This window comes from Vigna umbellata, chromosome 5 (genome assembly GCF_029865625.1).
Source record: "Vigna umbellata cultivar VRB3 chromosome 5, Vumbellata_1.0, whole genome shotgun sequence".
NCBI lineage: Eukaryota > Viridiplantae > Streptophyta > Magnoliopsida > Fabales > Fabaceae > Vigna > Vigna umbellata.
The window spans coordinates 65,392,479-65,464,567 of NC_142169.1; the positions used below are offsets into that span (position 1 = coordinate 65,392,479).

At 28.7% G+C, this 72,089-nt stretch overlaps 4 protein-coding genes and 4 pseudogenes across 5 annotated transcripts; 3 read left to right on the forward strand and 5 right to left on the reverse strand.

Annotated features, from left to right (window-relative positions):
* Window positions 1-406: 406 nt before the first annotated feature.
* On the reverse strand, window positions 407-4,419 carry LOC124832137 (nuclear transcription factor Y subunit C-3 pseudogene; annotated as a pseudogene). Its single transcript, XR_015779973.1, has 2 exons — window positions 4,388-4,419; window positions 407-1,267 (listed from the first exon to the last, which is right to left on the reverse strand). The product of XR_015779973.1 is annotated as a nuclear transcription factor Y subunit C-3 pseudogene (transcript).
* A 1,639-nt stretch (window positions 4,420-6,058) lies between these two features.
* Window positions 6,059-6,966, reverse strand: LOC124832126 (uncharacterized). The gene has a single exon (XM_047306261.2). It carries the CDS (start codon window positions 6,964-6,966, stop codon window positions 6,229-6,231), a length of 738 nt encoding a protein of 245 aa, XP_047162217.1. The 3' UTR covers window positions 6,059-6,228.
* A 6,420-nt stretch (window positions 6,967-13,386) lies between these two features.
* Window positions 13,387-18,624, reverse strand: LOC124832587 (stem-specific protein TSJT1-like). The gene is made up of 5 exons (XM_047306832.2): window positions 18,337-18,624; window positions 14,670-14,910; window positions 14,469-14,589; window positions 14,217-14,326; window positions 13,387-13,634 (listed from the first exon to the last, which is right to left on the reverse strand). The coding sequence occupies exons 1-5, from the start codon at window positions 18,537-18,539 to the stop codon at window positions 13,596-13,598; spliced, it is 714 nt and encodes a 237-aa protein (XP_047162788.1). The 5' UTR covers window positions 18,540-18,624; the 3' UTR covers window positions 13,387-13,595.
* Window positions 18,625-25,862: 7,238 nt separating this feature from the next.
* Window positions 25,863-33,541, reverse strand: LOC124832120 (peroxidase 31 pseudogene; annotated as a pseudogene).
* A 14,421-nt stretch (window positions 33,542-47,962) lies between these two features.
* Window positions 47,963-53,737, forward strand: LOC124832579 (dehydratase family). Its single transcript, XM_047306822.2, has 14 exons — window positions 47,963-48,568; window positions 48,647-48,718; window positions 49,177-49,224; window positions 49,639-49,793; window positions 49,865-50,059; window positions 50,140-50,251; window positions 50,388-50,457; window positions 50,554-50,612; window positions 50,703-50,826; window positions 50,930-51,000; window positions 51,483-51,584; window positions 51,871-51,951; window positions 52,774-52,932; window positions 53,375-53,737. The coding sequence occupies exons 1-14, from the start codon at window positions 48,062-48,064 to the stop codon at window positions 53,423-53,425; spliced, it is 1,806 nt and encodes a 601-aa protein (XP_047162778.1). The 5' UTR covers window positions 47,963-48,061; the 3' UTR covers window positions 53,426-53,737.
* Window positions 53,738-55,137: 1,400 nt separating this feature from the next.
* Window positions 55,138-56,697, forward strand: LOC124832569 (putative aspartic proteinase GIP2 pseudogene; annotated as a pseudogene).
* A 2,508-nt stretch (window positions 56,698-59,205) lies between these two features.
* On the forward strand, window positions 59,206-60,973 carry LOC124832563 (putative aspartic proteinase GIP2 pseudogene; annotated as a pseudogene).
* An 8,075-nt stretch (window positions 60,974-69,048) lies between these two features.
* Window positions 69,049-70,728, reverse strand: LOC124832558 (putative aspartic proteinase GIP2). The gene has a single exon (XM_088092027.1). It carries the CDS (start codon window positions 70,490-70,492, stop codon window positions 69,260-69,262), a length of 1,233 nt encoding a protein of 410 aa, XP_087948153.1. The 5' UTR covers window positions 70,493-70,728; the 3' UTR covers window positions 69,049-69,259.
* Window positions 70,729-72,089: the final 1,361 nt, after the last annotated feature.

Consider the following 72,089-nt stretch of genomic DNA (forward strand, 5'->3'; position numbering starts at 1 on the left):
TCATTTCTCTCAATCTATCTATCTATAATATTTAAGCACTAAAAAATCTACCTACACTATTTAAACACTAAAAAATCTATTTATCTATTTATCTATCTATAATATTTACTAAAAAGCTTTTACACTCACTTATTTCACTACCTTTCATTCTCTCTTTTTCTTTATATATATATATATATATATATATATTAATGACAAATTTCACTTTTGTTAGACATTTTACTCCTATGGATTGTAAAATAGTAGTTATTAATATCAAACATTTTTTTTTCAAAGAATCATAATTCTGTATATCTATCTATATCTATTTCTGTCTATATATATTTCTCTCTATATATAATTAATGAATGCAGAATCTAGAATCTGGAATAGAAATAACTAAGCAACAATAGTTATCCATGAAATTGCCACCGAAGACAGTTTGATACGTTTTATTGAATTCAAATCATAAGTACTGATAGACCATTGAACTGGAAAGGGAAGAGAAAGGTTCATTTAAAGTCGAAGATACAGACCATAAAATCATCCTTAAACAGCACTGTCTTCACTTGGTAGCTTTTATGTGTTCAATGATGATTGGAATTGGAAGGGCCTTGTTCATCTGGGGTGGGATTGAAGTTGAAATAGAATGGATTTGCAGCGGATGAAGAAGAAGCATTCCCAGGAGCAGTTGTCGGAGCAGCATACGGTGGTGGTGGTGGTGGTGGAAGTGACATATAAGGGTAAGGAGCATTCTGATTTGGCGCCGGAAGCACCTGCTGTCCCGCCATGACTGGGACAGTGTCATCCCTGGGAACAACATCAACAAGAAAATCAAACATATCATTCATTGAGATTGCAGATGCAACATCAGTCTTCTGAATTATCTTCCTTTTGTCATCCTCCACGTGAGCCCAAGATCTCATTGTGAGCTCCATTATGAACAGTTCACAAGCCTTGCCTAACAGCATAGTAGCCTCACTTGATACCATCTTCACATCTTCATCAAACTTCATGATCTTCTTAATCCTCGACAGAGGCAAGTTGTTCTTCAAATCACTGCTCTCTTTAATTTCCTTCATCTGTCTTTCCCAGAAGGTTTTTACCCGTTGCTGCAACTGTTCTTGCTGCCGCTGGTATATGCATTGCCGATCATAGCGATACCCTCCAGCATAGGGTGAAGCTACAGGAACACCAACTGCCTGTTTCTTGCCTCCATCTGCTTGTGCTGGAGCTCCACTAATTCTTTTTCCTGCTTCACGTCGCTGGTTTTGATCCATCTTAACTCCTGTTATTCAATTCAAATTAATATTTCACCATTCATACCATAAGCAATAGGATTCATGAAAAACGAACATCGTCTATGCCCTAAAGAAACCCTTCTGATTCAGAAATAGAGCACATCAAGAAGATTCCTCAAGTTTTAATTTTGAAAAAGAATCATTAAGATAAAAATTTGTAAGAAAAATAAAATCTCTATATAATAGAACTTCGTACATCATGTTTGCCTAGTATAGGCGATTTTAGACACCAAATACATTGATGACCGTTTTGAACTCAACTAAATGAAATCATTTGTGTCAAACTTTAACGATAACTCGTAAAAAGCCTGTTTCTGTTACACACAATTAGAATCACAGTAAGAAAAGGAATAACATACCAGGAGACACTTTTATATATTTATTTGACACAGATAAAATAGTAATAAAAATATAAATTTTGTATTTTTACAAGAAAAAAAAAGAAGAAAAGTAAATAAAAATAATGCCAAATGAATGTATTAAATTTAGATATGTAAAAAAATCATTTTTCTAAAAAAAAATGATACTTTAACATTAGAAATTAAAGATTTTTCCAACAACTAGCAAAAACTAAAAACCAGCAACATATATTATAGTAAAAACATAGAAGGACAAAGTCACGGAGAAGAAGATATATATACCTCGAATTTGCTTTGATCGAAGTGAAATTTCAGTTCCCAAACAATGAGAGAAAATTTTAAGACAAACGAAGGTGATAATGAAAGTCAAAGAAAGAACTGCAAGTAGTTATGTTACAATAGTTATTTTTTTAAAATAAAAAAAATTAATTTTTTTATAATCATTTTATACTTATAATATATTATAATATATGTTAAATAAATATAAATATGTGTTACTCTATTATTATTTTCCTTTTTTTATACTAGTATTTACTACCTGGAAAATAAATTGTTTAATTTAACTATAAAAATATTTTTTAAAACAAACTATCACTTCTGAAAAAAAGAGAGCTATATGCTCTTCAATAGACAATAGAACACAAAGTGTTATCTAAAAAAGCGCCAATAAACTGTTTCAATTGTACAAACTAAAGAAAGTTGAATAAAAATATGTATTAATTATTTTCATATATATATATATATATATATATATATATATATATATATATATATGTGTGTGTGTGTGTGTGGATGTACTGAAATAAAATAAATTTCTACCAATTAATAACACTAATATAATAAAGATAAGAAGTTGACAACCTCATTAAGCATATATATAACCAAATAAAAACTTTATTTAACTCATTAATTATCAATATATAGTACTATTTTTAAAACTACAACATTCTTTGAATGACAAAAGATTCCTAGCAAAAGTAAACAAATTGTGTTAAAGTATAGGTTTTTTCAAAAAAATAAACTAGTTTTTCAAAATTTTCATGTTCCTGTATAAGTAATTAGATTTTTCAAAACTACAACACTCTTTGTATGACAAAAGGTTCCTAGCAAATCTAAACAAATTGTGTTAAAGTATAGGTTTTTTTAAAAAAATAAATAAACTAGTTTTTCAAAATTTTCATGTTCCTGCTTATAATTAAAAATATTATTTTAATGTAGATCTTACCTACATGAATTAATTAAATTAAAAGTAGTCGTTTATAAATTTTAAGAACTTTCTGTATAAGTAATTTTCACTTTATAAACAACTTTCTTTATATTCAAAGCAACATGTGAATATATGTACGTGAAACTTATATTAAAATGAAATTTGTATTCATAAAACTATTTCAAAAGAGGGCTATTATTTAAACAATTTTTTGCTCCTATTTTGACATAATAATTTTACTTTTAAACAACTCATGCCAGTTAAGCATCCTATACTCACATTTATTGTTTTTATAGCTTTTATTAGTCATCAATTTCAAATTAATAAAGTCTCATTTAAAACTAAAATCATTAATATTTTGCGAACTTCAATAAAAACAAACTAAGTGATGATCCGTTTTAAAATAAGAAATATTTTTGTCAAATAAATGCTTTTAATATTTTTCATTAAAACTGTTATTTATTATTGTTATCTACATTTATTAATCATCAGTTACAAAATGCAAAAGTCTCATTAATTAAGCTAAAATATTGAAAAGCAACGTTTTTTTTTTTTTTTTGAGTTTGTCAACCAGACAACTCAACCTTTAAAACATGTTTTGAAACCAAAACTGACCAATACAATTATACATATAAACATAAACATGTTCTATGAAATTAGATTGAATCTTATTACAAAATAGCAATTAGAAAACACGGAGGGGAATAGTATAAACATGATTAGAACCTACAATCGCACAGCCCTGTTAATTCATATATATATACATATATATATATATATATATATATATATATATATATATATGTATGGTGGATATATGTTAGGTTTCATGAATAAAATTTTAGTTCATTCACATAAAAAATAGATCTCACTCTCTACTAAAAATTTTAAGAAAATCTCTTTATTTTATACGGTGTTTGAATTTTTCATTTTTATCCAATTCAATACTACAGTTAGACTCATATTTAGATTTTCACACAGACACACACACACACATATATATATATATATATATATATATATATATATATATATATATATATATATATATATATATTATCAGTTATGAGTTACAAAATACAAAGGCCTCTTTGAATGTTTTCGAAAAAAAAAACAATGCTTTTGGGCCTGGCCAACAAAACAACTCATAAGACATTTGAATCTTCTCATTGAAAAAAAAAAATCACAGGAAAAACAAACTTATATGTTATACATAAGCACAACTATAAAACACGTATAAAGGGTATCAAAGGCTCAAGTAAATAAAATGTGTCTAACCTTAAATTATATAAAATTAATTATTCTTATTATCAACATTCAAAATCGTAGGAAAACCTGATAATTGAAATTAAAAATTAAATCTTTCTATTAGCAATAATTAAATAGACATCATGTATATATAATGCTATAAGAGGGCATGCAACCTGGAAAATAACTGGAAAATAAGGAGTTCCAAATTGTAATACACAAACACGAAGGTATGAGAATTTGATCATCAGATGGCAAAGAAGAAAAAACAGAGAAGAGAAAAAAAGATATACCTTAACTTTGTCTTGATTAACAGTTGAGATTTGAGTTCCAATCCAAAACAAGAAAATGAATATATAAACAAGGTGGGGGTAATAAAAGTCAAAGAAAGGAGTCAGTTTCAATGTTTCAATAACTTTATTTAATGATGAACACGTACTTCAATACCTTTATTTATTAATATTAAATATTACTATTGTTAATATGACATGCATTATCGGTTACAAAATGAATTAAATTACAATAGAACAAGGATGACTAGCATCCATTCTGTAAGCACACTGTTTTTAGAACTGTTTCTAGATTACGTCATGAGGAACTAAAACATTTAGATGTTTTTAAAAGTCATATAATTTCATTCAAATTATTGAATTAATCAAATTAGGCTTTAAAATCATTTTTAGATATCAATCCATTATTTGTTCTTGGATCATCAATCTTATAGGTTTCTCTATATAATTTATTTTATTAATTTTTCTTCATCCAATTTGTTCAGAAAATCTATCTAAATTGATTATCATTTCTGTATATAATCTGCTCAACAATTTGAAACACTTTTTAATTTAATATTATGTAAATATGGAGATTAGCTGATCTAATAGAATCAATAAATTATTATACCCTATTTTAATCAGTGAACTTCTTTACAGGCTTTAACTTTTTTTTAAGACATTCCTTTAACTTCAGAGACTTTATAGGTCTAGAACTCACAGATAGTAGAACTCACAAATACTAAGAGACTGTTTTAAATTGAAACAAATATTAAGAATTGAAGTCTGAATACCAAATAGAAATAATAAAATTAAATAATAGATTAAATTTTTTTACAAATTCATTATTTTAAAATTTTAAGTTAGATGTGATCTTTTATATGGATTGTATATAACTTGTTATTGAATCTCCTTAATTTTTTATTAACAAAAAAATTAAAATATAGAAAGAATATGGAGTGTTTCAACCTACATATGAACTAAAACCAAATAAGGATCCTATTTTTCTGTATGTAAATGTCAAAAAAGAACCCCATGGAACATACTCTTACAATAAAATCAATCTTAATTAAGGAGATTACCACAATTTAAAGAAAATTCATGTGGAATTGGAAGGAGGAAAATAATTTGGGTAAAAGTGAAAATTAGTATGTGAGCCAAAAGAAAGTGGAAATTTTGGTGGAAAGGACATAAAATTATTCAATGATACCTTCTCAGTTAAATGGAAATAGACATCATGAACAACACAAAATATAATTGTGGAAAGACACATTGAAATCTAAATATGGGATTTGAGAAATCCAAACACGAGTTCTCTAAATTCATGATCTTTCTCTTCTTTCCACTGTCACTTGACAATTTAAAAAACATAACATACTTCTTTTACATATGCAGAAAAGTTGAATATAAATTAGGTGATAATTTTCTCAAAAACGTCAACTTTTTAAATATCTCAAAAACACAATTAATCATGACATGGATAAATGTTGAATATCTCAAGATGATTCACAGACAAATTCGAATCAAATACAAGCTTAAAGGTTTAGTTCTACCGCATCAAACTACTATTGATCAATCCCAAAATGGAAACGATTGGTTGAAACCTCCAATATCAGAAGGCAACTTTGGGAGTTATCCATCAAATCTGAAAATATGTAGTTCAACACATTTATATTTTTAATCCACACCAAAAAACTACAAATCCATTGTAAAATACGAATGGGGAGCTTAAGTACCATTGTTTTTACCATGTAAATACCGCTCATGAGTTTGTCTTTTAGGTTTTTTATTCTTCATGACATGCTTTCCATGTCAACTTTTATTAAGAAAAGACCATTTTTTTCACCAAATACCTTTTATTTTGTTTAATCATCTGAAGTAGGAGAAGGGTTTTGCTGATTGGGGGGGACAGTTGAACTTGGAACGAGAGGATAGATTTGCAGCGCATGAGGAATTTCAGCAGCAACATAAGGTGGTGGTGGGCTTGCAACATGTTGAGGAGGTGGCATATGAGGAACATTCTCAGTTGGTGTTGGAGCATTGCCTGGAAGCAATGGATGCATCATTGTGTTTTTGTGAACCCTAGGAATGGGGGCAATATCCTCAAGAAAATCAAACACATCAGTCCTGGCAATTGCAGATGCAACGTCAGACTTCTTGATTGTACTCCTATTGTTGTCCTCGGCGTTAGCCCAAGCTTTCATTGTGAGCTCCATTATGAACAGTTCACAGGCCTTGGCAAACACCACAGGAGCCTCAGCTGAAACCAACTTCACATCTGCATCACTCTTCATGATCTTCTTAACCCTCGACAGAGGTATCCTGTGTTGATTCCTTAAATCAGTGCTCTCCTCAATTTCCTTCAGTTGTTGTGCCCAAAAGCTCTTCACTTTTTCCTCCAACTGATCCTGTTGTTGCTGTTGTCGGTCCATGCTTCGGAGAGCATGGTGATTCTCTCCTGGGTAGGGTGAAGGAACAGAAGGACCAGCAGTCTGAATAGGAGGATTGGTAGGTTTGGACTGATATTGGTTCTTGTTATGTGCTTCTTGTGCAGGAGCAGAACCAATTCCTCTTCCTAGTTGACCATGCTGGTTTTGCTCCATGCTAGCTGCTCTAATTGAATTCAAATTAATCTCTGAACAGTCATAGAGCAACAAAATTCAAGAAAAGATGATCATCATATATGCCCTAAGAAAAAACGTTAAGTAATCTCAATAATTATTGACATTGGTCTGAGTCAATTGATTCATATAGAGCATGTGTATCATATAGATCTTTGAATCAAGAAGACTCATGTTTTAAGTGTGGAAAAAAATCAGTAAAAGTAAAGATCACACATGCTGTGAGAAAAATAAATTGACATATAGTACAATTCCATACATCATATTTGCCAATTCAGACATAACCTGACTCTACAAACCCATTACATTACCCTTTTTGGGTTATGTAAATGTCAAATGTGTCAAACCTTTAAATCATGTAAGAAGTTTATGTAAATTGTCATTTGTCGAAGTCAATAATGATAGAGCTAGAACATGTCTCATATACCTCAATAAATGAAGAAGACTCCTCAAAATACTTGTAAAAAAATAAATGGGAACAATATATAATATTATTTCACGCATCATGTTTGCTAGTATACATGATTATATCTCACAAACTCATTTCATATAACCCTTTTAAACCCAATTAACAAAACAAATGAGTTGAACTTTAATCCTCATAAAACTAAGATTAAAATTAATGTTTTTTCCAACTTCTAGCACTGATTTAAAAAGGAATCAAATTTATATAACAGCTGCAAAATAACAATCACCACATATTAAAAGTGATGAGCCTTCGCAATACCTTTTAAATTTGTTATTGGAAAAATTAACTAACAAGACTAATTATAACAAACATGTGGGTAATGAAGTAAAATCGAATTTGAGGTAGCAAGAAAAAAAAACCAAAGAGAGAAAGAGAGAAGTAGGGTTATACCTCAACTTTATTTTGAGCAGATTGATATTTCAGTTCCAACCAAAGAGAGAAATTGGAAAAGAAGATGGTAAAGAAAATGAATGGACATAATTCTTTTAGTTTAATTATATTAAAAATTTTATGTGTCAAACATGCTTCATGTTAGCATTTGAATTGTTTAAATCGACATGTTCTCTAGAAAGTGGGCTTGAAACCTAACTCAACCCCACAAAATCTTTGCACTCCACTTATATATTATAATTTTGCCTTATCTCTAGTCGATGTGGGACTTCCAACACACCCTTTTGCTATCTATCGCTAGGATAGACTTTAACCATAGCTTTGATACCATATCAGAAAGTGGGTTTAAGCCTAACTCATCGCCACAAACCGACTTGTAAGGTGAGGTTTGCACCCCGTTTATATATTATAATTTTGCCTTATCTCTAATCAATGTGGGACTTCCAACACTTTTTTTTTCCTTTTCCTCCACCTCCATCTCTAACTCTGATAACCATTGTTATCGTCATGTCACCGATGATCATTCGTGTCACTAGTGAACAATATCGTTGTGTCTCTGGATCACCACTAAGCCACCTCTCCTCATCCTTCTCTTCTTCTTCCTCCTTCCCTTATCTTCTTCTTATCTTTTTCTTCTCACTTATCTCCTCTAAATATACAAAAAAAACTTTACTAAACTGAACAAGAAATTTGGGGACGAATTTATCAACAAAATGTGTCTATCAATAATTGCAATAATAAGGAGCTGACAAACATATTCGTTGATAATAAAATTTGTAGTTTATTAACAGATGATACCGATGACTTTCGTCGTCGATAATTATGATTCTAAGTTACTAACAATAATATTTTTTCATAATACTAATTATAATTTATAAACATATCTTTCTCATAAATTTTACGGACAATTTCGTACTTAAAAAGTTATTTATAAGAAAAATCTATTGATAAGTTTGAATTTATTGATTGTTAATTATGTGAAATTGTTATAGTATTTCTAAAGAAAAATATCATGCAAATGGTTGAAGACAAAAAGAAATTGCGAATAAAAACTATATATATTATAAACACAAATGTTTTGAAACAAAATCCAATATAAATTGCACGAAGAAAACACACACATAAGAATATATATATATATATATATATATATATATATATATATATATATATATATATATATATATATATATATATATATATATATATATATATATATATTAACTTTGCTTTGAACAATTTATATTTTCGTCCAGAGAGAAGTTTAATAGGAAAACGAAAAAAGTAGCAAAAATAAAAGTTTAATCAAAGAACAGTGTCACATGCAAAATGTCTTGCGTGAGTGTGTGGGGGTAGGTGCTCATTTATTAGTTTTCGGTTACATAATACAAAAGTCTCATTTAACGTATAATTTATTTCTTTTTGTCTTGTAACAAAGCAACTCAATGTTTTTCAGTCTTCAGTTAAATTATTAAAAAAAATTACTAATACACCTAATTATTGATTAAAAGAATAATATTACAAATTAGATCAAAATTAATTAGCAAATAAAAAGAAGAAAACACAGAAAAGTATATATATATATATATATATATATATATATATATATATATATATATATATTATATAAAGAACTTTTTTGGTCTATTAAAGAATTGTTAAACCCCACACAAACCCATTTTTAAAAGTTTAAAATGTGAATTTGAATCTTATGTTTAGTAAAAATAGAAAATAAAACAATATAAAATGAAAAAATTCCTCAAAATTTATTGTTTTAATATTTTAAATTAAAAATAATATAACTATTTTCATAAATCTCCTTAAAAAACTCAACACCCATTCCATATCTACTTCAAACTCAAGCACATGAAATTATATTAGAAGAATTTTACTTTTCACAATTAAAATCACTTATAAAACTGAGAATTTGATATTAACGATTAAAGTGTCCTCTAGCACAAATTAGCAATAAAAGGACAATCATATTTATTTATCTATCTATTTCTCTATATATAATATGCTATTGTGGCATTTCCATGAAACATAAACAACAGCACGAAAAAGTTACAATCACAAAATTAAAATAAAAAGTCAACGAACAATATACTTTATACCTAAACACTATCGAATTCGACTATGAGACATGGGAAGCAGAAAAATACTAAGAGGTGAAAGGAGAAGATATACCTCAACTCTGAATACCACAGATTGAGATTTCAGTTCCAAACAAGAGAGAGAAAAGAAAATGATGACTATAAGAAAATTGCAATGAAAGTCATTTATGTAAAGAATTGAGTTCTTTTAATTGCTGCAATAAATTTTTTTAATTTTCAACTATTTTTTCTTAATGTTGCAATAAATTTTTAACGTTGAAATAATTTATTGAAGTTACTGATTTAATCAAATGCTCCTTTAACCATTTATGACATTATAAGTTCAATTCAAAGCAATTGCACTTGTACAATCAAATGCGGGTTAAAAATATTTTTAGTCCTGTTTTTGGTTTTCATCCCTTTTTCAAAATAAGGTACATTTTTTTGTCTTCATTTTTTTCGAAACTCTAGTTTTAGTCCTTGAAACTTTGGTTTTAGTCCTTGAAACTTTGGTTTTAGTCATCGAAAACTAACCTCGAAAACTACCACATTTTTAACGGTGTTAGTTTTAGAGGACTAAAACCAAAATTTTGAAAAGAATGAGGACCAAATTGTACCTTATTTTGAAAGAGGGACGAAAACTAGAAAACAATAGTTTAGGGACTAAAAACATATTTAACCCTTGTAAATATGATAACATGTTTTATATTAATTGTAGTTATAAGTGTTAGGAAAATCTCACGATACACACACTCAAATATTTTTCGATTGAGTCTTATTATTCATTGTAATTGAAGGGCTTTAAATAGCCATAACACTTACAATATTACAAGGAATAAAAATAAAATATCAACTATCTTAAAAATAAAATCTGCTTAATCTATCATAAAATAATATTGTACCTAGATAAATCGAAAATCATAATTATGTGTCCCTATTTTATCTGTATCAAATCAAACTAAATATTACTATACCCAAAAACTAATAAAATAAGATTTAAACAAAATTATTAATAAAACCCTAAAATTTAAGTTTATCCCAACAAACTCCCCCATAAACTTAAATTCTTCCTTCCTTCGTTCGATTTTCCATGTGCATCATCCTACTCTGGGTTTGCATCTTCTCTCCAAGATTTTCAGCTCCAATTCATACAACCGGTTCTTCTTTGCTTTTACCTGGGTTGTTAGACGACCATGCTTATCCTTTAAATACAGTAGCTGATTTTCATAAAAATTGAATTACCTTTTTCAATTATCTAGATATCATACTGAGTTGGTAGAAATCTCAATCTCTTCATCCACTATTCTTCTGCATCTTACACATAGATATCTCCACCGTGATAAGATATTGTCCACTTTGGGCCAAGTCCTCACGGATTTGCTTTTGGTACCACCCCAAAAGGTCTCTTATCAATGGAGATATGTTATGTGTATATAATAAACCCATGTTCATCTCTTATTTTATCCGATGTGGGACTTTGTTTGTACTCAACAATAAGACGTATAAAAAGTGGATGCAGTAGCATTTTTATAATAAAGAAGAAATTTTTTTATATTAGTTCTAGTTATAATAGGTATAGAAAGTGGACCGATGACATTTTTGTAATACATAAAAAAAAATTTATACTGATTTTAATTACAACTTATATAGAAAATGAATGCGGTGACATTTTTGTAATAAATAATAAAACTTTTTATATTGATTCTAATTAGAATTGGTATAGAAGATGGTGGCTGATTTGCATAGCTTTTATTGGTGTTTTACCAAGTTGTAATGGTGGATTGAGGGTTTTGAGTTTTGAATTGTGGATACGGAGTTGTGTGTGGCTTCAATGTGTAGTGATTGTGGTTGTTGTTCTTACAGGTTGCAGAGACAGATCTATAGTGGTTACATGATATTGTGTAATGGTTTTTGCGTTATTCATGACTTGAATCTGGTTCATGGTGGTTATTGGTGCTTGGTTGTGTTCTTTATTTGCTTGTGGCTCACAGGATGGTGGTCGTCTCTATGATGCAGGGTTTCTATGACATTGTTTATGGTTGTAACACTGAGATTTTTGTAACGATGAACTTCCAATGTGCAGAGCTATGAAAGGATGGTGTGTTTTGGTTCTGTTTCAATCTACGTTAGATAGTTGCAGTGGTATGAGGTGATGAGGGAAGAAGTTGCTCTGGTGGTCTGGTTCACCATGGAGAGGTGTTTGAGCAGTGGTGGCACTTTAAACATTAGTTTCACAAGGGGATTGGATGATGGGTTCACTATTAAAATATTTTTTTTATATTAGTCGTACGTTTAACTAGTATAAAAAGTAATACTTTTACATTACTTCTCTAATCAGTATAGAAAATAGATATTTTTTATAATCCTTCTTTTATATAGGTATATCAATCTTAGAACCGATAAAAAAAAGTTTTTTTTAACGATAAAAGAAGTCTTTTTTTTTCATTATTGTGTAAATTAATTCTCTCACAATCTTAATTATTTCTTCTTTGAAAATTTTAAAATGTTTTTTTCTCTTTAACTTTTAGAAATAAACTAATTAAGGTATGTTTTGTCAATGTAATGAAATTTATAAATTATTTTTTAGTGATTGAATTGATTTATTTACACTAAAAATATATATAAACTAGTGACTCAAATATATAATAACCATTGGTAAATTTTTCTGTAAATTGTTAAAAATACATGTGCTACATGTGTGTTATTTTTTTATAATAAAAAAATAATTATTTATTATTATAATTATAAAATTAAAATATAAATATTTTTAATAATTTTATTATAAATATTTTTTATTTATTTTATAGTAATTTTTTAATTAAAAATATTAAGTTTAAAAACACGATTAAGTTAAAAAGTTGGCAAAATTTAAAAAATTCATTTAAAAGGTAAAATTTATAAAATAATTATTTTAATTTAAAAAAATTATTTAAAAATGAAATAATAAAATAAACTTTTCCATAAAAAAGATAAATATTTTTTATATATAGATATAGATAACTTATTCATAATTAATTATTTCAATTTTATATGGTGAAGAGGTAATGTAAGAAAATTGCATCAAAAGGACTCAAACATACTTATAAAATATCATTTTTTTTTTCTATAGATTATTTTTTGCTATTTGCTTTTTTAGACTTAAAAAAAAAATCTTACGCATGATGAAAAATTGGAAAAGGTGAAGTCTCACGTAATAACAATGGATCACACTGTACATTTTATTTTTAACTATTTAGATGGTGTTAGCGAAATGATTAAATTAAACACATAATTCATTAAAATTAGAATTTGATTCAACACTAAATCAAAATAAAGGTCAAATTAAACAAACTATACAAAATCAGTATTTAAGCTTTTTTCTTTCTTAAAAATCTTACTGATTTTAGTTATTTTTACATTATTTTTCTCAACCTTAGTTTATATAATTATACGTTTTATATAGAATGAGTATGAGAGAAACTCAGGCACATTTTTATTACATCAGAAAGCGTAACTGTACACCAGAAACCAGAAACATAGTAAATCCTATCTAATGAACAAACAACTACTACCAGTCGCACTTTTCTCAGTTACCAAAAGGTATTTACATGGTCCCTTGTGCATGCCTTACAGTCATCACTCCATTAACACATCACACCATACTGTACTCCAAGATGAATCTAGTACTCTGTGGCTGCAAGAACTGCTGATCCCTCCACCTGATCATTCATCCAAGTTCATTTATGGAGGGAGCAACAGAGTCAAGACATAAACCATGAATGCAAAAATAAATTTTGGAAGTCAAGCTGTAAGTGATTAAATAAATAAATAAATAATATTTTTGTGTGGTGAAGTTTCCAATTTCTTTCTTGTTAACCCAGCCAGCCAAAGACGTCGTACCTAAACCAGACCTGCCAACCACTTGAGAACCAAATCAAATATACATTCTAATTTCGCTGTTGCGGATGTTTCAAGGAGAACTATCACTATATTAAAATTTAATTGCTACTTGCAATCCTATTTGCATAATTAATTTCTACTCTAACCTTTTTAAACTCTAGAAACAGATGTGGAGATCGAGTTTAAGTTAGTCTAACCCATTCTTTTTGGAAACCTATCCTTTTTTATTTAGTGTAATGTTGCTGTATTCATGGTGTTTTTATGAACTCATGTTCTGGTGTTAATAATCTCCAATTACTATTTGGACTGATTTTCTATTCTAAATAGAGGAAAAGAATATTTTGTAGAGAGAACTGAGAGTTTTACCAGCAATAATACTTAGACTCTTGTCATCTATTTACCTTAAAAGTCGCACCCCAGATTTCCTCTTCTTCGGCAGGTACTGCAGTAATCTTGTTCTTTGGATTCTCATAGCATCTCAATCCTCCAACTGCTGTAGAGTAAAAGCATCCTGTACAATTCAGACAATAATTAATGAGAGGATACATATACTTTTGGGAGTAAATCTAAAATAGAATGTAGACAATATCGATGTAATAAGTAGTTGCCGAAATGTTAAGAATTGTGATGTTTTCTAATAAAATTAAACACACCTTGAGGGAAAGAAGCAAGCGACTTGCCACAAGAACCTTTAAGCAAGTCTGCATCATCAGCAAAAGCTACGTATCCATCAGCTGTAATTCCCCAAAAGAGAGGAACTTTACCAGCTTGATCCTGTAAAAACAAAACAAGCCAAGGTTGAGTAGAAAAGACTGAAGATCGTGACAAATTGATGGGATGGCTAGATAACTTACAGAAGCCACAAAGACTGTAGAAGTGGACTTGTCAAAAACTATAAAAGCAAAGCTCCCACTGAGGTGGCAAACAACACGATTGGCAGGGTAGGGTGCTCGATCACGCAAAGCTTTGTAAGCCTCAATCACCAAAATCACTTCACTGGCTGACTTGGCCAGTCCATACTGTTGTCTCAGACTGCCCAAATTGTCAAGAGCTCCCTCAAACAAGCAGAATATTTCATCCTTAACCGCAAATGATCTGACATTTTACAGTTAACATTTAGACCCAACACTGATACAGATAAAGAAATAGATTAAAAAGTTCAATGAGAAACAGTGAAACAGTGCAATCTAACTGAACACAAAGTGCACAATCTAAGTACAAGTGGCGTGCTGCTTTCAATGTCTATATAGGATAATAAGGATGTGCTGCTCAAAGCTCAAATACAAAGGTAAAATGTGCATTGCCCTTGTAATTTTCAATTTACAAGTTTTTTGCATCACTACTCCTATCAAGCATCATCTATGTGACACTTTTCTTCCCACAAGCAAAGCTTAAATTTCAAAATACTCAATTGACTTAATTAGTTTATAACTTAACAAATGAGGGACCTATTTTTTTGTTTTTGTTTTTAATATGAGAAGGAGTGGGTGAAGATTACCTTCACACAAAAGAAAGAAAGGAATAAGACATCCAACCTATCTTGATACCGCACTTCCACTACAGGTATGTTTATGTATATTTTAAAAATAAATAAAAATTCAAAAGCATATTTTAAATAAAAGCTATCCATCTGACTTTTGATTAAGAAAACTTCTTGACAAATGAATGAAAAAGAAAACTCCATGACAAGAATATAAATAGCTTCATCAAAGTGTTTTGAATCTTTTGCCGGGCCACCAACCTAACCTATCTTATCCTTATCTATTTATCTCATTCGTCCTATTTGGACAAAAAAGCAAAATAATAGAACGAAAGCAACAGTCCAGCCAGTAAAAGTCAGCATTTTGAGTGGAAAAAATCATACGCAATGTATAGACTAATAATTCAAATAGAACCCACCAGAACTGGCCACCGAATTTTTCATCTATTTCTCAAAGAAAACAAATTAAAACATAAACAATAATTACCAATAAATGATGTTCTAAATTATTCAATTTAGACTGTATTACCATTTTAATTTAGTTGAATTTAAGCATGATGAATAAATAATTAAGAGAGTAGTTGGTAGGGAGGCTGAAACAACACCAACTATAATATATAGAATTTTTATATTTAATAAATTTTAAAATAAAAATGGAACATAATTAAACATGCACAAAAAATTTATTTTAATTTTATTAAAAAAATATACATTAATGTAAACACTATCTAATTTATTTCACCGACATATATTAAAAATATTCAATTAATAACTGTTATTTCATTTATAGCCGTTAATAAAACTTTATAACATGTATGTTCGGTAAATATAATGTTAAAGTCAATATTAACTAAATATAAAATTAATATTAATATTAACTGATACTATAAGCTAATTTCAGTTTTTGACTTACACTAACTTGATAAAAAATTTCCTAATAACACTTTCTCAACAAAGATCAACCCCACTCTTATAAACCACAGAACATGGAAATGGATTCATCTCACTCTAGGATCCCATGTGAAAGGAAACTCGTAAGAATATTGAATATTTCATTCATCCAATTATATAAGTTAAAAATCATGGACATTCAAAATTATATAACAGCGTAAATTTATGTTTTTGATAACATCAAAATTCAGCGTAAATTTATGGTTTTGATAAATCAAAAATTCAAAAAGTAATATAAGCATTAAAGTTTATTCTGTGATCATAAATTAAACACAATTCTCTTACTTTATATTTTAAATAATAATTTTTAATTAAAATAATTACTTTACTAATTTTATCCTTTAATTTTTTATTTAACGTGTTTTTTCTTTTAAAGTTAACTATTTTTAAAAATTAAAATAACTATCTATGATAGAAAAGTTATTTATCAATCAATAATAAAATTATAAAAATTATTTGTATTTATATTTATATTTTACTTTTATAATAATAATTTTATTATTTTTATTATAAAAGTTGAACACATGCATATTTTCGCTAATAGTAATTATCATGGAAAGTCAAATAAGAATTTATCCACCAATTACGTCAAAGGATTTTTGTCTATTTAAATTAAAAGGATTTTTGTGTATTTAAATTAAATGAATGATGTTTTATACTGGATAATCTCTTTTAGCACAAAAATGAATCCATCTCTTTTGGAATAAAAAAAAACTTATATTTGTAATCTGAACAGTTTTGTTATATACTATTTGATTGTAATGGAAAAAACAACTGTGACAGAATCCATATTATGATGTATGATATTGCAGTATATTTTGAAATCTGGGTCAGAATGACCAATCATACTCCTCAACCCACAAATCTGTATGAGAAAAATCATTTAAAGACTTGAAAATTCATCAAAATATAACTCTGTAGAACACTATTTCATGACAGGTTGTTCAATGAAACAACTTTTTTTTACAATAATTTGGTTTCTTTTAAATAAAAAGTAACAAAAAAATTTATTTTAAGATAAATTCTATGATTAATATCATTTTATACTATCAAAATTTAAATATTAAGATACTTTTTGTTTTCATATATATTTTAAACATTAAAATTTATAACAAAAAAACTCATTTTTAACTTTTTATTGATATTCAATGAAAAAAAAATGTTTACAGAGTATTTAGCTATTATTTTATTGATATTAGTTTGACAGCAAATCATTTATGTTAAGATTTTAAAATTGAAATTAAATCATGATCACTTCAAATAGCTGTTTCGTTTTAAAAACCTTGAATAAAAAAAAAAGCAAATTGGTTTTTATGTTTTATTTAAGGTTTATGTTTCATTCAACAATAAATAACTTGTATTGGTTTTTCTTGATCAGGACAGAATGTGACAACAATACAACTCAAAATTGTGGGTGAATTCTCAAAACTGTGGATCACATCTTCTCTTCCTCTTCTCACATCAGAATCTCCCACTTTTCTCAGTATGATTAATAATTTAATTTTCTTCACTTTCCTCTTTGGCTGTGTGACGCTGAAATTATTGTTACTATAGAAATTAGATCATTCACCCACCCACTCCCAACAGTTAACATTATGCAAAATTATGCATTTTTTAAATTATTTTCACAATATTCTTGCGTCTAATCGTCTACCTGTTTTTTATTCTAAAAACTTGTCTTGTATAATTTTTTAGTCTTAGTTCATCATTTTATTATAAAATAATTAAAAATATTTATCAAAACTGAAAATATAACAAGTTTTACTTTCAAATAATACTATAAACATTGCTCATGAAGTTCCTAAAATATGCAATATAATTAAGTAGTCCGTGATCCATATGATCCACGCATCAATCAATCAGCAGCAAATGTTTTCACCAATCATGCTCTCGCATGATTTACATTAACAATAACCGATCCAACACGATTCTTCCATTTTGTGTCTGAAATTTTTAGAATCAAACAATTGATTAATTCCAATTTCTTAATTATACTTTGTAAACACTCTTCCTTCTATGTTTGGTGAGAATGAACACGATAACAAGTGTGTTAGGTGAAATTTATGAAATTTCAAAACATTTAAAAATACCTAGGATGCCAGGGTGATTCGCTGTGGTGTGTGTAAGCCAACTGCACATGTTCCCCCACCTGCAGCGACACCGCCGATGCTTTGCTTTCCACAAAACGTGTCAGCAGTTTCGCTGCTGATGTCTTTGGTGACGGTGTTCGACTGCCCGCGGCTACCAGCTCCTCGGGAGGCGACACCACAGAGCTGCTGAAGATTGCCAACATTTTTCTCTCTCTGAAATGAAAAAACAAAAATAAAAAAAAAATATCTCGCAAAAGTACACGGAAGTGAGAATGGATAGGAAGTGCGTATAGAGTGTGGGTTTCGTTATAAAGAGAAGGAACGAGGGTAGCACGGTCATTTCGTACATAAATTAAAAAATAAAATATTGATGTGTGAATAACTCCGTCTTTACCCATTGAAGAAAACAAAATAAATTGTTCGTTGGTGGGACCCATGCGAGGGTGATGATGTTTTGAGCAGGAGAATCAGGATCAGATACCTTTTTGGCTTTAGCCATTGTGATTATCATTACTCGGTATGGCATCAACACCGTCTGTTTTGTGGGTATGGATCCAGGATGGACAGGAGTTATCTCCTGCGGAATTGTGCAGAATTACTTTTGTTTGCACCTTCTTTCCATTTAGATATTTTCGGTGCAATGGATTGTATTTTTTTTTTCTTTATTATATATAGGTTTTTCATTCTGATGTACCGTATGAGTAAATGCACCTCAAAATTTCTTCCCATTGGTCATATCATGGTGAGAGTTCTTAAAACTCACAATTGGATTACCTGAGTCTACAAGGTTGTGAACAAGTCTCATGTTGCTTGTTTATTTCTTCAATTTTCCATCAAGATCTTAATATTTTTCTATGTGAAGATAGTTTTCCCTGTTTTTCTTTTGTGGATTTAAGTGTTTCCAACATCGTCAAATCCTTTCAAATTCTCTTCAAAAATATATGTTATGATATATTCTCTTTCCAACCAAAAATAAAAGAAAAAATATAATAAAACTTAAAAGAAAACGCAGAATGGTAATGTAAATCCTGTATGAAACATAAGAGAATAATACTCTCACAAGAGTAATGAAAACAGCAAAAATCCAAAATTTTATTCAGAATAGTTTGTCATGAGAGAAAGAGGGTGACAGAGAAAAGAAAGGAAAGAGAATGATGATTTGGTTGAGAAAAAAAATATATAAAAGATATGAAAATTGATATATCAATTTGATATTTATCATTTTATATGCTAAGAAGAAATGTGAGAAGATAACAGCATATATAGTGGAAAATGATTCATTATTTTCCTGCTTAATGTTGTTGTAATGTAAAATAATTATGGCCGACCCATAATCTTGTTACGACGTCAGCCTTCTTAAAAAATATGATAGATAAGAAATAAATAATAAAGAAATTGAATTCATTAAATAATGTTATAAGTAAAATTTTCATTTTTCTCCTTATTTTATTGTGAAATCTTATCCTTTTAAAATAATTTATTTTACATTTTCTCCTTAAAATATGTTTATGTTTGTGTGTATGTGTGCTTATTTGTGAGTGTGTTTGTGTGTATGTGTATGTGTATTTATCTGTAAGTTTATGTGTTTGTTTGTGATTTTGTGTATATGTGATTTTGTGTATATATGTGTTTGTGTATATGTGTGTTTGTGTATATGTGTGTTTGTGTCTCTCTTTGAGTATGTGTTTTTTATTAGTGCTGTCAAAATATATTAGAACCTGCGGACCAACTGATCCATCATGGGTTTTAGTCCGATTGAGTTTGGAAAAAGTGAAATTATTTTAAACGGACTAATTTTCAACCCGACTCACTTGGGTTGAACCCGTGGTGAATCGAATTTAATTATTTATTATTTTGTGTTTCAATATTATTGGTTAACATTTTTTGATTGTATTGTAAATGAAAATAAAGAAAAATATGTTTCAAAGAGAGCAAAATATTATAAATTTATCGATTAAAGACTGTAATCTTATAAATTGAGAAGTGATACAAAAAATATCAATATTATAAACTTATTTATTTACCTTTTGGATTTGTTTTTGGATTACATTTAAACTTTATGTTAATTTTTTATATTTTTGGATTGTTTTTAGAATTTAACATCATTTTAGAATAAAATTATTTAAATTTAAATTATAAACAAATTATATATTTTTTAGATTTAAAAAAAGTTATTGTTTTAAATATCTAGCTTTCCAATGATATAATATTTTTAACATTTTTAGTTGAACATATATTCCTCTACAGCTCTTAGACAACAACACCCAACCCCAAACATTACATTTTCAAGCCAAAATAAACTCGATTTAACTTATATCTATTTACAATAAAACTTTTTAATTAATAAAATAATTAAATAGCTTTTATAAAGATTATTTTCCCTCTAAAGTATTTTTTTAGAGCATTACATATTTATTATATGTGTGAATGATCTTAATAGTATCTATTTACGTGTATACGAAAATAACAATTCATTTTTATTTTAAACATATAACTGTTTTAATAACAAAGTAATAGCCCATAATTTTAACAAATTAAAATTGATTTACTTTTTTTGTCAATCTTAAACATATGAAAAAAAACACATATAAATTATTTTTCTTAATTTATTGAATGAGAGAAAAAAGTGAGAATCCTCTTTTCGACTCTGACTCTCCCACTCCAGTTGATGTTTGAACCAGATCAAATAACTCAATCCCACAAAACCGGCTTGTAAAATAAAGTTTGCATTCACTTATATATTATGAATTGACTTTATCTCTATTGATGTGGAACTTCCAACATTAATGAATTCTAATGAAATATTTGTTAAAAGATTATTATTCTAATACATAAAAACCACTATTTGTTTCAATTACAAAAAAAACTTTTCTAAAGTATACTAGATATTAAAAAAATTGTATTAGAGTGTCTAATAATTTTCAATAATTATCTGTAGATCTTATCAACATCAACAATAAAGTGTTCGTGAATATAAAATTATTTTAAGTTGATAAATCGTGATGGTTAAGCTTAATGTGCTTTCATTAATATCTTTACGTACTTGTTAACAATTTAATTAATCTTAAGAGAAGTACAAGGGACGAGACAGAAAGCATTATATATTACACAAGTTAGAATATATGTTACTTTTTATTGGTACGAGAATATAACCAATTGTATAATATAAAAGCTAATATATCCCACAACGAAGTTTATATAATATGCGAATTTAGTTTTTTATATTTAAAAAGTTATGTGAAGTCAGTTTTCTAATTTATAAAGATACGTGATTTTAATTTTCTATATTTTAAATTTAATATTTAATGACCATTTTTACCATCATAAAATTATAAAAAGAAATATAAGTTTACAAGATACATGATATCAGTTATTTTAAATTTAATTTTTAATAGTATTTTTTATATTACAAACTTAATGAAAAACTAAAATCATATATTTTTAAAAATTAAAAAACTGAATTGAAGAATTTAAAAATATAAAACAAAAAGATAAATTAAAAAAAAATTACAGGAACAACAACATATTAAATGCTGTTTCTTAATGTTACAGCGCTCATCAATACTTGCAATGTATTATTAATTTTTTAAATGCTGTTTTGATTTGTAAATAGATATATTTTAGATACAAATTATTTAAATAATCTCTTTTAAACAAATAAAAAAAGTGAAAGGTGGACATGACTCTTCAGTCTTAATTTTTTTTTAAATTTATTCTTAACTTTTTCTTGGTATAAAATTTTTTCTTCAATATTATATTTTATTAATATATATATATATATATATATATATATATTTATATATATATATATATATATATATATATATTTATATATATATATATGCATTAAGATTTGTTTTATTTTTTTTCCTTCTCAATGTGTCCGTATTTGTTCTTTAATGCTGTAATAAAGTTTAATGTCTAAATCACCGACAAGTATGGTGGAAATTAACGCCACAGTAGCTTAAATAGTAATAGTTTTTTAGATATTTCTTTCAGTCTTTTTTGGTCATTTTCAAAAGTTGTCATCTAAAATTTCAAAATTATTAAGTAATTAAATTACAAATGTTTTTCAAGATTTTGTTAAAATAACTTATAGATACAACCAAAGATAGCAACCTGGGATGGAAGTAGGACTGTATCATTTTCATTTCAAAATTTCAAAATTTCAAAAGTAAAACTATTTTTATTTGTGCAGCACAATAGATATATTCGTATTTACTATTTTATTACCTTAAATATTAATTAAGTATTTTTATAAAATATCATATTATCAAAAAAAAATTCTTTGATATCCAATATCAAAAAACAAATTATAAAATTTAATAGTATTTTTTTCCTGTATTTATAAAATGATTCAATATTTTTTCTTTATTTATTTTTTACTTAATGGTCTCTATATTTAAAAAAAAATCATTTTTTAAATTATTACTTTATTTTTGTTTGTAGGATTTGACAAATACATAAGAAAAACGGATGATTGTATTAATTATATTTGTATCAAAGATTCATTATATTATCTTTATTTAAATTTTTAATTAATGGTCTCTATACTTTTTAAATAGTCCCAAGGTGATGTTTTAACATCATTCCTTATTCTTTTGTTCCAAAAATTGGATAACAAATATATAAAAAGAAGTGGATGATTATATTAACATATGTCAATTCACCATTTTTTAGGCTGTGTTCTTTTAGATGGATTTGAAGGAGATGATTTTGGAGAGATGATTTGAATGGATTTTGGTGAATTTGAGGGTGATTTTTTTGTTGTTTCTTTGAGTGGATTTGTGGGTAATTAAGAGTGGATTTGATAGTAAAGTTTGTGAGAATTAGTGTAGGATTTGATTGATGTGACAGATAAAACAAAATTGTTTAATTGATAGAAATTGAAGATTACCAAAATATCCCTAATTATTAAAGTGATATAAAATGATAATTTTTAATGTTATATTTAATTGTAAAAATGTTTATAAGAAAAAAAATAAAATTAATTATTAAAATGTAAAAAAATATTAATTTAGTAAATTGAAATAATAATAATTATTATTATTATTATTAATTATTATTATTATTATCATTATTATTATATTATTAACTATGTATAATATAAAAATAAAACAATTGTGATGTTAAAAAAATTTATATAAAATATTTTGTCAAGAGAGACAAAACAACGTTCCCTTCACATCATATAAAATACTATGTTTGTTATAAAGTTGGGCAGGAGGAGTAACTGTGTTTCATGTGGTCTGTGCTTCTTCACAGGGGTAGAAAAGATTTTTCAGCATAATCACCTCCAGATCTCGTTGCATTCCTGTGGATGAAAAAAGCACCTCATCCCGCAAATCAGCGAGAATCAATTGTTGCAAATCCCTTAATGTGAACATAATTATTTTCTAAATCCATCTTCTCAAATTCCTCTTAACAGTGTTTTCTCTTCAAATGAACACACGCTTAAACAACGTTTGCAAGAGTCTAAAAGAAGTGATTATATTGAATTTTTAAAAAGTATGTAAACATCATATCGAGTCAAAAATAAATAATGAAAAAAGATTAAACCCTTATTACAAATATAAGACCAAAAATCCTATTAATCCAAATTGCAATTATACAAAATATAATAATAGTTGAATAAATATGAAATAATTATAAAAATGAGTAAAAATAATTAAATGTGTGTGGTAAAAAACTTACCAAGAAAACTAAAAACCAAATAAAAGTTGATATTTTTTTTTAAATAACATCATAAATTAAAATGTTTTAGTACTTTAAAACAAAACTAGATATGAGAATAAAAACAAATATGAAAAAAAAAAGATAAAAAAAATACCATCATTTTATTTAAAAATTTAATAGATTTCGAAATTTCTTGAGAAATATAACCAAATTTCAAAATTTTAATTTTTTTAATTATTTTTTTATTTTTATTGAAAGGTATTTTGATCTATTAGAGATGCAGAAAGAAATTTTGAAGGTGCAAGGGAGAAAAACAGTTGTGAAAAAAAATCACAAAATAAAATAAAAATCACCTTCCACGACTAATTATAACATACACAACAAATGGTATATTACCACTTAACGAAAACTTAATAATAGAAAAAAAAATGCACAATTTAAACAAACAAATGTTACATGTTACCATATATACAATTTAAATGTGATCAAAAATTTATAATTTTTAAAAAATGCAACTTATTTATAATCATTAAAAAACTAAAAAGAGAATTTGGAAAAAGTATAATAATAATAGAAAAAAATATTTAACCTATTAAAAAAAGTGACTTTTACTTAGAAAAGAACATTAATCTTATCATTTCTCATATAAAAGTTTAATTACTTTGAAATATGTATTTTATTACAGTTTTATTTTTTAAAAACATTTTAAAGAATGAAAGGATGAAATAGTATTTTTATTATTTTAAGCTTCGATTTTGAGTAACGTAAAACTATTACACGTAGTATTTCAGACTCATTCAATTTGATATATCTTGGTATTGTGTCCATGAGTGTGAAAGTCTAAAAAAAAATACTAAATTTTATTATTTACAAGAAATGTATGTTTCTAAATTTAATTTATTATGTTAAAATAAAACTATGCAACGTGAGAAAAAAAGTTATTTGTTTACTTGTATAATAACGAGTCAATTTTAAGATAAACACGCATTCTTATCAAACGACAACACATGAGGCTTTTGAGATTGAATGATTGAGGATTTATTTTGTCTCGTTCTGAAGCTGATTCTTATATGTTAGTATTTGATTTGTTTCATGTCATGGATGAAACAATGTCTTCAAAAATTAGACCTTTCCGTAAGCAATCACATTCAAACATCATTCGTGAAAACCAAGTTCAATGCAAGAGGGAGTAGTTTATCTATTGTATAATTTTAGAAACAAAATGATAAATCGAACTTTTAATCAAATATTCAGTTGATAATAAAAAATAGGTTTAATATCCTCTTTGGTCCCCACTTTCGTTGGATAACGTTAATTCAGTCATCATTTTTTAAAGTGTTTGGAATATATCCATGGTTAGTAAAATTTTCGTCTAATTTGTCCCTTTCGTTAAGTATAACCAAACAGAGTTAGTGTGTTGATGATTTGACACTAGTTATTGATAACGTGTCAATATATTATTTTGTGCGTTCTGACCTATTACTTTATTACATAATTGGGTCTTCTTCTTCTTGTTTAACCTAGAATCCATATTCAATCACTCCACACCAATTTGTATGCAATCTCAAAACTACATGAACTCTGAGAAAACAGATCAAAATGAGAAACTTTATTAATTAAATCTTATAATATTACATTAAAAAACCATGACTCAGATTCATCTATCCCAGATTAAGGACAATTGCTTCATTCCCCCATTTCCCAACCTCACACAATCGAACTCTATGTATGTATAATCAACCTCAAAAACATCAAATTCATGCACAACAGAGGTTTCATTCTCATTCTCATCTTAAATCAAAAGATCTTATATCATCAAATCATCAACAACTTCCAAAAAGAAGAAAGAATCAACTAATCTGATCACACTTGCGTCGGATCTCCCCCTTTCTCCTTGTCTGCACATTGAGAAGACTCAGCTTCTGCATCGCCGAGGCAAAAACCCTAAAGAACCTAGCTTGATCCTTGGTGAAGCCCTCCAAGAATGGTCTCATGATGGGGTCATTGTAACTTGTTGGGAATCATAATGTAACTGAAGACAAAAAGGGTAGGGTTGGTTCTGTAATCGGCGCAAGTTTTGGATAAAGGTTCAGAAAAATGAAGGTTGTAGGACGAAGAGGAGTTCGAGACGTTGGTGACGAATTCAGAGCAGTGGGAGAATCCCACGGTGTGGTCCCCACTCAAAGCGACGAACTCCTCCACGGAGAAGCCGTGATGGGTGAAGATTTCCGTGATTTAGGACATTGGCATGGATGGAGTGGGAGGTGGTTGGGGACGGAGACGGTGGAAGAGAAGCGGTCGTCATGACGCCTGAGGAAAACGAGGTAGAAAGGGCAGCCGAGCATGGTCAGAAGGTCGTGGGTTACGGCGGAGAGGATGTCGGTACAGGAGACGGTGTTTGGGCAGGCCAATTCGAGGGCGGTCTTGGCGTGGACGACGAGGTCGAAGGCGTCATCAGGGAGGGAGAGACTGATGTCGGCGATGCTGAGGAGGGAGAGGTTGATGTCGGTGCGCGTTGTAAAACCCCTAAATCAATTTTTTCCCTAATATAAAAACCCTATCTTTAAAAAACCTCAATATGTTGTTTTATTAACACGTCAGCACCGCACAAAACAATATATTGACACGTTATCAATAACTGGTGACAAATTAGACACAATTTTACTAAGTGTAGACATATTCCAAATACTTTTAAAAATGAGGACTGAATTGACATTATCCAACAAAAGTGGGAACAAAAAGAATATTAAACCTAAAAAATAATGAAAACTTATGAACGGAAACATCACTATTTTAGTGAGATATAGTTAATTAATTAAGTTTTAAGAAAGTTTAAGTGACTCACAAACATATTTAAGATATCATAATTAAGCTTACTTAGAATTCTCTTTAAGTCTTTTACTTATCTTATTTTAGGTTTTTTAACTTTATTATAGGATAAACATAATAACGGAAAACATAAATTTAATCTTATTCTCTTTCTTCTGCTACTCTTTTTTTTCATTTAATAAATATAAAATTAATCAAATATTCAATATAAACAAGAAAAAAATCATAAAACTTAATCAAAATAAACAAAAAGAAAATTCTTACATGTTGGAGTTTCTCAAAAAACAATCATGCGTGCCAACATAATAACAAGAAGATGAGAAATTAATCTTAATGTAAAAAAAATGTTTGGAGGGAAAAATGTTTCTCATAAATCACTCACAAGAATAGTTAAAAATGCAACTTTTAAAAATGGTTATCATATTTAAGAGGGAGTTTTGAGTAAGGGAGAAAGTGATAAGAAATGGATATTACATGTTTTTTTTAAAGACATTTATGTTTGACTTGTAAGTTTTAAGTATAGAAATGGATTTTTAGGTTGTGTGAAAAGTAATTTTACATCAAATTATTTCTTACGTTTGTCACCCATAAGTTATATGTAAATTTGATCATTTAATTATAAAAATATCACTATACATTGTTTATGTCAGTTTACTACATATCAAATATAATTCAATGGTATTATAAGTTATTTTTGTGCTCGTGTAACCTAATAAGTATTTTATAGTATATAAATTTGATTAACTAAGATAAGAATATTTGGTAAACAAAATTTTCAAAGTTTTTTTTTTGGAATACAATTGAAACAGAATCATATATTGTTATTTACATTTTATATAGTTTTTTGTTAGTATCCTCAGAATTTTAATAACCATTTTCATTTACTATATCCTCGAATGTTATATGTTGTTTTTTAATAATGAAAGTTTTATATTATATCCTTGAATAAAAATAAGTATACGTTAAAATTAACTAAAAAATATGAAGATAAAAAAAAAACTATAACGAGACTTAAAAAAATGTGTGACAGTTAAACAAAAGAATTATATTATAAACATATTATCTATAGTTCAACAATAAGTTTTACTAAACACACTTAATTTATATTTTCAACAAAAAGTTGCTTTTATAATTATCGCCTAATTTATTAGTTATTCTTATATAAAATATTCTTAGAAGTATAATACGGAAATCAGAAAAATAGTCAAAACCTAGTGTACATTAAATCATGTGTTTTATTATTTTTTTACTTGGAAGAATAACTAAAACTCTTAAATGGCGCAAGAAAACAAATGAATTTAGAAAATATATGATAAACGACGTGTCGTAGATATAATTTTAAAAGTAATAAGATATAATACGTGATATATATATATATATATATATATATATATATATATATATATATATATATATATTAAAAATTGTATAATATTTTTTTAAAAATATGATAAATATATAAATGATATTGTGGGAATTCAATTAAAATCGTGTGTATTAAAGTTATTAACATAAAAAATTATAAAGTATTATCAAAATAAAATTACTATTGTTTTATAGATTAAATATTTTATTGATAAATATCGTTAAAATATCTTAAACTATCATACACATATATACAACCTAAATTAAGGTATCGTTACATCATATTAGAAAACATTTAAATAGTTTGATTGAACTGTTTTTAAAGAATTGAAAAACTATGGATATTTCAAGGAGATTTATTAAGAAACATAATACTACAGATTGCATTACTTTCAATAAAAAAAATTAAGATTTTTATTACACTTTTAATATTGCCAGTTCATCTAAGTGGGATATATTTATAGTGCTGTCAAAAATGGGTGTGAATCATCCACCACGGAAATAAATTTAAAATTTTGATATATGTCAATTTTGAACCTGTCAGGTTAAAACCCGACTCACAAACTCATTTAATTTTGTTTTTTATGCTTATTTTTTTTATTGTATTTGAAGTTTATGATAATTTTGGACTGTATTGTATTTTTTATTTTATTTTGAATTGTCTCTAGAGTTTAATATTATTTTGGAATTTCTTTTAGAAATAAAAAAGAAAAACATGTAATTAAGTGAGTTAGTGAACCAACTCATCTAACCCACAAACTTGTACTAAGTTATCTCATATTTGAATTTTTTTCGACTCGTTAATAAGTGAGTTGGGTTAAGTTAATTCACTAAGTAACAAACTCGTGGTGAGTGAGACCAGATCGAGTCATATGACATGTTTTGACAATACTACATGCTTATATGTTTGATACCACTTATAAATCTTTCAAGAAAGGAGGTTCACAAAGTAAATATATCATATGTACTCAACTCACATAAAGAATTGACATTACTTCCAACTCAAAAATAATGAATTTATGAGTTTTTTTGGTATATTTCTCTATCTTCTTATTTATATAATGTAAGAGTTAGACTCAAATTTGGATACTCTAACATATATTGAAAAGATTTTATAAGAGAAATAAAGGAGTAAAGGTAAGGAAAAAATAAAAATAAACTTATCAAGAAAAGTTAAAATCATTGTATATATACTTAATTTGTAAGGTTTTCGAATTACTTTTCTAAAATTTTATTCTTAATTTATGTATAAGTTAACTTCATTTCAGGGGGAAAAAAAATTCTTTTAGTTATTACGGAGAAGCTTTTGTTGAAAGATACTTACAAAGAAATATATTTTCCTTACTTGCCATACGATATGTAGTTGTAAATATTTGGATTAGTTTGCTTATGGTTTGATAGTTTCTTATTTAACTAATAATAATATTGTATTCATGTCTCGATCATAGAATTAACATTTTTGGAGGAAGATATTGATAAAATGAAAATATAAATGAGGAAAAGTAAAAGAAAGAAAAAGTAGTGGCATTGAGGTTGTGGTGGGTTCCGACTGCAGAGTGCAAGGTGTCATAAATAATTCAAACACAGTAGGGATTCCCACAGTTTCACCATAACCATGTTCGCATTTTGAATCTACCACTCTACTTTACACACAAAACATTTCAGACTTTCTGGGTTTTATTTCTATATCAGTGCAAGCAGGTCTACTCTTAATTCTAATATATTCATACTTTATAAATCACATTAGAATTAAATTTCACTTTTTAAAAATAATATCAAAATTATTTATAATTTATTTTAATAAAATTTGTTAGTGTTATGCTAGAGGTATATTAAAAATCACTCATCCACTTTAAGATATAATTAAATATTTTATATATAAATGAGTGCAATACTCCATTTATAAAAATTAATTTTATAAGTTTGTGATAAACTTAAATTTCACTTTATTAATATATACATAACTTGTTGTTTTTCTTTCCTTGCAAGATGTCCCAGTCATAAAACATCAAAATCCTTATCTAAACTCTCAAAACGTGGTTTGTGGTGGGGTTAGATACCTTCATTGGACTTCTGTCAAGCTTTTTTCACAAGATGCTCTACAACCAATATTCCAACCAATCAATAATGCATATCATACAGCATAAAAATAAAGTCATACTCAAATAAAAATAAAAGTTTGAAGTCATAATATTCAGTCTCAATAATTCAAAACCAAAATTCAAATTAATAATGTCAGACTTTTTATAATAATTAAACAAACTTAAACTGCCTTTTATCTCGGTTACTTAAGTTAAAAAATTTGGAAAGCATATATAAGTAGTTCCTTTATTTGAATTGATTGTTACAGTTTTATTTTATTTTATAATTCATATTTATTATAAAAATATGTACCATTTTGATTTAATTTTACCCATTTTGATGTTTTTTATATTACAGTCTCTCAATATTTGTTTTTTTTATTAATAACTCTATTCGGTTGATTTTATACTCTTAATAGATAAATGATTATTTTTAAGTTATAATATAATATTTGCAGTAATATATATATATATATATATATATATATAATCATTAAGATTTTTAACATAATTATTTTCACGTTTTAAGGGTGAAACAACATATTTTGAATTGTGAATAAAAAATGATATAATAGACTTGTTAGATACTTTTAGTAACAATAGATAATATAATAAATCTAACAAATCTTCATAGAATAAGTTCTAATATTACATTAAAAATAAATTTTAAATTTAATTTAATTTTACAAAAATATATTTATAGATATGTATTATAAAATGTTTTTATATTTAGTCGACACGAGATTTATATTAGATTTGTATTATATGTTAAAATATATATATATATATATATATATATATATATATATATATATATATATATATATATATTTTAAATTTGAGTTAGAATTTAAATTTTTTTCTTATAAACACTAATTATCTTGCATGTTTCCAATATTATAATGGTAAGAATTCATGAAGTACATATCAAAACATTATAGTATAAATTATAAAATAAGTTTTCTTATTATATTTTACAAAGATGTGTGATTCCTACTATTGTTAATAACAAATAGTTTTGGTGTAAAAAGAAGCTTGTTACTTTATAATATTTGGATTAGTAGAGAACTCTTAAATAAGAATTATTTTAATAATTTTAGTTAGTTCTTATTTCTTAAAATGTATATTAAATTAGATTGTACAGTAATTTTAGTGGGCGAATTTTTTCACCACCACAATTATATCACTAAAGTCTGATATTAATATATGTATTTTGATAATTAATTCTAATATGAGTATTTGTTTCTATGAATAAATAATATATGGTGATAAGTCTATGTTTATTTTATGAATATTCTTCTTTACACGTTAGCTTACTTTTTGTTTTTTTAATGTTATTTTCTTTTTTTACAATGATCTAATAATAATTTGGCATTGATATAGTTCAGATGACAGTGATGTTGCAACGTAGTACTTAAGGTGATCTTATTATATATAAATTTATTTTGTTTAAAAACTTTATTAAACTTTCCACTAGTACAATATCTCCTTAGTTAATAAAACTTTTGTAAATATTTTGATATTATATTATATTTTGAATAATTGAAATAATATTATATATTAGTGAGTTATATGTTAAATATTGATTATGTGACAGTTCTTTTAATAATAATATATCATTAATTTGAATGTGAGAGGTAAAATGAATAAAACGGTAATGGGATTATAGTGCACTTTTAATTTCTGCACGGAATTATAAGTTAATTCTCTTAATCGATGATTGTGAGCTTAACATTGACCAATTCAAGTTAGCTGAATCCAGTCGAACTCGAATCTTTGAAAAGTTAGGAAACCATTAAATTACAATCAAATATAATCATGCAAAAGAATAATTAATTTTAAATAAAGTACACAACTTTTGTTGCTTCTTTTACTTTTTATAACTTTTTAAAAAGAAAACGACGTTTTAGTTTATATATATATCCAATAGAAAACATTTTTGTTCCATTTACTACGGAATGAACGCAGCAGTTTAAATTTGAAATTTTGATCCCATCCATTTGGCTTTTTCAGATCTCATTTTCACCTTCATTGACTAATTAATCAATTTGTTCATACCTACAAATCTTAATTTAACCTGATTTTGTAGCTTTCATATAGTGATGCACTGCTTCTTCTTTATATTCTTTTATACATTGAACCTAATTTATTCAATTCATTAAGTTACTTTCATGTCGTAAAATTCCAATTTCCACTAGAAGGTAATTTAGGGAATAAAAATGGAGAATTTTAGTTGGTTGTCACAAGCTAAATTTTATCAATGAACACATATATACTGGTATTAAAATGATCATATTTTAAAAAAACATATATTCCGTTAAAACGTCTCAATGAGTTATTCAAAGTCAAATTAAGAATGATTTATATATATTTCTCTCTCTCCTTTTTCTTATCTTGCCATTTTTCTTAAGAACACAATCATTCAGTAGTGCACTTACCACCAAAACTAATAATATTTAAAACATATTACTAAAATATTTATATATTATTTAAAATTGAACTAAAGCAAAATATATCAATACTTATTTTATATATTACCCAAATACCAACCTAATATAATATTAACTGATGTGAAGATTTTTTTATAACAATTTACAAAATTTAATTCAGAGCAAGTCTTATAAATGTATTATATTTAATAGTGTTTAACGGATACTGAGTTTAACAGATTTTTCTTCTTTCTAAAGTTACTATTAAATCATGACATCTAAAAAATTATAAAAAAGTAAAAATAATATATACCTCATTCAATCTTTTTTAAAATTTTATAATATAAACTATTTTGTTTAAAATTGAGATGACTTCATAAAATAACGTATTTTTCTTATTTCATTACTCTAGATCAGGTCTTCTAAATATATGATGGAGATATTTTCTTTACATGTATATTCTTTTCCTTTATATGATATGTTATGTAGTAAGATATTTATTAGATAAAATATCTTAGATATTTTAAGCGGTTAAGATATTTATGAGTAACTAACCACAATTTATTTGGCTTATAAATACAATGACAGAAAAAAGGTTCAGGTACGTTCCCTTTACGTTCCACTTATGCCAGAGGAACTCTAAATAATATTCTATAGTGATAATATAATCATTTTCTTGAGAGCTGAAGCTCCATAACTCACATCTGACTTAGCGTCGGAGTATCTTCGCAGGTACCTTCCCCTCCCTTGGCGAAAGCAGACGAGCGGTACGAGCTGAAGGAACGCGAACGACAACAATGGAGGAGAAGAGAGCACCCCAGACATTTAGAAGCAACAAAGACACACCGAAAAATATCTACACCAAAACATGATATCTTTTTCTCTACATATATCCACTTTTGGTGAGATTGTTTAGAAATACAAATTTTAATAAATATCTAAACCTAATACCTAATAGGTAGGTCCAAATTAATACACCATCTTAATCTATACTTAATTGATAATACCTACAAAATAATATAATTATGAACATTTATTTTATTTAAAATGGAATAGGTAAGATATCAAAAATAATATAACTCACGTAATGTTCAATTTTGAATAAACTGAAACATATAACAACGATGCAGTGCAATTTTTTAAAATTTTGCGAATTTATAGACCTCCATAGTAAAATAATTGAACCACTTTTAACATTAGATAATCAAAAACTAAAGCGGAAAGTGCATCAAAATTAAAAAAAAATCTCGTAGTTATTTTTTTTTTCTAAAAAGAACATATGACTTTGGTTATTTAAATAACTACGGTCATATTTACTTTGTGCAATTGTTCTCTAATCAACTGAGACCAAAAGGTTAATTAAATTTTCAAAATTGTCATTTGTCTTCTTTTTTCAGAAAGGACATATGATATAGGTTTTTTTATATAACCGATGTCATATCCACTTTCTATAACGATTCCCTAAACAATTGAGGCCAAAGAGATTAATCAAAATTTTTAAATTATCAAAAAAAATTTATATAGAAAAAACATACGGTCTCGATTATTATGAATAATCGTCATTATACGTTTCGTTTAAAGTTATATTCATAAAAGAAACGCAAGTTATTATTTCATACTTTCGTTCTTTGTTTTTCCGCGAATGAGTATTGTTGTCCACTACTCGACTCACTTTTGTCTTTAAACTTGAAGTCCACCCTCACTACTTAATTTAATATTTTCTTTGTGTAGAGAAATACTCTTTAAAAGGCCACACAACTAATTGTAAAATGCTTTTGGAGGATCCGTGCATAAGAAATCTTCATGAGTTCAAAGCTTGCAACTCGAGTTATCCTTCCGAAGCATTCATTATAGCAACGGAGTTAGATTTAACGGGAAAAAGTGGATCTCTTAACGAGATGAAACAAAGTTGGAATATTCACTGAAAAAGATATATATTTACGTTTAAATATTTAATCGTGTCTCCATCAAAAGTATCTTTAAGGAAAAATATCTATGAGAAATAAAAAAAAATATTAGGTGGCGACTGCAATTATAAAATCAGGTCATCAATTTAACATTGAATTAAGAATTACAATTAAGAGGTAAAATACTATTTTTATTACACTCCATTTAGCGTTTTTGTTTTAGTCTAAACTTCCTTTTCAACTAACCAAGATAAAAAGTATAGAGAAAGTGTATGGCAGGCCATAGTTGCCTCTTGCGTGAAACCCTCAATTACATATCAACAATTTGGTGAACCATCTCTCACGTGGTTGGTTTGATTTACATTCCAAACACCAATTATTTGGTAACTTGGGTTGAACTTCATTATTTAATTTGTCTCATGACTCAGCATAGAAAGAAACATCACCTTTTTTACTCCTCTATTATTCAAATCAACCACAAAACTGCTCCTTAATTGGATACTTGTAGATGACATCATGACAACGTTCGAGTTAATTAATCTTCACTACCACTTGGACTTTTGCTTGTGATGAACAAATCACGACAGAATAAAAAAGCAAACTTTTTCTTTACAAAGGAAGAGAGAATTTGATATGAAGAACAGAACAGGTGTTGTGTTTGTAAATTTACAAAACAATAAGGTCATGCTGTGGCCATAGGATCTTAAATAAGGAATCTATATGGAGACTTTTAAAGAGATACTACACCCCGCTAGGGTTGTTTCTTCACCATGACCTTTTTTCTTGGTAACTCCACATTTTTATTTCATATTTTGTTTTCCTTGCAATTTAGATATCCATTAGAAATTATTATTATAACATATCCTTTTAATAACATATATTTACTAAAAAAATATCACACATTTAATATTAAAGAACAAATAACTCACACCCACACAAATATATATATATATATATATATATATATATATATATATATATATAATATTACAATTATCTGAAATATAACTATAATACTAAAAATATATACACAACAGTCATAGACAACTAAAAGATAATATTACAGTGATAAAAAACATAATAAGGTTTTTAAAAAAATATATGACTAGATCATCAAGTGTTACATCATCTTCTCACACCATTAAAGTGATTATTACAAACAAAAAGAACACAAAGAAGAAAAACAACAAAGAAACTGTAAGCTAATTTGCGAAAAGAGTAATAATGAAACATGTATAAAAATATTATCACATGTAAATCATTTATAACAAAAACTTATCACATATAAATACTAATATTAGACTCAACTATCTGGATACATGTATTGATATCTGACTCTAGCGAGTTATGCACTTGTGGTGGTGCCACACACAAAGTTAGTCCGTTAACCATCTTTGGTCAAGGTAAAGACCCTAGACTAGGACCTATTGCACCTTTCCTCACATACAATGCTCTTCTCTGCTTGAGATTGAATGATTTTTAAAACAACACGATAACTCTCAATACTAAATCCTTATATTGATACATATACTAGTGAAACATTACCATAGAATCTTCCCATAAAATTCAAGAAATTATGCCAAACACAATTACAATACTCCTCATCCTTACAACATCATGCATAGGCACTATAATATTCTTAAACATACATAAAATCCATGGTAAAACTATCTCAAACAAGTCAACGCGAAAGAAAATTCCAGCACACACATTGGCGCTCAAAAGTAGGACTCAACGTCAAACTTTTTGCAAAAGGTGGCACTCAGCCCCTTGGAACAAAAATGTTACATACTTGTGGTACAAAAATGGTACTCAATGGTGCTCTCGTGCTGCTCAGCGCCAAAGCGTTCGCAATTTTAGGCACTCAATGGTACAAAATTGGCATTTAACGCCAACCTATCACCACTTAGCGTTGTATCATATACAGTAGATTAATTTTTATGATTTAGGAAAAGTGTAACGTGTTCAAATCACCAAACTGGTATTCCCTTCTCAGTACTTTGGTAGAAAACAATTTTTAATGTCGGACACATACCAATTGGCTCAATTAATGAGATCTTAAGTTCCTCAATAAACACAAACTTAACTAAGACAAACATCTAAAACAACCAATTCAATTGATCAAATTTCATTATGCAACTCAATCATTAATTAAGTTTTACATTATAAAACATAGTTTTCTAAACTCTTATAATCATAGTTGTATTTAAATTATTGTACAGTAGAACTTAATTAATATTAAAAATATAAATATGATTTTAAGTTTTACATTGAATACGAAGTAAGAATTAAATATTATATAAAAAATATATTCATAAATCCATTAACTTAATATTTTAAATTGAAATTGATAATAATACTTTATATAATTGGACCCTTTTTTCATTTTTACTATTTTTATAATTAATCTTTTTGAAATTCATATCCCTTAAAATCATTAGCTAAACTACAACCATATTGCCTTAAATGATATGTTGAGTTTCTTCGTGGTGAGTGACCACAATTTGTTGGTAGTGTTTATTAGTGAGCCTGAATTTTGTAGTTTTGTTGGATAGTGTATGATTTGTTGCATTGTTTATGTGTATATTTCATATTTTTTAAGCTACAATATTAATAATGAGTAGGACATGACGCATATGATTGAGGTTTAAAGTCCACAAAAGGACGTTGATGATGAGGATTGAGGAAGGAGGAGGAAACAATCCACGACGTCAATTAATAATGCAAGCCAAAGTATGTTTAGGCTTGTTTATAACTTTTAGCAAAGAGAATAAATTGTTTATAGTTATTTTAGTTTTTTAATTCTTATAACATTTATGTTAATTTTTTTTTTCAATTTTTCAACTTTTTATTTTGTATTTGGTTTTGTTGGCGCAGTTCTTTAATTTTAAAATACAATGATTTGATTTAAATGCCTCTAAATATTTTTAGCATGTTAGCCAATGCGATGGTTAGAAAAAATAGTGCAATAAAAAAAAGTACAATTGTTAAATAAATCATAAATAATGTAATTAATATTATAATGTCAAATTAGGTTATTACTTCAATATTTAGTTCCATTACAGAGATTTCGATCTCTATTTTACTTTAATAAAATATGAACTGTGCGTTTTCTTTACTTAAATATAACGGCAAAAAAAAACATTCATATTTCAAGTACTTCAGCTAGAGTGGTGTCTTATGATTTTTCTAAAAACAATCACATAAAAAACTTTCAAATTAAAGATGTCGATCCAAATAAAAAGTAATATTTTTATTCATCAATTTTTTTACTGCCAAATTAGAAATATATTTTCTTTCTTTTTACTTTTCTATATCAAACACTTTGTACTCTACTTTTCTCTTTTAAAAGGTACACTAATTCATCAATCCTTCAACTTTCATAACACATATTATAAAAGGCAAACCCTTACAAAAGTCCCTTTAAAATTATTGTATCTTAAAATCTACACAACATCCTAAAATTTTGAAATTAAAGATTTGAAAGATATCCTAATATTAAAAATTTGAAAAATAAAAAATCTTAAAGACATTATTGTAGTGATTAGGTATAAAAATTTTAATAACTTTTTTCATTGTTAAAGGCGTTAATTAGTAAATTATTAATATAAATTATTATACGAAAACATGTTAAATTTACATAAAAATAAATATGAATTTACATTAATAATTTTTGTATGTTATTTTATTTTTTTAATTTTTAATTAGTATTTGTAATAAAAAGATTTAATACATTCAAGTATGATAAAGTGGATTTAGATCGGTCATAATTTAACAACCTTGTTTAGTGTTTTTAATTTGTTAAAACACTGTAGTGTCTATTTGGCCTGCCATTTCGATGGGACAGGATAGATGGACCTAGTAGCTCATTTTTTTTAAAATTTAAAAATTAAAATTAAAATAATTTAAAAGACTAATTTGTTTTATTATATTATTTAAAAAATATATGTAACTTAAATTATCATTATTTATAATTTATGTTTTAATTATTAATTCTAATAAAATAATTTATATATAATTAGTAACGGTTATTTTTATTTAATTAACTAAAGAGACTGATTAATTAGTTAAAGATTTAGAAAATATTTAATTAAAATTTCTAATTATCATTAAAGTCAATCATCACAAATCTCATATATTTTTTTAAGTCTTGTTTTATTTTAAAAAACATTTAAAAAAATATTTAAACTATCTTAAATATTAAATTTTTAAACAATGTAAAACTATTGATTTATCGCTAATATGATACTTTGACTCGTTTCATAACTCTTGATTGTGTTTTGAATTATTTATTTTATGATATATTTTAACAATTTGATAAAAGATTTAGTATATTATATTGATAATAATTATATTTTCAAACACCGAAAGAAGAAGTGCGTAAGGAATTGACGTGAAGACTCAAGTTGAACCACATGTCTAAGATTTTATTGGAGTAGGTCAATTCTGTTTTTTGAAAATTCTCTTCCAAATGGTTCTGGATGTGTTTAAATCTATGGGCCAAGATTCACACTGTATTTCCACCACACACAAAATTATTTCCAAACTTTTCTAGTATAATTATCACTATATATGGATTAATATTTGACTTTACTTTTATATCTTATCAAACTCATAAGAAATTATTTTAAATACTAATTTTAAAATAATTATATACAACAACAATAAATTTATTTTATATCATCATTTTTTACTGCATAAATATATTCTTAATCATTAAAAATTCTGTTAATTTTATTTTCTAACATTTTTTACCAATTCATATTTCAATATTTATCGTTGATAATGACCAGTTCAATATTAAAATGGAAAATATTAATTAATATACTTAACTTAATGGAAATATTTTAAATTAAGGTAGCTATGTTCTTTTGTACGTAATGAAATTAGGATTTTTTTTTCTGACTTATATTCTCTACGATATTCTTTCGGTGGTTACGTTTTATACTTGGTAAGTTGTGACTTATAAAATCTGTGTGTTTTGTACATCAGTTTTGGTAAGATTTTAACTGTACCAAATTAAGGGTTATAAAACTTATGGAATGTGGATTACGTTATGAACTTGTCCTTCGGCTTGTGTACTCCAGAACAACTTAGCCATATGAAGAAAATTTAGTAAAAATTATAACATTATAGTAAGTTTCCTGCAATAAAGGATTTTGGATTTTTAGCAATTCCCAATAATAAAACTCCATCGTTTGCTCAATAATTTTGTAAATGAGAAAAAAATAAAACAAGATGAAAATATTAAAAGGACACAATTTCTGGTTTTATTTTTTTATTTTGATTTCTTACAAAAAGTTTAAAAAAATTTAAAAATCAAGAAATAAAAAATTTGTGTTAAGAAAGATAATAGAATATAAAATTAATTATGTCAGTAACCCAGAATATAAGACTATATAATATTCTTTGAGTAGAATATATTAACTTTATGACAATTATTAGAATTTATTCTCTGAGTTCATTGATTTATTTTGCCAACTTCATACCAATTTAGTCCTCAAAGTTGATAAACTTTTGATTGAAAATACTTTTTATTGGTAGGACACTTGTAAAAGACTTTATCGTAACTCGCTTATTCAACCAATAATTTTCATTACATTAAATATATTTATCATGGAATTGACACATTTATGTAAATTACATATGTTATCATGTCAAAGACGAAAGTATGCATTTCCTATTTTTGTAAAATTATTAAAAGCATCTAAGGGGAAATGTTCTCCCTTACATCTCAACATTTTTTTTTCGAAAAGAATTGGGCTGATCTTGTGCTTCCTGTCTTTGGACTAACCTTCTTATTGTTGCATTTCCTCTTTGGACCTCTAAGGCTGTGTTCGCATGAACGGAATTTACTGTTCATGCAAATTTGCGAGCGAAGAATTCAGCTCGTTATGCGTTCGTTTGGAGTGAAATGCGCGGACGGATTTGCGATGAAATGCGGGATGGTTGCACTGTTCAGTCACCCGCGGTTGTGAAGAGATTTGCGCGGATTGTGAGCGAAATGTCGCGTGTGCCCTCGGTTAAGAAACGCTAGAAACGCGTAACCGGTTACATGTTCGCGTAACCGGTTACGCGTTCGCGTAACAGGTTACGCGTTCGCGTAACAGGTTACGCGTTCGCGTAACCGATTACGAGTTCGCGTTACGCGTTCGCGTAACCGGTTACGCGTTCGCGTAACAGGTTACGCGTTCGCGTAACAGGTTACGCGTTCGCGTAACAGGTTACGCGTTCGCGTAACCGGTTACGCGATTTCCTATTTATTTTTTTTTCAAGTTTTTTTATAATTATTTTAATATTAATAAAATTAGATATATTATATTTTTTAATTTATTTTTAATAAATTGATTATTATATTTTCTAATTTTTTTTAATAAATTGATTATTATATTTTCTAATTTATTTTTAATAAATTGATTATTATATTTTCTAATTTATTTTTAATAAATTGATTATTTAGTATTCTAATTTATTAAAAAAAATTGATTACTTAGTTTTTTAAATTTTTAAACATTAATTTTATAAATTATTCATAATTTTTTTTTCTTTATAAACATTTTTACAATTAAATATAACATTTATAAATAACATTTTATAACTAGGGACATTTTGGTAATCTTCAATTTATATCAATTAAACTAATTTTTAAAATCTATCACATCAATCAAATCCTACACTAATTTTCACAAACTTTACTTCCAAATCCACTCTTAATTACCCACAAATTCACTCAAAAAAACAACAAAAAAATTACCCTCAAATCCACTCAAATCCACTCAAATCCATTCAAATCATCTCTCCCAAATCATCTCCTCCAAATCACTCCAAACGAACACACCCTAAATGATCATATCTAACACTGCAAACCAAATTTTGAAATCTGATACACTTCTAAATCAAAAATTTTGAAATCTGAGACACTCTTAAATCAAATTTTTAAAATATGATATTTGAGTATCCCATATCACAAAATTCAAAATACTTCTAAATTAATTTTCAAAATTTAGAAGGTTACAAAACTGAATTTCAAGATTTAGGAGAGATAGAATTGAATTTTGAAATTCGAAAAATATAGAACTGGATTTTGAAATCCATGACACTAATTGGATTTCAAAATTCGTGAAACTCCTAAACTAAATTAAATTTGGAATGCTCATGCATCAAATTTCGGAATTTGATATTTTAAAAATTTGAAACATTCCTAAACCAAAATTTGAAATCCGAAACGCTCGTACATTGAATTTTGAAATTTTGAAATCTGATATTTACTGTAAGCCAGATTTTTCATTTCCACAAACCAGATTTCAAAAAATGAAAAATAATTATTAATGATTCTTAGGAAAATTCGAAAAAGAAAATGTAAATGAAGAAGAACAAAGTAAATATATAATTTAAGCTTCAACAAAAACGATATGAAATACGAAATTTGTTAAATAAGAAGAAGAACGTCATTGAAGAAGAAAAACTCGGTTGAAGAAAAAAAATCGTTGAAAGGAAGAAAAACGCTCAAGAAAATAAAAGCAGTAGTTATATCAGTGTCAACAGTAAATACAATGAATAAACAGTAATTACTATTTACTAAATTTATATATATATATATATATATATATATATATATATATATATATATATATATATAATGGGTTAGATAACTTGCATATGTTCTTTCTTTGAGCTTGTATATTTTAATAAGGTGTATCGAGTTTTTCTAGACAAAATATATTTATATATTATGGATATAAATTTTAAGGTCAAAGGTACTTGAATAATTTTCATTATCAAAACTAAAAAAAACAAGAAACCCCCAAAATCCTTACTCACATCCTTCTCAATTCTTTCTCATTCGTCTCTCTCGCTACAAAATTGTTTTGTCAACTGTAACCTCAATTGAAAATATCAGAAATCATCGTCTAACACCTTAATCCTCCTTCCTCTCTTATCCAATTTGTTTCTCTCTCATCTCCATACTCTCTCTCACCCATACACAATAACCCACGACACCGCAGTTTGTTGCTCTTGCTCTGTTCGTTCATTTGTTTTCCACTTTAATAACAAAATAATTCATGATGTTGATGTTGATTTTTGATTTCAGAGTTGTGTTATATCTTTTTCCCTTTTGATTGTTATTAAATTTCGTTTTTAAATTTTAGATTCAGTAGAATAAATTCAAGAGATTTGATACTTTGACTGGAAAGGGATTCCGAAGGGGTAAGTTATTCTCTAGAAAATGGATTTTTGAAGTCACCTCTTAAAAATAATTCTAAAAACATATTTTCCGCTAAAAATAATATTTCGATATTCATCTTCCTGTATATAACCAATGTCAAAACAAACACAAAAAAATGAAGCTCCTGCACATCTTACTAAATGATTTAACATGAACAAATTATTGAAGAGAGTTATCAACAGAGAAAATTGTTATTGTTGACTCTGTCCCCTTATTCCAAATAGAGACCAGTGTTCGTTCCCTTTGGAATGTTTCATATGACAAGCATATTTTCATTTCATTTTTGTAAAAAAAACAAAAATATTTTAACAAATTACAATTGCATTGATATATCAACTAATTAAAAATCAACCAGAAATTAGTAAACTAGTCATAATGAACCTGTTAGCTTTGCACAAAAAAATTATTTTCGAAAGTAAATCGCATCATGTAAGTTTATTTTAAACCATTCACATCTCCAACACATGATGTTGATGTTGTGATTTATCATTTGTCGCATAACTGAAATTAAGAAAAACAAAATGCACTAAATTTCTTGGAATTTAAATTTAATATATTTGTTACTATCACGCTCATAATTTAACTTTTACTCCTTTCATTTTATGACTTTATCAAAATTGGTGTTAAGAAACTAAATGCTTTGCAACTATTATGTGTTGATGCTAATGCCTTTTCACAGGGTTTCTTTTTTTCTTTTTAGTTTTGAAATTATTGTAGACATCAACATCATCAATTATTTTGTTATTAAAGTGAAAAAACAAATGAACAAATAGAGTAAGAGCATCAAATTACGGTGTCGCGAGTTACTATGTGTGAGTGAGAGAGAGGATGAAGATGAAAGATAAACAAATTGGATAAGTTAGGAAGGTAAATTAGAGTTACATGAGTGTTTTTGATTTTTTCAGTTGAGGCTACTATAGGGATGACAAAGAAAAGGTTAAAGTGAGATAGATGAAAGAGAAATGGTTGAGAAGAATAAAAAATGACATAGAGGTGAGATTTCTTGTTTTCTTAGTTTTAAGAATGAAAATTATTAACATACCCTTGACCTTAAAACTTAGAATCCAAAATATATGAAAATATTTTTGTCTACTGAAACCTGATACACATTGCTAAAATGTACCAACTGAAAAAAGAGCATACGCAAGTTAGCAAACCCACACACACACATACACACACACACACACACACACACACATATATATATATATATATATATATATATATATATATATATATAATATTGTAGAGTTATAATGGGCATTACATTTGGGAGTGCAGGAAAAAAAATGGGTGTTGCTCCCTCCACCACCACACCTTTCCCCCTCCACCTCCCATTTACTATTTTGCCCCTAAGTAAAAGTTTATTTTTAGGGTTATTGTTTTTTAATTTTACCCATTCACAACCTATTCCACTAATAACCTATTCTACTCCCCCATACATCAGTAAAATACTTTTCTTTCATTTTAAAATTATATTTTTTCCTCTCTTTCTTTCGTCGCTGTGAGATACTACAAGTTGCAAAGGCTGGTGGTGGTGGAAAGAATTATCAAGCAGTCTCCCTCTCGTGGTGCAGTGTCGCGCTCGTGGTGCAGTGCGTGTGTTGCTTCCTCTAAGTGCGTATTCGAATAAACCTTCAAATAAAACCCTAAAATAAAAAACGTAACCTTTAAAACGGAGGTGACATTCTTCAACGGATGTCAACATCCGTTTAAGGTAAAACGGATGTCGACATCCGTTTTTCCTTAAACGGATGTTGACATCCGTTGAAGGATGTCACCTCCGTTTAAAGGTTACGTTTTTTATTTTAAGGTTTGTTTTATTAGTTTATTCTTTATTTTGAAAATATTTTAATAATTTAATTTAAGTGTTTTGATTTATTATTTTTGAATATATTTTTAATGTATTTTAATAATGTAAGGAAAATGAAGAAGAAAGAAACGGAGGAGGAGAAGTGAAACGGAGAAGACATATGAGGTTACAGAGTAAAACACGGAAGACAAATTATTAAACGAAAATGAGAGATGGAAAGATTGAGTGCAGGGAGTAAAGTAGGAGAACTAGGTTTGAAATAAATTAAAATAGTAAAAATAAAAAAATTTAATCTGAGAATATAATTGAAATTAAAAAAAATTGGAGAGGTGGAGGGAGAAAGGCCTGGTGGTGGAGGGAGCAACACCCCTGTGTCTTTCATGATTTTTTAACAACAAAGTAACAAGATAAAAAAATAAAATAAAATCCACACTCCCAGTTTATTCATAATTTATTTAAGTTTCATATATCCAAAAAAGAAATTATTCATTCTTTATCTATTTTCCTAACTCAATTGATTGACAGATATGTAAGTTACGGTAAATGATCTTAATTATTTATTTATGTTCAATTTATATGAATAAAGAAGAACATGTCATTGTTAAAAAGAAATTGATAGAAAGAAACTACAAAAACTCAGTAGCATACACCAGTTGCATCCTTTCTTATAAATAATGTCATACTATATTGTGTTATAAGACTGCTTAGGTGTTATAAGACTGCTTAGGTGTTATAAGACTGATTTATATGGTAATGTTTTTCTTTTTGTACCATCCTATTGAGTACAATCAATTTAATCTTTTTTTTAAACAAATTAGTGTAATTTATTTTTTCAAATTTAAAATGAACAATTTTTTAAAATTTGTACTCATACAGATAAGTTATGTTATTATGACATGATTTCGTTAAAAAAAAGTATTAGAATAATACAATTTTAATGTAAAACATTTTAAAATTAAAACTATGTAAATGAGATAGAAATTTAATTCATTTCATTTTAAACTGATATCAATGAAATACGATTTTAATTTAGTTTTAATATAAATCAAATTAATATGACACAATTTTCATTTAAAATACTTTAAACTAAAATCGTGCTATCTTAATATAATTTTAGTTTTAAAAATATAAAAACTTATGACATTTTAGCAGGACTTCTTCATCACCGAATTATGTCGCATTGATACAACTTACAAATATCTTTATTTTATTTTTAAAGTTGACCACTTTAATAATTTAAAAACAAAATTACACTATTTTGAAAGAAAAAAGAGGCCGTTATGTAGTGTTAACAATAGGGCTGGGCAAAAATAACTTAACTATACTAAACTATAGTTAACTGTACTATTTTATACTAAAAAAAACTAATCTATTTTAACTAAAAACTAATTATACTATTGTCTAGTTCAGTTTAGAAAAACTGAACTTATTATATTTCTAGTGCAGTTAACTAAAAACTGAACTATGTTTAGTGAGTTCCTATCACTTCTACTTTCATTTTGTTCTAAAACTGTAAGTTAGATGAATAACTCTATGAAAAACTCAACCTAGTTACGTGTAGTATTAATCTTATCTCACTTTTAAATACTTATTTTTTCATTTTTTTATTTCTTATGCTATGTTTAATTATATTTTAATTTGATTTCTTTTACATTTTTAATTTTTATTTATATTTTTAATATTTTTTATATTATTTGATATTTATTTATACTATTAAATTTTTTTAAAAATATATGTTCGAAATATTTTTATAACATTTTATATTTATTTTTGTATATATTTTATGATATTTGTATCTATTATTTGTATGTTATGTTTTACGGTTAAATATTATTTATTATGTATTTATTTATGGTTTTTTTATACTTTTGAATTTATTTCTTAAAATTTTATTAATTTTTAATTTTTTTAATATTTGATATTTTTCAATTTGAAATTTTATTTATTTTTTTCGTATTTTGTAATTTGTTTAAATAGTTTTTGTTTATTTCAAAATTTACATTTGTTTGTATAAATAAATAAATGTTCTTTTTCAAGTCTCTTAAAAAGTTAACTATTATTATAATAATTATTAAAATAAAATGATATTATTAAATTTATACTAAAATAATTATATATTTTAAAAAAAACTAAATTTTATTATATTGTAATTATATTTCAAAAACTCGTAATTATTTTTATAACTTAATAAAATTAACTATAATTGTAAAAATAAAAAGATAAAAGTACTTATGTAAATAATTATAAAATATAATAATATATATATATATATATATATATATATATATATATATATATATATATATATATATATATATATATATATATATATATGAGAATTCAGAAAAAGGTGAGAAGAGAAAAAATATGAGAGTTTTTATATTAAACTAGATAATTGTCAGAGATAAACAGAAATAATTTTAGAGATTAAGTTTTTAATCTATATAAAATAATATATAAACAAATTTATATTATTAAATTAAACTATATTTAATATGAGAATCAAATTTTAGACATTTTATATTTTTAAATTAATAATAAATAGTAATGATAAATAATTATAGTTATTAATTTAATTTTAATAATATGATAAAATAGTACCAATAATATTTCATTAATTGTTTTAAATTTTTTATTATAATTATTTACTAATTCTAATTATATAGATTTATAATTTAATTTTTTTAAATGCTGTGATGTTATTGAATATTAATTTATTTGTTTGTAATTATTAAAAAAAATCAAATTGAACTAATTCTTTTAACTCTATCGATGATTAGCCATTGACAGTGGTACTAGTGCAAAACCACATTTATTTATTAGAAAAAGATGCATTGTAGTTAACTGAATTGTTTTGTAGTTAACTGAACTAAAAAATAGTTTAGTTCAGTTTTATTGAACTATTTTCTAGTGCAGTTCAGTTTTTTTAAACTATTTTATAGTTAATTGTAATAGATTTATAGTGCAGTGCAAATAGTGCAGTTTGCCCACCCCTAGTTAACAATAGGAAATCATAGTAAAGAACTGTTTAATAGATAAAAAACTTACTCTTTTCATATATTGTTGATTATATAATTGATTAAAAATTAATTGTAAAATTCATATGTAAAATCATTATTGGCATCCATACATTTCCTTGAAAGTAATTCTTTAAATTTTAGAAGAATGAAAATAATACAGTTTGTTTTTGAAAAACTTAATGATATATTTACATTTTACAGAGAACATATTTTATCCTAAAAGTAAGCGCACGTGATCTTAAAGAAAATAGGAGTGCAAGAAATCAACTCATCAGAGCCTCTGTGACCCCTTTCGCTAAACCTTTAGAAGTGTTTTGCGGTGCGCCTCTCTCTCTCTCTCTCTCTCTCTCTCTCTCTCTCTCTAACCCGCACTTCAGAATGCAGTCCACACTCTTCTCTCCCACTCACACCTTTATCCCCACTTCGCCGCAATCTCTCAGATCCCATTCTCGTTCATGTTCTCTCTCCGTTCGAGCCTCCGTCGCGGTGGACACCACCACCGAAGCTGTCAAGTTGAACAAGTACAGTTCCCGAATCACGGAACCGAAGTCGCAGGGAGCGTCTCAGGCCGTGCTCTACGGCGTAGGACTCTCCGAGGAGGACATGGCGAAGCCGCAGGTGGGCGTCTCCTCGGTCTGGTACGAGGGAAACACTTGTAATATGCATCTCCTTCTTCTCTCTGAAGCCGTCCGCGAAGGTGTGGCCGCCGCTGGCATGGTTCCCTTCCGCTTCAACACCATCGGTGTCAGCGACGCCATATCCATGGGCACCAGAGGTATGTGCTACAGCTTGCAGTCCAGAGACCTCATTGCCGATAGCATTGAAACCGTTATGGCTGCGCAGTGGTACGACGCTAACATTTCCATCCCCGGCTGTGACAAAAATGTAAGACCCGCGCCGCGTTTGCGCTCTACGTGTTTGATGTTATGTCTGTGTGTTCACATGTATCTTACGCTTTTACAGATGCCAGGTACTATCATTGCCATGGGCAGGCTCAACAGACCTAGTATCATGGTTTATGGCGGGACTATAAAGGTAAAGTCGCTTAAAATGTAGCCATTGTCTTGAATTTGGTCATTTTTCTAATTATTAATTTCCTCTGAGCTGAATATGCTATTGTTACATGTGTATCATTTTTTCTGTTGTTCTGTAATTGTAGGTTGCTTATTTTTTATTATTTTTATTGGGAGCGGTATTTTTCGTTCGGAAAATGTAAAATGGTATACATCAAATGGTGTTGGAGGTGGAAAGAACAGAAAGGAATAAATAACAAAAGACATAAGGGAATAGATGAGATGAGTTATGTCTTCATAAAATAAGAAAGAGATAGGGAAGAAAATGATGTGAAAAAGGAGATGAAAGAGAAAGTGGTGTGGGAATATTCATCCACTTCCCCCTTTTTATGTGGTTTTTCATCTTCAGGTGTAGAGGAATATTAAGGTGCTGTTTTTCCTCATCGTTCTATTTTTGATTATTATTATTTTTTGTTTCAGCCTGGTCATTTTCAGGGCAATACGTTTGATATAGTGTCTGCCTTTCAGGTAAGAAAACCTTTTCTTTTTAATTTCATCTCAACTCTTCATTGTTTGTGGTTAATTGATTTCTCCTCCTTTTATTTTGCACTCCTTTTAAACAAAGGACAATTCTGCTGAGCTAAAGTTTTATATTAGAAAAGAAAAACCAGTATGACGGAGTGCAAGAATCCCTCTTTGGTGAACTGAAAAGTAGGAAAAAAAAGAATATAAAGCTTAAAAGAGCTCTCCGTGTTATTGATAGTCTTCATTCTGTAGTATAGTCTTCTTTTTAAATGACGGAAAAGTTGCTACTGTTAATGTTGGAAACATTATACTCTAAAATATAAATTTGTTTTCCCTGAACATCAAAGTTGGATGTGTACTGTTAAGCTAAGGCAACTGTAGTTAATAATGTTCCATTAATTTCTGGTTTTCCTTTAGTGCTATGGAGAATTTGTGAGTGGATCAATTAGTGATGATCAAAGACAAAATGTTATTCGCAATTCTTGCCCTGGTGCTGGGGCCTGTGGTGGCATGTATACAGCTAATACCATGGCTTCTGCAATAGAAGCTATGGGAATGTCTCTTCCCTATAGGTAAGTTTTGTGTAAGTTTCCTCTCCTTTTTTCTGTTAGAATATGCTTACCTTTGTTTCTTGTTCCTGCAGCTCGTCTACTCCAGCTGAGGATCCACTAAAGTTGGATGAGTGTCGGTTAGCTGGGAAATATCTACTTGAGTTACTGAAGATGGACTTAAAGCCTCGAGATATCATCACTCGTAAATCACTACGTAATGCAATGGTTGTAGTTATGGCACTTGGTGGTTCTACTAATGCTGTGCTACATTTTATTGCTATAGCCAAGTGAGTGAAGTTTGATGCCAGAGATCCTATTCTTATACAATAATACTGGGAGGAAATCTCAAGTATAATAATTTTGGCAGGTCGGTTGGCATTGATTTGACTCTTGATGATTTTCAGAAGGTTAGCGACGAGGTTCCTTTTATCGCAGATCTTAAGCCTAGTGGGAAATACGTCATGGAAGATCTTCACAAGGTATGCAATTGATGCTTTTGTTATATAATTGAACATTGCTTGTCTTATCAATTTGTCGCAGTCATATGATGTATATGCTCTTTTGCCGTTATTATACTTGCTTAGAATTCTTATTATTTTGACTTCTCTTTTGTAGATTGGAGGAACCCCTGCAGTTATCCGTTACCTTCTTGAGGAAGGCCTTTTAGACGGTGACTGTTTAACTGGTATGTTTACATGCCTTCGTGTTTTGTCTGTTAAGAACAGAAGGTTAATTTCCAGAAGATACACTTATCTCTAACATACTTATACCTCCTCTCTAGTCACGGGAAAAACCCTTGCTGAAAATGCAGAACTTGTCCCTCCTTTGTCCAAAGGGCAGGTACGAGTATGACGTATCTGTTGAGCTGTATCTTTTTCTAATAAATTGATCTCTTCACAAATTACAATTTTTCTGTGATGCATGATTCAGGAAATAATAAGGCCGCTAGAAAATCCCATCAAGAAGACGGGTCACATTCAAATATTATATGGAAACCTTGCACCACAGGGTTCTGTCGCTAAAATTACTGGAAAAGAAGGACTGTACTTTTCTGGTGAAATTTCATGCCCTGTTTTATTGAATTTCTCAAATATTTTATTTTCAAATTATATCTTCCCATATCACATTTTTTTATTAGTGCAAGTATTATTCAACAGGTCCTGCACTTGTGTTTGAAGGAGAGGAGGCGATGATTGCTGCTATATCAGAGGATCCTTCGAGTTTTAAGGTTTTTGTTTTCCTGTTTCACCTAAAACTCAGCATATAAGGACAATTCTAGCTGTTAGGTTGTCAAGATACTCAAGGCGGTTTGAAAGTATCAAGAATCACAATATCCCAAAGTTTTACTATTTCACGTGTGCTTGTCAACCTTTGGTATTGGATCGAAAATTTCACATTAATTTATTTTACAAGCTTCCTTTTGAGAAAAACAATTTAAACGTAAATCACTTCACTTAGAAGTTTGAAATTAGTTCTAACCAAAATCAATTTCACAAATCAAGTTTGCAGATGCACACTATCATTAGTCATAAAGGTTTACTCGTTATAGTTTTTTTTTTTTTAAATAAGTAATCATTGAAGAGAAATTGCATTTTTCAACGTTTTTCTTATTTGTATAATTTTTTTACTGAGCAACAACAACGACCAGGTTTGTTCCTTCTATTTTAACTGTTAATCTCAGTGATTTACCTTTGTTTCTATTTTTTTCAGGGTAAAGTGGTTGTGATCAGGGGAGAGGGACCCAAGGGTGGTCCAGGCATGCCTGAGATGTTAACACCAACAAGTGCAATAATGGGTGCAGGTCTCGGAAAGGTTTGTCTTTTATCCTTTTTTATTTTGTTTACTTAGTTTGTAATAGTGTCCAATATCACTATGGAATGTATTAACTGACATGTCGAGTTCCATCTTCACTGATACAAACTCAATTGACTTGAGCTTATTTTAAAATTTCTATTTAGCAAAACACGTGTACAGAGATTTTCCGGTTATTATTATTTTAGTAGAAACTGAAATGACTTATTTCAAAGCATTATGAATCATGATAATGAACCTATGCTGGATTGGTATTTCTTAAGCGTATTGTCTTTTAATATTGCAGGAAGTTGCATTATTGACTGATGGAAGATTTTCAGGAGGTTCACATGGATTTGTGGTTGGCCATATATGCCCTGAAGCACAGGTTAATTGAATAGTTTTTATAATCAGATGCATCGTGTGTGAACTGTGTTATCTTAAGTTGTTAGACAAATGCTTGACATAATTAGTCCCTACACGTAATTATAAGTAAAAGAATGTTTACCACCAGTAATAATTTGTGTGTATGCTAAAATCTGTTAACTTTGTTCAGCTCATAAAGAACCACCTGGTTTGGTTCGCCTCTCATAACCGTGAGTGGCTAAAATGGCTGATCTTGAGATTCTTAGCAGCAGTGTTATGACTGTAAACAAAATATCATATTATTAAGGGAAATTGTGAGGAAACGGAAGACACTGGAGAGAGAAAGAAATATTTCTGAGCAATGGCAACGATAGTATATTCTGCAGTGCTCTATTTTCAAGGGACCAGAGAAATGGCTTTGGCAATCTTTTGGAATGACTATTCACACTTTTGCAATTCATTCAGAGGAAAAAATTGTAGTGTGTTTGTGTATTTTGAAAAAGACTATACTTCTGAAACCATCTAGGCCTGCCTTTTGGTATTAAACTTTGTTCTTTGCAAACTCAGTTTAGTTCCAACATTCAAGCTATTTAGTTGTATTGGGTGTAATAGTAGTATGTCCGGTTTTAAATGTTGAAGATCATATTATAATGCTTTACTGTAATTATGTGCAATTTTACTTATGATGTTTTAATCAGGACTACAAAGGTAGAATGCTTTAGGAAACCTACGTAAGACTAAGAACATAAAACTTTTTCAGTTATTTTCTCTTAATAAAGAAATTCTTGAAAATTGTTTTTTTAGTGAACCGATAATAATTTTACTAGCTTTATTGATTTTATAGGAAGGTGGTCCAATTGGCTTGATTAAAAATGGAGACATAATCAACGTTGACGTCCAAAAAAGGAGAATTGATGTTTTGGTATCAGATGAGGAGATGGAGGCACGCAAAAAAAATTGGACTGCTCCTCCATATAAAGCTAACCAAGGAGCACTGTACAAGGTATGTGGCTTGAAACTCTTGGAAGGAAAAATGGTAGACGTAACTCTATGTAGGTCTTGATACATTTCAATCTATATCCATGAGTACTACTCTCTGGTCTTCCTATTTTCAGTTGTTACAATCTAGTTTTCTTGGTTGTGGGTACATTTATCCTGTGTCAGATTTTCCAAGTTTGTGCCGCTGCGGTCAAATACCGTTAAATTAACAATAAATCTAAGAACCTTCAAAGGACTAAAGAATAACAACTGAGAGATATTGGGATAGGAAATTACATTTTTTTTCCTTTGTTAATTAGATGATAAAAAGTGTATATGTTGTTTAGCTCTAGATTAATTTTAATATGCACATCGGCACATTTTATATTATGAAATATTATCTACACTTTTGTCAGTAATTTTTTCTTCCTAGTGTTTCTAATCCTATATTGTTTGTTCTGTCCCAGTATATTAAAAATGTGAAATCTGCTTCTAGTGGATGCGTGACGGATGAGTAGAAAGACATTTCGAGAGCAAAAAAGCTGATTGTATGCCTTGATAGCGGTTTAATGAGGTATTACAATTTTGGCTTACACGGTGCATGTACATGTAGCCCGATGTGTCTTGGATTTTTGTTATTTTTTGGCTATTATTATAGACTTGAATGGCACCACCTGTCTTTTCTCTCGTGCTTGATCTCATATATTTATTTTCTTTTCTTCAGTTATTAAATTTTCTATCAGTTAGAAGTGAAATTTTGTATCTTAAGCTTCCAGAACAGATTGGCTAAAGTTGAATTTGCAGTTGATTAATTAGATTTTCTAGAGCGACCTCTTTGTTGTTTATAGCCTTCCGACATAGCAACTGTTATTTTTAAATGATAGAAAATGGGAGTTTCATTGCATTGGCAACTACAAATGAGGTTTCAAAGTGCCATAACAGCTACGATGTGAAGCTTGATTAAATCAATGAAAATGGTTGAAAGTTTATGCTATTGTATCTGCAAGCTCGGTTGAAGCTGGCTGGCAAGTATTTAAGTTCAGCCTTGATAATTACATCTTAATTTCTTCAGCACCTAAGCGGGGTAGGGTACAACTCCAGTGGGTATTTTTCAGCAGCTTTGTTTCTGTCAAAACAAAAAAAATAGCCGTTGAAATAGAATGAAGTAGTGGCTAACAGGTTTTTTAGTCAATTTACCTACAAAGTGTAGTTTCGAATGGATTTCGACTGTTTCAAATTAACAAATTTTAACAATTTATTAAGCCCAAATTCACGGTTTTGAAGAAAATATCTGTTTAATAAATTTATCATGATCCATTGTAAAAGTAGAGGACAAAAAGTTCACGTTTGAAAATAAAGATAATAATATCTTTTCATATTTTTAACGGCGAAAAATGTTTAACCTAGTTTTTTTTGCATATTTCTCATTAAAAGAATTATAAAGAAATTATATTAAGATTTGTCATTCCATCATAAATAACCCTGCATTGAATTTGATTGGATGAGTATTTCATTTGTGTGTGTGTGTGTGTGTATATATATATATATATATATATATATATATATATATATATATATATATCAGTGTACTCGTATTTTGATTTATATAATTTTTTTGTTAAAGTTTTGCATGATTTTTGATTTTTTTAATTTGCGTATCGCCTGATTTTAATTTTAAGAAATGAATAATGTTAACTAGCCATACTTGCTTTATTAAAGAGTAAATGTCTATTTTTCTTAAATATACGACGAATTTTTCAACTATAGGTTATTTTTTGACTTCGCTTACATCAACGTAAATTTCTTCGTTTGTGTTTAACTATCTTCAGAAAAATTAGGTCACTGATGGTTTTGTTTCAACAGATATCATTTACTTTCCTAAACATTGATTGTTTGTAAAATAGATAGAAGAACGTCATTTTATTAAATGAAAGTTACTTTTATAAGATAGTAATCGATATTATAAAAATTCATAGATAAAAATGAATCTCTTACAACTGTTTTACTAAACTTGCCGAAACAAGTGAAATTTATTTTATAATTTTGAAAGATTAAACCCTATTTTAATTAAGAACCCAAGTTTACCCTTTTCCCTTTCAGAGTACCGCCTGTATATGCCAGCTGTGTCCAACTCGTATCCACAAATATTGAGTCTGCATTTCATGGCCATCCTTTTTGACCAAACACCTATCATAAATATCATTAGTACTACAACTTCTCGATGTGATAAGCTTTGCATCGGTCTTCCTATAAAAGGGAAACTTAGCATTCTGTATAATATACATCGACACACCATCCATTATCATTGTTAGCAATGTCTTTCTCTTTTGCCATCCATTTCTTCCTAGTCTCAATATCCCTTTTCTCAATTTGCTCCTTATCTGCATCTCATGTTCCCAACACCAAACCACAACCCTTTATCCTTCCCATAAAGAAAGACCCTGCAACTAATCTGTTCTACACTTCAGTTGGCGTAGGAACTCCTAGACACAACTTTGATCTCACCATTGATCTTGCTGGAGAAAACCTATGGTATGACTGTAACACTCATTACAACTCTTCTTCCTACCGCCCTATAGCCTGTGGTTCCAAGCAATGCCCCGACGTTGGATGTGTTGGCTGCAATGGCCCCTTCAAACCAGGTTGCACAAACAACACATGTCCTGCTACCACAGTCAATCCACTAGCAAAATTCCTTTTCGGTGGTGGCTTAGCTGAGGATTTCATATTCCTTGTTCAACAGAAAGTGTCTGGCTTGCTTTCTAGCTGTATTGACACCGATTCATTCCCATCCTTCACCAATGACGAGTCACCTCTACATGGCTTACCCAAAAACAGCAGAGGAATTATAGGCCTTTCAAAGTCGCAGCTTGCATTACCAATTCAGCTTGCATCCGCTAATAAGCTTCCTTCCAAGTTTTCTCTCTGTTTACCCTCTTCAAACCACCAAGGTTTCACCAACTTGCTTGTTGGAGCTGGAGAATATCCTCTGGGAATATCCAAGTTTCTCCAAACCACCCCTCTCCTTGTGAACCCCATTTCCACAGGTCCTATATCTGTGGAAGGTGTTGCCTCCAAGGAATACTTCATTGACGTTAAAGCAGTTAAGATTGACGGCCATGTTGTGAACCTAAAGCCTTCCCTTTTGTCCATTGACAACAAGGGAAACGGGGGCACCAAGATCAGTACCATGAGTCCTTTCACCGAATTACAGACCTCTGTCTACAAGCCTTTCATACGAGATTTCCTCAAGAAAGCCTCGGACAGAAGATTAAAGAAAGTGGCAGCAGTGGCACCATTTGAGGCATGTTTTGATTCAACCAGCATTGGTAATTCTGCAACAGGACTAGTTGTGCCAACTATTGATCTAGTGCTGGAAGGGGGAGTACAGTGGAGTATTCATGGAGGCAATTCGATGGTTATGGCGAAGAAAAATGTTGCATGTCTGGCATTTGTTGATGGAGGGACAGAACCTGTAATGTCTTTTGTGAAAGCTTCAATTGTTGTCGGTGGATATCAGTTGCAGGATAACTATGTGGTGTTTGACGTGGCTTCCTCCAAATTAAGCTTCAGTTCTTCGCTTTTGCTCCACAATGCCACGTGTTCTCACTCTTGAATATGATGTGCTTGTGACGCGTTGAACTTACGTTGAAGAATATGTAGTAGCTTCTATCTTTCAACGTTTCGAGGGTAATTGATGAATAAATGTTTTCTTTGTTGTAAATGGAGACACACCGTAGTGTTTCACGTGTGCCGTTTATTTAATGATAGATAACTTCTGTAATATGTATCTGTATGTGTCTATATATTATTTACTTAGTTTTATATTATAAAGAATTTGAAAAAGTAAACAATAAAAACATATATTTAGTCAAAAATTCAAATCTTATTTTTTCTTTTTGTTAGAAGTGAACTTCACAAGATCAAATCTTGTTTTTCGTTTTTATATTATAAGATTCTTACTCACTTATAAACTATATACAAAATCATCTTACCCAATATAAATGAGACTTCTAACATATTTTTTCCCAAAAAAAAATACTTTCTCAAAATTAAACTGATTTATTAAGTGTGTGAGTCTCCTGGATTTTATCTTTTTTCCATGTAATGAATATAAAGAGTTCACGAATTCGAAATAAAAGGTGAGAATTTCTTAGACTTTTGATCTTTGTATTTTAAAAAATCTGTAAATGTGGTTTTTACTTTTTTAATTTTAGTTTCTTAATTTTTAATTTTCCAGTAATTCGATCGGTATTTTTCTATATAAGTTTTTATTCTTTGATTTTTAATTTTAATGGTTAAAGAAAATCATATTGAATAGCTTATCTGTAAAAAAGTTACTATAATTTTATTGTGTCACTTTAAATGTAAAAAAAAAAACCCTTTCGAGTAGTTGAATAAACTCTTAAGAATTTTTAATAATTAAAGGATCAAAATTATCTAAAAAATTTAAGAACCAAAATCACATATAATTAAAAATGAGAACTACAAATAAAAGAAAGAGAATTAAATAAGATAGTCACCAAATTTGTAAAATATAAATATTAAAGTTATAATTAAATCAAAATATCTACTAAAAATTGAGAATATATACGAAAAATTAACACAAGCAGTACATATTTTAACGAGAAATAATTTCCTAAACAATGAAAGCCAAACAGTGCAACAAATGTATCAATTGTTGTGAATACTTTTAAGAACATGTGATTTAGATCATATTTGACAATCTCTTCTCGTACTTGAGATAGTATTCCACTAATCATATTAAGTTGTTTCTTGATACTTTAGTCTGATGTTTGTTCCTGGATTCTTCTAATAGGACTTGCTTAATTTTTTAATTTAAGTTAGAATACTTAATTTAAGATTCGAAGACGAACACAAAATTTATCCATCAATCGTTGAATTAACTTTATAAATATATTTAACTCACCGTTTCTTTAAGTGAATATTAATTAATGATTATTATTTTCAATAAATAAGTATTTGAAAAGTCTTAAATAGCTTGAAATCTTAAATCTCAACACTTGAACTTTTAATATGTTTTAAAAAGCGTAAATGAAGTAAAAAGTGGTTAAAAATTTGGAAAGTAAATATTAAAGAGAAATATAAATTAAAGTAGTATGCATTTAAAAAATAATTATTACAAAAAAATAAAATTCCAAAAAACATAAACTGACGAAAAAATAAATGAACTAAAATAATAAAAAATGTAAGAAAATGAATTATTAATGATATAACAAAAATTAATAAAAAATCAATTAAAACCGTGATCGAAATCGTTATAATGTCTACTACCGTTGTTGTCATTGTGTTGTTTGCGGTGGTTTAGTAAGTGTTTTGCTGTTTGCGTGTTTTAGTTAGATAGTATTTTATTGGAAATACAATTTGTCATGTTCATTTTAAACACAAAATCACTTATTTATATGTTATTTATTTATTTTTCTATTATTGAATGAGTAACGTGATTATTAGATTACTCTTATTAATTTATGTTATAAATTAAGAAATGTTATCATTGAACATATATTTTAAGATGTGGAGATAACTAATTAAGATGACATACAAGTCACGCCATTTAATAAATAGCAAAATTAAATGAAAAAATAATCAGAAAATATAATAGTTTTGAGTATTTGGTATCAATAAAATTTAATAAAAAAAGTCAATAAAAATGCTCAAATCTATATTTGATGTAATTTAATAAACTTTTATAAATGTCTACTAAATATTTGAGTGTAATTAGCATTTCATAAATACGTATTAAATTTGAAATTAATTAGTATCTCTATCCTCCTCAAGATCATAAATAAAGCGGTAATAGCTGGCTGTGTCAGAAACCGATAGGAGCACCCAGTATTTCAAAACATTGAATTTTTCTATATTCAATTTGTCCTATTTTGACTTTGACAATAGTACTTACAAGTTACAAGTACTACGAATGCAAATCTTAGAAGGATGTTTCTTCCTAAAACCACCTTTCCTTTTTTAGAATGGATTATTTTTAAATGTACATGACAAAAACTTGGAAAAAAAAATAAAAAGCCTCGCGTTATTTAAAAATTAAGGATACAATTATCTCACAATAATTTTTGTTACATAAAAGTATAAACAAATCCAACGAATCTATTACTATTCTATTAGAGTGTAACGGAGCTATAACATTTTTAAAAAATATGCATTCGAATTCAGTTAAAAATTTAATTTCAGAATGAATTAGAAAAAAAAACATTTATTGTAACTTTTGAAAAGAAAACTATTTATTATAATTATTTTAGTTAACTGAAATTTGAGACGAATTTTAGTTGATTAAAAAAATAAAATAATTCAAACATGTTAAGACAATGTTTGAGTATTACGAACAAAATCAAAAGCATGTATCTTTTCCCTTTCAGAGATACCACCTATGACATATGTAGTCTGCATAACTTGGCCATTCGTTTATGACGAAAATCTAAAGACTAGTACGATGAACAACACATAATATTTTCTTATCCCCTTCATCCCTCTTCCTATAAAAGGAAAACTCAGCATTCTGGATCACACACACCGACACCATTCATTATCACTGTCTTAGCAATGGCTTCCTCTTTTCCCATCCATTTCTTCCTAATCTCAATACCCCTTTTCTCAGTTTGTTGCTTATCTGCAAAATCATGCTCCCAACACCAAACCACACCCCTTTATCCTTCCCATTAAGAAAGACCCTGCAACTAATCTGTTCTACACTTCAGTTGGCGTAGGAACTCCTAGGCACAACTTTGATCTCACCATTGATCTTGCTGGAGAAAACCTATGGTATGACTGTAACACTCATTACAACTCTTCTTCCTACCGCCCTATAGCTTGTGGCTCAAAGCAATGCCCCGATGTTGCATGTCTTGGCTGCAATGGCCCCTTCAAACCAGGTTGCACAAACAACACATGTCCTGCTAACACAGTCAATCCATTGGCAAAATACCTTTTCGGTGGTGGTTTAGCCAAGGATTTCATATTCATTGATCAACACAAAGTGTCTGACTTGCTTTCTAGCTGTGTTGACACCGATGGATACCCATCCTTCACCAATGACGAGTCACCTCTAAATGGCTTACCCAAAAACAGCAGAGGAATTATAGGCCTTTCAAAGTCGCAGCTTGCATTACCAATTCAGCTTGCATCTGCTAATAAGCTTCCTTCCAAGTTTTCTCTCTGTTTACCCTCTTCAAACCACCAAGGTTTCACCAACTTGCTTGTTGGAGCTGGAGAATATCCTCTGGGAATATCCAAGTTTCTCCAAACCACCCCTCTCATTGTGAACCCCATTTCCACAGGTCCTATATCTGTGGAAGGTGTTGCCTCCAAGGAATACTTCATTGACGTTAAAGCAGTTAAGATTGACGGCCATGTTGTGAACCTAAAACCTTCCCTTTTGTCTATTGACAACAAGGGAAATGGGGGCACCAAGATCAGTACCATGAGTCCTTTCACCGAATTACAAACCTCTGTCTACAAGCCTTTCATTCGAGATTTCCTCAAGAAAGCCTCGGACAGAAGATTAAAGAAAGTGGCAGCAGTGGCACCATTTGAGGCATGTTTTGATTCAACCAGAATTGGTAGTTCTGCAACAGGACTAGTTGTGCCAACTATTGATCTGGTGCTGCAAGGGGGAGTGCAGTGGAGTATTCATGCGACGAATTCCATGGTTATGGCGAAGAAAAATGTTGCATGTCTGGCGGTTGTTGATGGAGGGACAAAGCCTCGAATGTCTGTTGTGAAAGCTTCAATTGTTATCGGTGGATATCAGTTGCAGAACAACCATTTGGTGTTTGACGTGGCTTCCTCTAAATTAAGCTTCAGTTCATCGCTTTTGCTCCACAATGCCACGTGCTCTCACTCTTGAATCACACGTGCTTATGACGCGTTGAAAAACATGTCATAGATTTTCGCTTTTGATTTTTAGGAGAATAAAATAATAAATTTGTTTGCTTTGTAGTTTGTACACAGAAACACGTTGGTGTTTCTTGTGTGTCATCTCCTTTATACTGTACAACTTTCTGAATTATGTAATATACTAATATGTTTTATTTCGGTACTAGTGAAAACAACTTTTTTTATGATAATAAAAATAACAAAGTTATAAAAAGTTAAAATTTAAAGAAAAAAACCCACTTATGTCTCTATTCTTTGTCTTCTTTTTTTTTAGTATAATGATGTGCAAGTTTAGTTTACAAAATAATGGTATGTTCCATTATTCAGCAAGTTGAAATTTGGGCAGAATAGATTAACAATGAAAAACCAAAGAATAATTGTCTTACTCATACGAAATTATGGCCAACCCAACAAGTGGAACATTGACACCATTAAGCCAGCCATCCTCTTTGACGAAGCACCACTAATTAATAACATGGTCATGGAGTCATGATATGATGACTTTGAGTAAATGCAATGGGCCCTGGGCATTGCTACAATAGAAGAACATAGCATTTAGTATCTACAACACTGTCCTGCTTCTTTTTAATATAATTTAAATTTATATTCTAATTAAATTAACTCTATATTCATTTGGATAAAAGGGAACCTATTATATTTCATAAATTTAAATTAAGTTTTATACTTCCTTTGTTTTAATTAACCAGTAAGAGTAATTCTTAACATTAAATTATTTATTTGACTTAAAAATAAGATTTGCAGGAGACTTGTTTTTTTGGAAATACTTTTTACTAATATTTTTAACAAATTCTTTTTCATGAAATGAGGTCATTAAGAATTTAACTTGCACAAAGGAAAGATGTTGTGTAATTACTGTAGCAGAAATAATATTTTTTTCCAAAATCATTAACTTGAAACCTTCTATTAACAAGTTTGGGGCTTTAGAGTAGGGAACGTTAACAATGGCAAGGCAAATCACTAAATATATCATTCATATCATCATCCCATATGAAATTTGCTCAAGATAGAAACAAAAATGTTTCTCTCTGCACCACCCCACATTTTTCTTTGTAGTCTCACATTTCAAAAATAACTTTCTTTAATAAATTTTAAAATTCGTTGAGAATTTAAAATATTTTAACGAATTTTAAAATCTATTAAAGAAAAAAATCCTTTAACATATTTCAAAATAGATCTAAAATTTTTTGAAATACAGATGATAGTTTTAGAAATTTTGAAAAATGTAGGAAGCAACACTCTTGAAAGAAAAACATAAAGAGTGTTTCATCCTACACCTCCAAGATCTCATCCTGCACCTCCAAAAATTCCACTTTTAACCTTCTGACATTTCATCATTATCCTACACCTTTAACTTTATAGAAAATTTTATTTTTAATTTTAATAAATATATTCTTATTTTTTTCTTTTTCTTATTAAAAAGATTCTATATCACCTCAATAATAACTAAATTTAAAATTCAAATATTATTTAATATAATTTTATATTTTAATAATTATTAAAATATGATTTATGTTATAATAATAATTATATTAAAAATATAAAAATAAAATAATTAAAAATAAAAATAATAAAAAAAATGTAAATTATATTAAATAAAATATTTAATATATTTAAATATATTAAATTATATTAAAATATTAAATTAAATTAAATAATTATTAAAATTTAAATAATAAACAAAATTTTAAAACAGTTATTTATCAAATAATAAATAAAATTATATTAAATAAAATATTTAAATATACTAAATTATATTAAAATATTAAATTAAATTAAATAATTATTAAAATTTATATATAAAATAAAAATTTAAAAACATTCTTTATCGGATATGGATATCCGATTTATAACTTATCGGATATCTATATCCGATTAACAAATTTTTCAAAATTTTGTTTTTTTAAAATTTTAATAATTATTAAATTTAATTTAATATTTTAATATAATTTAATATATTTAAATATATTAAATATGATTTTAAGTATTGTTTTTATTTTTATTTTTATTCTTATTTTAGTTATTATTTTTTAATTTTCTTAATAGAACTATTTTAAAAATATAAATTATATTTTATTAATTATTAAAATATAAAAATATAATAAATAATATTATAATTTTTATTTAAGTTTAATATTTATTAAATTTTAAATAAAAATCAAAGTATTAACATATTTTATAGATTTTAATATATAAATAAGCTTTTTAAAATTTTTATTTTTATTTAAAATTTAATGATTATTTAATTTATTTTTAAAATTTTATTATAATTTAATATATTTGAATATATTAACTCAAATTTATTTTTATTATTATTATTACTATTTTTATTATTATTTTTATTATTTTATTTTTATGTTTTTAATATAATTATTATTATAATATAAATTATATTTTAATAATTATTAAAATACAAAATTATTTTAAATAATATTTAAATTTTAAAATAAATTAAATTAAATTATTATTAAGGTAGTGAAGATTGTTTTTAATAAAAAAGAAAAGAAAATGAAAAAATATTTATTAAAGTTAAAAATAAAATTTTGAAAAAGTTGGAGGTGCAGGATGATATGAGATGTCAGAAAGATAAAATTGGAATTTTTGGAGGTGCAGGATGAGATCTTGGAGGTGTAGGATGAAACACTCAAACATAAAAATCCCAAAGGCTTGAAACCAAGCCCGTAACTGGATGGGCCTAATTTTGATAGGACCCAAAACAAATGCACTATGTAGACAGCGTACATGGGTCTAATTTAAAGGCCCAAGTAACTTCTTTATATATAATTTTTTATTTATTTGATAAAGAAAAGTGTTTTTCTTCAACTCTTTTCCTGATTCTGTTACAGCTTTCGACTCTAAAACAAATCAAACTTTTAGTTTTTCACAATATAGTAAAAGTATTTCGATCATTTTTTGAAAGATAATAAAAAAACATTATCGATCACTATGATAATAATTCCAATATGAAAGAAAGTCATGAAGAAATTCAAAAACAGTTTTTAAAACAAACATGAGAACATTATATAAATATTGTGCTTATCATTGTCTAAATCTTATTCTTAGTAATATGAAATAGTCTTTTTCATTTTTTCTTTAAGTTGCTTAATGCATATATTTATTGTTTTCATGCTTGTCAAAAGATGGAAAATTTTACTTTGACTGTGTTTTGGGTTAAGTACGAAATCTTTCCTAATATTTAATGGGAGAATAAAATTAAAAGTATAGCTATTAGATTTTAGCTCCAATAAAATTAAAAAATAGAGTATTAGAGTTTATAGATATTTTAAAATAATGAAACCAATTATATTAATGTTAAAAATTCAATAATATAAATAGAATTTTATGAACATGTTTCATCATCTAAAATACATATCATCTCTCTAAAATCTTTTCTCTAGACTTTCTCTCCCTTCTTTCTAAGATTCTTAGTTCCTGAGTTATCTTTTTTTATGATCAGAAAATGATTAGACAATTACGATAGTGAGATCCACAACAATATCCTATCAGTTTTCCATATAGAGTAAGATAGTTTTTATTTCTTTTTTCTTTAGTTTAAGCTACATGCAAATAGATTTGAAAGCATTTATCATTCAACCTCTTTTTGTTGTTCCTTGTTGATTATTGGTTTTAAAAACCTACATTGGTCATAATTCTACGGTATGTAGGTACATATAAAGTTATCTGAGTTGAGGTAAGGGTAGTTTTCTTTTTAGAACTGTTTGAACGAGTGTTGAGTCAAGTCTTCTAATTCGATTCGGTGGTACCTACACAGGGTACTCTAATGCTAAAGTCATTAGACAATATTAATGCAATGATACATGTGTTGCACGTATCTAAAAGTCAAACTTTAGAGCTTTATAGTGGTTGTTATAGGCTTTTACTTTTTTGTCAACCTAATAATTATTCAATCATACCTTAATCATCGTTTAAACTGATCATTATGTAAACAGTCAGTTACGTTATTGAGTTAAGATGATTGACAACTAGTGATATGTCTAAAAGATCAACCAAAGAACATCGATCTAAAATGATTGACCAAGAAAAATTAATCCAAAAAAATTGACTGAAAGAGATCGACCAAAACAAAATCTACTCAAAATAATCGACCAAAAGGAGGTCGGTCAATAAAAATGTGCCTATAATAATCAACTAAATATATAATCAATTTTAAAATTAGACAATTTAATTAATGGTTGATGGTCCTGACTTGATCAAAACGGACTTACGGCTACACATGTGCTTTAACTTATGATCAATTCATGGGTGTTGCTCCCTCCACCACCACACCTTTCTCCCTCCACCTCTCCTTTACTATTTTGTCCCTCAATAAATTTTTATTTTTAGGGTTATTATTTTTTAATTTTACCCATTCACAACCTATTTCACTAATAACCTATTCTAGTCTCGTACATGAGTAAAATACTTTTCTTTCATTTTAACATTATATTTCTTCCTCTCTTTCTTTCGTCATTGTGAGATACTACAAGTTGCAAATGTTGGTGGTGGTGGAAAGAATTATCAAGCAGTCTCCCTCTCGTGGTGCAGTATCGCTCTCGTGGTGCAGTGCGTGGAGTGGTGCAGTGCGTGTCGTGCTTCCTCGTATTCGAATAAACCTTGAAATAAAACCCTAAAATAAAAACCGTAACCTTTAAACGGAGGTGACATCCTTCAACGGATGTTGACATCCGTTTTACCTTCAACGGATGTTGACATCCGTTTTACCTTAAACGGATGTTGACATCCGTTGAAGATGTCACCTCCGTTTAAAGGTTACTTTTTTTTTATTTTAGAGTTTATTTTATTAGGGGACATCCGTTGAAGGATGTCACCTCCGTTGATGTATACTTCCTCATGCTGGTTGATGCTCTGGACGCTCCTCGATGTTCCTCCACACCAAGGCGGCGACGCTCCTTCACACCACGACGACAATGGAAGCTTTCAAACCAAAAAAAGGAAACTGGGAAGAAAAAGGAAGGAAGTGCGGGAGGTGGAGAGGTGAAACGAAAATGGAGAAAGGAGAAGAGAGTTGCATGGGTAGGTGCTGGGAAAGTAAAATTAGAGTTTCAAATTATTTAAAATAGGATAAAAGTAAAAGTCTTTTTAATTTAAGGATATAATTATATTTAAAATAATATGGGGACGTGGAGAAAGTATTCGATAGGCAACACCCTCAATTCATCCATAAGCATTAAAGAAACATAATAGCTTTCTCCAAGCACCCATTTTGTTTAAACAAAACACACACAAAACTGCCAATAATAGCTACCGCACTTCAAAAATAGCCACAGTTGAAATTCTAACTATAGTTAGTTAAGAAAGAACCAGTGTTGGGTGAGTTAGCATTTCCATGTAATGAAATGGAGGGTTGATTGAAGAGTAAAAATTCCTTTAAAAGAAAACAGTTCCCTTTTTAGTTCAACACGAAAAAGTCATGCAGCTATACAACATACCAAATAGCTAACAAGCCGACCCATTTTCCACACATTTATCATAACGTGTTAAAACAACGATATTTGTTTGAAAATCAGCTTTTACGAACGTGAAGGGATACACACAATTCACATATATATCGCTGTTCCTTTTACGTTTGTTTCTCTGGATCGATTATTTTAGATATTTAATAAGTTTGGCAAATCATCACAATTTTTTTATCAAGTTAAAACTCATGCTAACCAGTCCAGATTTTTTTTCTGGAAGCTCCCCGTCTGGATTTCATGTTATGTTTACCTAAAAATGACAAAAAAAAGCCTATGATGAGAGTTGGTTGCGAAACATATACGACAATGCGATGCGATGTAGCGATTAAGCAATAGAATTGGGACATAACCTAACACACCACGTCGTTAATTAAGTGGCGTGTGTGATGTAAAGTGAGTACACGAAAACGTGAAATGAAACTGTCCCGTACGATGCCTTTCACTGTGACTCACTACCTTATCAACAACGCCTTGTCCCATTCATCGCTATCCCTTATCAACGTGTCAAAACTACAATTCCATCGTATCCGTTTCCTATTCTCCACTCTCATTTTCCTCGCTATTTCACTGCTCTCCATTACTTCACTTTATTTTTTTACTTTATACTCAGACACCCAATGATATTTGGCAACATCTACTTCGTACAATTATCATATCTTACAGGATAACGTTGCAGTAATTTGTACTCAACTTCCATTTCTATACGTGTCGACACAAGGTGGTGTTCGAATCTCAAGAATATCGCCTGCTACCCATCCCAACACTCCTAGAAAAGCTTCACAAGAATCATTCGTTAAAAAAAAATATCCTTGTGAGGTTGCAGTATTGCCAATTAGGTTTGAGGAAGATAACTATAACAAAATAAAGATATTACCACTTTCGTAAGTTTTAATACTCTTTCTGATTTTGTATGTATAAAATATTGTTTTTTTTTCTAGTGTGAGCAGCAGAAATGGAATATGCTGAGGATATCACTAGCACCACAGATTGTCTCCCGAACCTATAGTTATAGCAAAAGTAGTAAATAAGTTAAATATCCACTTATTTAGGACCGGGTTTATAGGAAATAAAATTTAATAATGAGTATGGATGTGGGAGTTGTATGTATGGTATCAATCCGTCTTCCTTTGACCTATATATAATAAATTATTTTAGTTGTGTAAAGAATTATAACCAAGTTTAATTTAAAAATATTATATTAGAGAATTATGTGTTCTGTTATTTTCTTATTATACAATATTTAAGACTATATTTTACAGAGCATCTCCAACCGTATATTTAGGTATCTTTTTGTGAATCGTATTTGGTGACTTGAAGTAGTAAAAACTCTATCTTTTTTTTTCTCTATTAAGAACTCGTTTGAAGTTTTTCATCATCAACTTCATCCTTTCTCTTTCTCACCTGTCCCGTCGTCACCTTCACTTTCACTGTTTTTCGCACCTCTTGTGAAAAACAGTATTGTGAAATTTTTTTCTAAATAAAAAAAATTCTTATATTGTATGTGATGGAAAAAAAATAATAAAATAATAAAATGTTGATTGTATATCTATATCTTATATATATATATATATATATATATATATATATATATATATATATATATATATATATATATATATATATATATATATATATATTTTCTTTGCAGAAATAACCCAAGGTTGAAATTTTAAATATAAATAAATTAATTGAAAATAATAAATTTTAATCCGTTTATACCATATATTTACGTACTTTTTTTAATTTGTATTACTACTAATAAACGTAAGTTAAAGAAATAATTTCAAACTTTTTAAAATATTGTAAAATATAATAAGGTATTTATCTATAGCACAGGTCATAATACTAATATATTAGATAATAACATATATATATATATAATTTGATAAATGATATCTAAAAACACCCATAATTTGTTTTTTTATTCTATTATCACCACAAAGTCTTCGTTGTCGTTAAATAAATAAACATGTTACATTTACACAATCGATTTTCATAAAGAAAAATTAAACAAATTAGTAAATATACATAAAAAAGGTTATACTGTCTTATGTAAGAGTAAACTTCTGTAATTGATTTATTAAATTTTACAAGTAAAGGATACAAGTATTCATGCCCCAACGGATATGGAAACGGCAATTAAATTACTACTCACGGATACCTTATCCATATATACCTGTGTCACTGTATAGGAGCGAATTGGCTAGCTTCTCCTGCCAGGGCAAACGTCCGTTAATTTTGTTCATATCTACTCCATTAAAAAATAGAATTACTAGATGTAAGAATGAATCAAATACTGTAATTATATCTGTTCTTGGCTTTAGTCCACATTAATATTACTTTAAAAACACGACTATGAAGCTTCAAATACACAAAAGTCTATGCCAAGGATTATGTAACAGAGTGGCTGTACTTTGGAGACCTGCTGCCTTAAGATTATTTGAATTGACATTGAAAAATCAAAGAAAAAGGTTCCAGAAGCTTAATTTGGTGGGAAAAAGAAAATAAAACGTTGATTGTAACAGTGCAGAAGACGGCATCTTGAAGGAATAAAAGGATATTTTTTTGGTTTTTCAGCTTACTTGGAGAACAAAAACTGTGTGCTATGAGCTGTTTTTGTATCTTTACTTTGCCTTATATATCGGATATGCTTTTCGCACTATCAACATTCCACGATTAAAAATGCTTTTCTTATCAATCAAACACGCTAATTCAAACCCAAAGAGTCAACAACCATATGCTGGAGAAGAAGTATTTTAATTTAAAATATAGAAACAATATAACCAAAAATGCCATCGCCATACATAGGCACATAAGCAGTGTATACACATACCGCAGGGGAGTAAAAGGAAAAGGGTTATTACAGAACCTGTTAAACTCCTCAAAACTCATCTTAATCTAAGAAAACTATAACGTATGGATAATAAACTATTATCACAAGAACTATGGTTAAACTGAAATCGGTTGTGCAGAAGATCCAGATTTCAAATCTGAGCAACTCGCGTGCCTCGTCAGGAGCGAAGGACTAAATCCCACCATGGAAGTATCGAAATCAAACTGAACCAACACATCTTCTAATTGATACCCTCCAATAACAATGGGATTTCTAGGGTTCTCGCCTCCGTCCACAAACCCTAAGCACATAACATCGTCGCTCACCTGCACCATCGAGTTTCTTCCGTATATACTCCACTTAACCATCTCGCTCTGCAACACCAGATCGATAACCGGCACGTTGGGTCCCACCTGCGAGCTTCCAACTCCCTCGGACGAAAAACAGAGTCCAAAGGGGGAAACGGGACTCACTCTGCTCATGTTCAAAATCGAAGCGGCTTTCAAATACGCGCTCTCGAAGTTAGCGTAGATTGAGGTTTGGAGCGTGGTGTAGGGCACCACGGTGCTCAGCTGAGCGCCCCCACCCAACGGGGTGTCAAAAGAGACCTTCTTTCCGTTGATTTTGACGGAATTAACGTTGATGGAAGGGTGGTTCTGGTCTGGGTTGGTGAGCAGAGGGGTGAAGGTGAGAGATCTGAGGATTTCGGAGCCGGGCTGAGATTCCTGGGCCATGTTCCCAAATTGAACAACTCCAGAAGATGGGGAGAGACAGAGAGAGATTTTTCTCTGGGTTCCAACAGAGTGAAAAACCTGAGACGAGAAAGAGGTGCGAGATCTGTCGAGACCCACCATGCCTTTAGCCCCGGTGGCCAAACCGTTCAAGAGAAGGGTGGGTGCGCAGGTGAAGAGAAGCTGGTGAGAGGGTCCAAAGAGGTCTTCCACAAGCTCTCCTTCGGCGACCCTTTTCCCAGTGATGGTGTTCTCGGCAGGAATCTGACACGCTTGGTCTTGATCCACAGGGTTAGCGAGGCTGGAGAGCCACCTGTGGGTCTCGATTTCAGGACCCTTGGCGGTGAGGCAGCGAACAGAACGGTGGAAAATAGTGGCGAGAGATGCAGACGGGGCGGTTCGGGAAGCACAGTCAACCCAGAGGGAGGAGCCGCCGAGATCAAGCACAAAGTTAGCCTCTTCAACAGGAGTGCCATAAGAAAGGGTGGTTAAGTACTGGTGCGTGGAGTGGTCTTTGATAACGGGGAGGGCGAGAGAAGACTTGTAGGCAGAGGAGGGAGCAGAGAAAAGGTAGAGAAGGGTGAGAGAGAGTGGGAGAAGGAGGGAAGAGGAAGCCATGGTAGAGAGGTGAGAGTGAGAGCAGTTGGTAGTTGAGAAATAGGTTTTGGTGTATCGGTGTTGAGTCGCCGCGGCTTGTTGAAATATAGTTGTTGTTGGGTTTGGGGTTGAGATGGGTTTGAGGGAAAAGAGAAGGGGGGAATTAAGAAAGGAAAAATAATGGTGTGTGAACTTTTTTGGTAGTAGCTGACTAGATGACACACCTCGTGCTTATCTTCTCTTCTTCTCTCTCTTCATAAACAAACGCAATAGGCATGTGAGAGACTGATGACTCACTCCTCCTTATGATGCCAAAGGACATCCATCTCTTTAGCTAGCAAAAAGACAAACCAATTTCATTCGCCAAAACTCCCATCCTCTATCCTTTCCACAGCACACAATGTGGCTACGCGTTTCACCCTTCTACGTCAATTATTAATGCTAACAATAAATCATATTCACATTTACAATAATGTCCCTTCGAGGGTCCAAGGGCCAGGCGCCACACCCCTTTAAGAATCCTACAATTATGCTTCGGATAAACTCTCTACTGTTAAACTCGACTTAACTTGTCGGTGCCTTCCTTATTATATCCATCTCTTACCTCTTACACCCTCATTCTCTCTCCGCCGCTTATCACCGTCCATCACAGATTGCTTTTCCTATATTTTTCAATATTAACGCTAGCCCCCTCTTACTTTTTCTAGATACCTGTTACTACTCTCCATATTGCTATTTCACCCTTCTCAACAATTTCAAAACCAAATCCAAATTTCTCTATTTAGTCCCCGTCTTTTATTGTATTATTATAAATAAAAAAGGTGGTCGTAAATCATTATCAATATTGCGACGATACTTGTAATGGTTACGTGCCAAGCAATCTCGTACACACCTAATTTCTTGTGAATGATTAAAGGTGAGCGTTTTATAAATCGAAATAATAAATTTGAAAATTGAGAATGATGAGACAAGAGCACTTTTAACGCAACTGTTAAGTGAAAAGCAACCTTGAAAGCAACTATTAGAAAGTAATCGTGGGATGAGAGAGAAAATGCCTGAATTGCACGGGATAGCAGCAACCTGTTTCTCAAAAATAGTGGAATCAAAAACTTAATTTGAATAAAGAAAGTATATCGCAAGGTCATTAATAAACTTTAGTAAGATTCTTAGAGGAAAATGATTTACTTAAAGTAAGAATTGGAATATGATGCTACTCTAAAAGAAAAGAAATTTGATAATTTTGACCTCACGAAAAAGAGTAACTTCATATTTAGAGAGACGTTCTAACACGTATAATTGAATTTTGAAGTCAAATTATGGAAAGATAAAAAAACTATTTAACAGTATTTATTTATTTTTTGTTTTATTTGGGAACCAGTGGCTTTAAATTTGACGTGAGTCAACAATATAATATAATTGATTTTGTATTTTTCTTATAAGTTCAACCTAATCCAATGCTAAATCAACCGAAATTATGTTCAGCCTGGTCATCACTTATCCAAATTACATAATAATAATAGGTCATGAAGTAGGCGAGAAGATTATCTGGTTCCTTTATTGCCTCTCACTTTTTTGTGTCGGTTGTTCCAACTGAAGATTAAACCCATACATATGAAAA

Coding starts and splice junctions, on each gene's coding strand:
- LOC124832587 (XM_047306832.2), bottom strand. CDS start 18,539: ATGTTGGCAATCTTCAGCAGCTCTGTGGTGTCGCCTCCCGAGGAGCTG. Junction 14,327..14,468: donor GCTTGCTTCTTTCCCTCAAG/GTGTGTTTAATT, acceptor TGAATTGTACAG/GATGCTTTTACTCTACAGCA. Junction 13,635..14,216: donor TCTGGGGTGCGACTTTTAAG/GTAAATAGATGA, acceptor ATGAATGATCAG/GTGGAGGGATCAGCAGTTCT.
- LOC124832558 (XM_088092027.1), bottom strand. CDS start 70,492: ATGGCTTCCTCTTCCCTCCTTCTCCCACTCTCTCTCACCCTTCTCTAC.
- LOC124832126 (XM_047306261.2), bottom strand. CDS start 6,966: ATGGAGCAAAACCAGCATGGTCAACTAGGAAGAGGAATTGGTTCTGCT.
- LOC124832579 (XM_047306822.2), top strand. CDS start 48,062: ATGCAGTCCACACTCTTCTCTCCCACTCACACCTTTATCCCCACTTCG. Junction 51,001..51,482: donor AGGATCCTTCGAGTTTTAAG/GTTTTTGTTTTC, acceptor TATTTTTTTCAG/GGTAAAGTGGTTGTGATCAG. Junction 52,933..53,374: donor ACCAAGGAGCACTGTACAAG/GTATGTGGCTTG, acceptor GTTCTGTCCCAG/TATATTAAAAATGTGAAATC.